The 60948-nt window shown below is 44.8% G+C and overlaps 2 protein-coding genes, 1 long non-coding RNA gene and 2 other non-coding genes across 7 annotated transcripts; 1 reads left to right on the plus strand and 4 right to left on the minus strand.

The window, feature by feature from the left end:
* Window positions 1-35825: 35825 nt before the first annotated feature.
* Window positions 35826-37019, minus strand: RASL11A (RAS like family 11 member A). Its single transcript, XM_062615134.1, has 4 exons — window positions 36825-37019; window positions 36679-36735; window positions 36524-36603; window positions 35826-36362 (listed from the first exon to the last, which is right to left on the minus strand). The coding sequence occupies exons 1-4, from the start codon at window positions 36943-36945 to the stop codon at window positions 35910-35912; spliced, it is 711 nt and encodes a 236-aa protein (XP_062471118.1). The 5' UTR covers window positions 36946-37019; the 3' UTR covers window positions 35826-35909.
* A 5284-nt stretch (window positions 37020-42303) lies between these two features.
* RPL21 (ribosomal protein L21) lies at window positions 42304-47222 on the minus strand. 3 transcript variants are annotated; one of them, XM_062615135.1, is made up of 6 exons: window positions 47088-47222; window positions 45913-45991; window positions 45282-45343; window positions 44047-44159; window positions 43279-43429; window positions 42304-42437 (listed from the first exon to the last, which is right to left on the minus strand). In XM_062615135.1, exons 2-6 carry the CDS (start codon window positions 45977-45979, stop codon window positions 42348-42350), a joined length of 483 nt encoding a protein of 160 aa, XP_062471119.1. In that variant the 5' UTR covers window positions 45980-45991; window positions 47088-47222; the 3' UTR covers window positions 42304-42347. The 3 variants fall into 3 exon arrangements, with proteins under 3 accessions (XP_062471119.1, XP_062471121.1, XP_062471122.1); XM_062615137.1 differs by having other exon boundaries at window positions 47054-47113; XM_062615138.1 differs by lacking the exon at window positions 47088-47222 and adding an exon at window positions 46950-46974.
* On the minus strand, window positions 43855-43987 carry LOC134161985 (small nucleolar RNA SNORA27). Its single transcript, XR_009964156.1, has one exon. It is a non-coding gene; the product is annotated as a small nucleolar RNA SNORA27 (small nucleolar RNA).
* LOC134161984 (small nucleolar RNA SNORD102) lies at window positions 44384-44458 on the minus strand. Its single transcript, XR_009964155.1, has one exon. It is a non-coding gene; the product is annotated as a small nucleolar RNA SNORD102 (small nucleolar RNA).
* Window positions 47223-48758: 1536 nt separating the features above from the next.
* Window positions 48759-60148, plus strand: LOC134161876 (uncharacterized). Its single transcript, XR_009964120.1, has 5 exons — window positions 48759-49609; window positions 49753-49834; window positions 52339-52441; window positions 52905-58474; window positions 59046-60148. It is a non-coding gene; the product is annotated as an uncharacterized LOC134161876 (long non-coding RNA).
* Window positions 60149-60948: the final 800 nt, after the last annotated feature.

Raw genomic sequence — 60948 nt, forward strand, 5'->3', positions numbered from 1 at the left:
GATCTGTCCCAGGAGAGGCTGCAGCTCTTTGAACCCAGGTGTTTGGTGTTTTTCTCTATATAGAAATAGCCCTCTGCTCTTTTTCCCACCTGTACTCAGGGAAGATGATTTCTGCCCACTTTGTTCATACCGAAACTGGGATGATAACAATGGATTCTTCCTCCTCCTGGACCCCCGCCCTCTCCCCCCCGGAAGGCCCTGTGGCACTGAACTGAGCTGGGCAATGCCAGATCAGAAAGGTAAGCTGCTTTGAAATCATTAACCAGTGCCACCCACAGAAAGCACCACCACTCAGGAGCTCCTGTGCCCATGCAAGGAGGTGCAGGACTCAATCTGCTCCATCAGATTAATTTGATTTCTGTTGATGCTTTGTTGTTCATATCGGGTAAACACAATGATCTTGTCCCCTTCCGAAGCTTCTGATTAGGACCGTGAAGCCCGGGTCTGCCACATGGATCAGAAAAGCAATACGTATTTTTTTCCAAGCCCTGTTATTTTGTCTAGGAAAAGCATTTAGCAGCCTGTTGCAGCCAGCACATAACTGTGGTGCTACCTTCAACATGTGTGATCAGGGATCCTGGAGGGATTATTTAGCTAGAGTCAGTATGGTAGAAGATCTTCTTTCTGTTTAGTTGGCATGAAAAAAACCCTAGAAACATCAGTGATGCCCTTTGATCCATTTGATATTATCAGGCATGATCACATCTCTGTGAGATGGTTGATCTGCTTTCTTAAATACCAGTTTTTATATACAGATTTTTTCTGTGTTTCAACATCTATATTCTTGTAAACCACAGAGGTGACTCAAAAGCCCATGATTTTGCTCAGAGCTCTGGGGAGCTCCTGCTTCTCAGGCTCCTGCTCAGCACACAAAACCCAAAGCAATAGCTGAAGCCACCAGTATTGCCAACCGACATTTCCGCTTCTTCGGGTTTGAAGCTGCCAACGTTCTGCTCAGGAATCACAATGAGTTGGTAAAACATGAGGGTTGGTTAGACAGCCAAGCTCCCCAGCAGCACCAGACTCTGGGGTGAGGTAGGAGCTGCTCAGCCAAAGCAGTGGCCTTCTGTCACACCAGAGCAGCAGCAAAACCCTGGCCAAGCCCAACCAACCTTGTGATAGGCAGAGCAGGGTGAAAGCTTAACTATTTCTAAACCTCTTGCAGTAAAAACATAGGGGCTGAGCAGCGTGGTTTTGTCTGGGATTAATGAGACTCTTGGGAATGGGGTCTGGGGGAGATCACAGGGGTTTGGTTTTAAATGTTTTATGGAAAGCCTGAACAAACACTATTAGCCAGCTTGGCACTTATTAATAATTAAGCTGGATTGCACCTAGCAGCTTTCAATTGATTTTTAGAGGGGAAAAACAAGCTGGAAGGGTCATGTCCATGAAATGTGCTTGTAAAGAGGAGTGACAGGGTCTAGCTCAAGCTCGTATCAAGCTGTCACATTGAGGAACTCAAGTGCACAGGGCTGCAGAGGCTGACACTCTGCTGGGACATCCTCAGCCCCATCTCCACCACCGCCATTGGTAGCAGGGACAGAAGACAGGGTGATGGTGGAGATCAGCTCCTTGGGGCTGCTGTCTGTGCCTGGCAGAAGCAGCACCCTCTCCTTTTCGGGCTTGTCCCTTGCACAGGTGCCAGCAGCAGCGGCAGAAGTTTGGGCGCTTTCCCCATGTCCAACATGGGCCGCAGGAGTTTTCTGCGCTCGGATGCCCACGGCTCACCCAGGAACTCTGTCAGAGGATGCACAGGGGCTGCCGGTGCCACCGTGCACCGCCACCACGCTGGTTGCCCTCTGAATATCCCTGCACCATCCATGGGCTGCTTTTGAAGTAAACCCTCTCAAGCCTCCCCGCCTGCCCCCTTACCTGCAGTGGGAAGGTGGGTTTGGGTGGCTATGGGTGAGGGTTGCATGCTTGGTGCCTGGTGCATGGGTGACACCTACCGACCGTGTCTGCAGTTTCATTTTATGCTTTTATGACTCAACGCCGTGCCAAGAAACTGATAGTTGAGTCTGTGATGTTGTAACTGCTCCTTTAACTGTCCCAGAGTGAAAGGCAATAAATCACATTTATAGTTGCATGAAGGCTCCGTGCCCCACGTCACGGCCCTTCTCTACGATTTGACATGAGGCCAAGATACGGTTTTCAGTGTAGCAGTGCAAAGCTGTGGGAAAACTGTAAATATGAATGGAGGTGATTCCCCTGTAGTTTATTCCACTGAGATTTATTCTCCTGTAATTAAGATTAGATTTTGGATCTGTTTCTTTAATTGAAAATTCATAGCCATTCTGGAGCAAAACTAAACGTGAAGTGAAACCAGTGAAGTTTTCTGCACGGAAAAATGCTGCCACTGGTCCTAGGATTTAATTTAAAATGGAAAACTAATAGGAATTTCTCAAATTTTTTTTACTTTTTGAAGAGTAGGAGGCAATATTAATGCAATATTAGAAATGTCTGTCATGTCATAAATGCTCCCAGAAACCGTAATAATTTTATTATGTGTATTACATATAAATACATATATTGTATTTATAATAATTCCTTTTTGCAAAAAGGAAATACCTGGGTTCTTTTTAACAAAGTAGTTCCAAGCTGGCAGCTTCTGGTGTTATGCAATGTTATAATTAAGCTTCAGGTAACAACACTTGGACCCACCCTCAACAAACTGCCCTGGCTGGATGCAACTCATCCTATTGATAGGCACAGCCCAGCCATAAGGCTGTAACTGGAGTAGTATTGCTCCATGTCTTGGTTCTTGCATGAGACTGAAGCTTGCTTTGTTTACTTGCAAACTCATGCAGCCACAAAGGAAAAGAATTGCAAATATGTTACTTCAAGGCTCAAATTCAAAGGTGAAGAGAAAGTAAACTTGTTCTTTCAAATATGATTTGAAAGCCTTTTATTACTTTGGCACCTGGCGTATAGTTTGTGAGCGTTAGGCAGGGTGAGGTTGCTGTAGAGACTGCACGAGCAGCACTTGGCATTCACACAGTGTAACAGCACTCAGCCACTGCAGTATCTTCCATGTCATAAATGTTCATCCAGCTCGTCCTCTTTTCCTGTGTTATCTCTTTACGCATATAGTCAGCTCCTAAAGCACAAGACAGGATGTGTCCTGCTGGGGACCAGTAAGAATAACATGCCCAGCTGTAATATAGGTTAGTACGCGAGCTGGGAGCGGGATTGCTGGCTCATGCTGGGAGATGGCAGCTTCAGGATCATCCCGAAACATGAACATGTCTTTTTCACTGTTTCCCATTCCCTAAGGATGAGCACTCAATTACCATGAATTTCTTAGCACCTCTTCCCAGGACTGTGACTTCCCATCCAATACAGTTGAGCACCCTCTCACTGCTGCTGGTCTAGGCTCCAAGGCCACCAGTTCTTCCTCTCCTGTGCACTGACCAAGCATCTCCAGATACCATCCCAGGTGCCTGCTGTTCACTGAGGGAACTCTGTTTAAGACCAGTTCCTGAAGAGAGCTGCAGGTTGTCTGCTGCTGCGCAAAGCCTGGCCTTACACATGTGCCATGCTGGATCACATTTGCTGCAAGCTGTCTAATAATTTCTTCTAGCACATCCAATGTGATGCTTTTCATATACCCATGGAGACTAAATACTGCTTTTCCCCTATGAAAAAAGGTGGGAGGTTTACCTGTTGTGAGCTATCTTTTCTAGATGTGTGCTTTTTTTTATTCCTGTTTTATGCCCACTTCCTTGGTGTTCATTATTCAGCCCTTTATGGCCATTCAATCAAATGGATCCATAGTTTCTTCAGTCTCTCATACTCCTTCTGAGTAATCTCAGCTCAGTCCTCCTTGATTCTATATCTTCTGCAGATTTATAGGTCTCGACTGCTGCTGCTAAGGCCAGTTAGATTTCTTTTATTACTTCTTTTGTATTTTGTCTAATTCAAATCTCTCCAGATTACCTCCATCTGATCACCAAAGCAGCATGTTAGTTCATCCATTAATCACTGCTCTCCACAGTTAACAGTTGGTGTTAAATTTGGAACACTATAAGCAAGCCCAGTGTATTCTACATGTGATACAGATGAGTAATGTTGTGCTTCATCTTTTGAATTACAAAACAAACTCCTTCTGGAGCTACAAGACTGGAAATCATGCAGAAAATTATTTGTTCACATTGTCAACCATGTGGAAGAAGAGTGTTTTGCAGCTTTAATGTCTGATCTCAAATGCTAGACTGTCTTAAATTTAATGCAGCTTATTTTGTGGTACTTTGTTTTTTATCAGATCCCATAAGCAAAGCTTCTGCATTTTAAGGTCCTGTACTTTGGGTTTGATTTGTTTTTTTTACACCATGATTTAGCTTAGATGGCCTTTGTCAAAGTTCTCACTTTTCTGATCAGGCATTCTGCTCACCTACCCCCGGCTGACATCTTCCAACCCAGAGACAATTTAATGGTGCCTTATAATTATTGCTTCTAAAGTCCTTGGAAATTTACAGCTGTATAAATGTCAGTGGTATTCGGTCAAATACCAGTTATGTGAAAATCCTGGAAATCTGGCCAGCTATGATCCTGCCAGGAATTTGGGTTATAAGTGCAACGTGTCTGGTTTGGATAAGGAAGAGATTAGTGGAAGTTTCTTTGATTGACAGCTCCTAATAATCACACTCTGAGGGCCGTAACAGAGTTTGCTCTGGTTTCGCTTTATCTATCCCTTCAGTGGAAGCAGTTGCTGGGCATTGGCTTCCCGATAAATAGTGTTATTTGGGATGCCACAAGATGGTGCCAGCAGTCAGGGGAAACCGGGGCAGGACGGACTGATGTCGGTAGGCTTGATTTGAGGTATGGAGGGTTAGTTAAACACGGCTCCCGGGACCTTTTCTCCCTGTTTCTTGTGAAGAACTTCAATCCCAGGCTCTTCCAACAGCTCTTAAAACATTTTTCATGGTTCTGTACCACACACTTCCATGGCCTATTTTAGGATTCAGCTCCGGATGCTAAAGGGCAGTTGGCATTCCCTCAAACATTTTGTTTTTATAAAAACCCAAATACTTCTGTTGTTTCCCCTCGTTCCTAACAACTGTTTAAAATCAAGTGACATGGAAAATCTAGGGATCTCTATGTCCTAATCCTTCATGCATCCTTTCTTTTTGATTAATGTTTGGCTGTGACTGCTTTTGTTACTCAGTCATTGCAGAATCAAACCAAATCCCAGTGTTTCTTTTATGAAATCAGTTATCCTGAAGGGTTTCTTTAGGGAAAATGTTGGGACCCTCCTGACAAGGCAGACCAGAGTCTTTCTGCTGAGCAGGTGTTGCTCACATCCTAGTAAACTCTGTCCAGATACTTACCATCATTGAGGCTGGATGTAAAATTAAGTCCTGCTTCAACTTTAACATTAAAACTCATCTGTACTTCTGTGGGGAAACCTGGAGCTCCACATAGAGCAGAGCTGTAGAAATGCTCTTGCCAGGGGGTGGAAATGGGGCCAGGGAAATACCCTATAGCCCCATCACTTCATACAGGCTGGGCAGAAGGATGAGTCACAGCTCAGCTTTTGCTCATACAGACTGAAATAAGGAGCATTGCAGTGGACCAAGGGAAGGGATTATCCCCTCTAATCAGTACTCACTGAACCAGATCTTCATACTGCATCCAGTTCTGGGTTTCCCAACACAGGAAAAGCATCAGCCAGACAGGGCAAGTTCAGCAGAGTCCACCAAAACATATTCCTGGAGATGATGAGGATGAATTACCCCTGAAGTGCCTTCTCTCTCCATTGATTACAGAGGGAGCCTAAATACCTAAAGTTAGGTGATACAAATCTGGTACGAGGTGAATTGCTGAAGGTCACAGGGGGATCTGGAGAACCAGGACTGAATACCTAAGTTTCTTGAGTGTTTAGCACCTATTCAAACAACTAACTTGGACTTGGTTTTAAGCTTGCCCTCGTGAGTGACAAGTTTGCCAGGTCTTTTACATTGGTTTGCACACATGCAGATGTTAAACTTTACCCAAGCTTTCATCATAGGTTACTCACTTGATGCATGCAACAACCCCATTAATCTGCATCACCTTCTTTCAAGTGATCCAGTCATCATTTCAACAGTAACTTTTACACTGACCCTAGAAGAATAAGTTAACATTCTCAGTCGGGTCAGCTTTTGTGGCAAAACAGACTCCATAGAGCAGTAGCATCCTATAGAGCTACGTGTAGCACTGAAAAAGAAATGGGTGTAATCAGCAGTTCCTGCTCTCTGATTTGCATCTGAGTGTCTTGCCAATTGATGCTGTGATGCTGAGGTAGCCATGGAAGTCAGTATTTCCTGCTTCCAGTGTTCAGCCCCGCTAATCTATGCTTGTTTTCAAAGGTAGAAGCTGAAGATGCTTGGTAGTGCAGAAAATCAGGCTTCTTGTGCAAGTCTATAAATACAGATATAGATGCCAGGCTGAAGGAAAGAAGAAAACAGATACAGCTGTTTCTAACATAGCTGCTGTCTCATAGACTCCTGAAAGCACCATTACACACAGCTCTTATTGGCCACGATTTAAATGGTAACAACTGTAGAAGAAAAAAAATCCTAACAACTTCCTCACTGTACCTGCAAGCGTGGGGAGGGAGAATAAAGATTTTAAATATGACTTTCATCTCAAAGGCACCAAATAACGCGCTGGGACTTTAGCTTTCCTTTTCCAAGAAGCCAGTGTTCCTGGAAGTCCAAATGGGTGGAAAGCTGTTTGCATTATGCAGTCACCTCAAGAGGATTCCAATTTTTTAAAATAATGTTAAGAAATTATACTTTTTTATTTTATTCTGCTTAGTTTGCTATGCCTGCAGTAGCTCTGTACCAGCTGTATCAGCTCCTCCCTGAACAGTGACATTTAGGCACAGCTATTTAAGAACTCAGTGTAAGAGGCTCTGCTACAGGTTATATTTGATAACAGAAGAGATGCCTGGGAGTCTGTGACATTTAGTGCAATAAAACAGTGGGATAACAAGGATCAAAATTTAAATCCTGAGGACCCACAACCAGCATGGCTGGTGCTAGGCCCTGGAGGAAAGGCATCTCAGGCTGTCTGTCGTATCCTTCTTGATATACCACATTAGCATCTTTTCCACACTGACCCCACTGAAATGTCACAACACATTTCTTTCAGTCCAAGCATCAGTGCCAATGCCAGTGGCACAAGTTTGCATTAGCTCTGAAAGATTTTGGGTGCACTGGCCTGAAGGCAGAAGACAAATAGAGGTGATCTCTGCTCCAGCTCAGGCAGTCAGATTGCCCTTTCAGAGAATCATAGAGTTATAGAATTAACCAGGCTGGAAAAGACCTTTAAGATCATCAAGTCCAACCATTACCCCAGGACTGCCAAGGCCACCATTAAGCCATGTCACTGAGGACCTCATCTAAACAGGTTTTGAACACTTCCAGGGATGGTGACTCTACCACTGCCCTGGAAATCCTGTTCCAATGCCTGAGCACCCTTTTGGTGCTGATCTTTTTCCTAATATCCAATCTAAACCTCTTCTGGTGCTGCTTGAGCCCTCTTGTCCTATCACTTGTCATTACCAGGGAGAAGAGACCAGCCACCTTCTCGCTCCATCCTCCTTTCAGGTACTTGTACAGAGCAGTAAGGTCCCCCCTGAGCCTTCTCTTCTCCACTGTCAGCCATTCCTAGTCACACCTGTGCTCCAGACCCTTCAACAGCTTCGTTGCCTTTCTCTGGGCCTGCTCCAGCACCTCAGTGTCTCTCTTGTAGTGAGTGACTCAGAACTGAACAGGATTCAAGCTGCAGCCTCACCAGTGCTGAGTACAGAGGGATGATCGCTGCCCTGGCCCTGCTGGACACACTGTGTCTGATACAGGCCAGGTGCCACTGGCCTTCTTGGCTGCCTGGACACAAGCTGGCTCATGTTCAGCAGCTGACAATCAGCACCCTCAGGCCCTTTTCCACTGAGCAGCTTTCCAACCACTCTGCCCCAAACCTGTAGCTTTGCATGGGGTTGTTGTGGCCCAAGTGCAGGACTCAGCACTTTGCCTCGTTGAACCTCAAATGTCTCACATGGATTTATTCGAGGTTTTCAACACTATAATGTGGGGGAAGTTTTGCACTTGTGTTGCAGAGCAGCAGGCTCTCCTCCAAGAGGCCTGGCAGCAACATGTGTCTGAAGCAACCCTGGCTTGTCCCTGCAGGAGAAGGAGCTCCTTTCCTCATGGACAAGAAGAGCAGGGATGCTCATAGCTATGGAGGGAGCTCTGGGAAATACCGTCACCTTCTTTATGGGTTGTAGGACTTATCTCTTAGATCTTGCCTCTAGTATAAACACTTGTGCATGTGCTTGCATGTGTCATTGTTTATCTGAAACAGGGCTTCCCAACAGTCACCTCCAGAGGAGATGAGAGAAGAGACTTGCTCCAGAAGACAGATGCGTGGCTGAACACACACTCCTCACTGGTGGTCAATGTTACTGCATGAGCACGGTGTTAAGAGCCTACATAGAGTAGAGTAAAGCTTTTTCAACTCTTACATTAACTTGCTTTTCTGGTGGAAAAAGAAAAAAAGAAAAGTAATTTTTAAAAGGATGCTTTAGAAGCAGTTAAGATGTGTATAAACAGCCAGATTACCTCTGTAAACCTTGGTCTGCAGTTTTCAATACAGGGCAATAAAACCTCCTGGAAAACAGGAGCTCAGTGTCCTTCAGCAAAGACCAAACCAAACCTCCCTGAGCTATTTTAGAAACCTGAATAGCACTGCATAAATGTCTTTTCGTCCTCCAAAAGGCAGGTCACAGCAGCCTTAATTATCAGAGGCCAGGATGGAAACAACATAAAAATAAAAGCTTCCAAAGTTTGCTCTCATTACCACATTTGGCATATTTAAACATAAACACCATCTGTGTTTATCATGGAACACAACGATAACTGCTGTCCAGTCTCGCGGTGACGCTGGTGTTTATGCAGTGTTACAGTAAGGGGCACCGGCAATGTTTCCTCAGAAACGGAGCTCCCCTGAAACCATTTGCTGAGCCACCAGCTGCTTATGTAGACGGGAGGCAGTTCTGCCAAGAAAAGGATTACTGTGGAAGAAAAACAAAGCCTCCAACCTTGTTCTCAGGGCAGCTTCTTCCAGCAGGCCCAAGGAGGCAAATAGCAGGGAAAATTATTGACAGCAATGAACCAAGCCACGGAACACACTTTGTGCCTTTAACATTTCAGCTCCCACCAGGGGAGGAGGAGCATCTGCAGAGCTGTAGGGTAACCCTGCTGCTCTGCACCCTCGCTGTTAGAGCAGGGACCTGGGGACACTGGGTGACTGCATGCGTGGGCTGGGCTTGTCTCTCTCCTTGCTCCCAGGTAGGACAGCTTGGCCTGTGAATATAACTGGGCGTTATATCCTTGTAGCAGTCCATCTCATCCAAGTCTTGTGCAAGAACTCCAAGAGATCCACGGGCCGTCTGTACACAAACAGGAGCCAGTGGGAATGATTCCTCTGTAGCTGCTGTGCAAGAAGAGCTGGCTCCTCCGGCCACATGTGCCCATGGGTCTGGGCTCTGGGTGATGTTCATTTGGGCTCCCCATGATCCTACAGCACAGGCTACTTCTGTGCAGAAGCAAAAGCAGAATTAAAAGACAAGGATGTGAACAGAAGCAGAATATGCCCTACTTAAAGCCGGGATGCAGTGCTGCCAAAGGGTGATGGCTTTATCGCAAACCCTTCTAGACACCATCGTCTAGCTTAATACAGCCATTTGGAGTTCTCCCACTGGGACCAAATTGTCCTGTACATGTAGGATCCAGGGGCCTATCAACCAGCAACACATCCTCTGTGAAGGCAAAGCCATCAGCCATCTGAAACACAAAGCCACAGGTGATGGCAGGCCTGCCTTCACTGCAGGCTGCGGCATTGGGACCAGTCTTTGTTCTCCTTTGATGACACACTCCTGTTACAGTCGCAGTGTATGGCTTGCTTCACCGTGTGAAGGAGCTGTATGAATGATTTAGCAAAATAGAAATCACTTTTAGATGATGTGCAAGTAATTAAGTGAAGATGTAACAAGCTCTTTGACACTGGAAGATTTAAAAAGAATAATGTAGACATCCAGAATGTCTCACATCACCTAAACCTGGAACAGCATCTGATCTCCATTGCTCTAACATCACTTGCCCAAAACCAGTAAAGGTGAATAAGAATGATACTGGTTTCATTCAGAGCATAATTTGTGTCATTATCTCTCTTCTTGTACACGTAGCATTGAGTGGTCTGATGTGTAACAGAATACACTGAACCATGCAAGGACATTTCAATTAAAACTAAAACAAATAAAAAGTCCACAGTATTTATGTTGATTTGTTCAATTCCAGCCTGATGACTTTCTGAGGAGCAGAAGTTAGCAAAGCTGTCAACAGCAGCTTCACAGTACTAACTCATCAGTAATATGTTCATAGTGTTTAATTTGAATTTTCCTTTTCTTAATTTCCCCTCATTTACCCTAATTACCCTGCCAGTGTGTTTGCCTAAGCAATTTTTCTCTATCAACGGTGTTTACTCTCCTCAGATATCTACAGACTGTTTTCACATCTGCCCACACACTGTGTTATATTTTAGACAAACCCTACTTAGCTTTATGATTTTCCCTTGTCAGCTGATCCCTCTGTCCTCTCCCGACATTGTCCCTTTACTCTGGACTCTGTCATCTCACCAAGAAGGTGGTCTTGGGGCCCAGTGTACCCCCCAAAAGCTGTGAAGGCAGCAAGGATGACCTATATGCCAAGCAAGCTGGCCCACAGCCACAGAAGCAATTTTCAACCTGTGCTTAACTTGAAGCACACGAGTAATCCTACTTGCTTTACAGAGATTACATGTGCCCTTAACATAAAACCTTGCTGAGCTGCTGTGCTGGAGTGGGACCAGAGGGCTCTGTCTATTCTGCATCAAGCCCATTAAAAAATGACTTTTCACCCATTTCTCCATGACAAAACACGTGTGTGAATAGAGTTCAGGGTTTGTTTTCTTGCAAGTAGCTGCCCTCTATCACTTCAGTGTCTCCAGACATGCTCTTGTATCTGTGCTTCTCCTCCCTATGAACATTTGGGACTTTGGTAGCTTTCCTGAACAAGCTCATGTTCTCCAAGCTAAGCCACGTTCCTATTATCTTCTGTCCAGCTTAAAAAGAGAACTTGGACAAGCGCGGGGGATGAAGGTAGCTTTGGCAGTGGGTTTACACTGAGAAAATACGACTTACGATGGGAATGCAAATGAAGAGGCTAACAGGCAGTGTAGGACTGCTTTCCTGGAGAATTTCTGCTGGGTCACTGCATTGTTTTATGCCAACTCCAAGACTTCTTCCAGTGGCTGAGGTAGTTCTCATACGCCTCTCCTGTAGAGCTTCCCTTCTATCTGAGAAGCCATTGGTCCTTGTCTCCTGCATCCCCACAGAGACAGCGACAGGGGCTCTTTTTCTTCTGTACACAGACATTCATTTTTATCAAACTTGTAAAAACTGAGCTGTGGGACACACCAGCTCACATCAATCACAACTTGATAGTATCGTAATGAGGAGGAACACTTGCACACATGCTCTTCTGCCTAAGCCACAGTATCACAGGAGCTTCACTTCTGTAGCAAACGAAGATAAAAGGAGGCTTGCTTGAAGAAACAAGGAGTTATCGAGTTATCCCAGATGAGTTATGAAGAGTTGTGCTGTGCTAATCACATTTCCATTCCTTTTCAGTGAACAGCTGAAAAAATCAGGGAGATCTGCAATACTGAGTGCCTTTAAAGACTGTTCTACTTTAGTTAGATGTCCAAGTATGGACTGAGGAGTGCCATGCTAGTTTTACAGATGGCTTGGGCCATGTTTTCTGATGAAAGGTGGCCTACAAAAAAGAGCTGACTGAGGCTCTCCATGCCTGGTTGTACAGCACTGGTAAGGCAGTTGTTGATTCCTTCAAATAGCATGAGCTTGAAGATGTGGTATGTGTGGTGCAAGGGAAAAGCAGTATCAGTATGTTTGAATTCCAGGAGACCACACGAGCAGCTGCAACACTCACCAGAGGCTTCATCTGTACTATGAAGTCAGTGGAGTGGCCACAAGCACAGCTCAGGGAACAGCAGGATGCCTGAGGGAAGAGTGGAGAGCACCCAGCAGTCCCATGGTGAAAGTGGTGTGTGCTGATGGAGCTGCCATCCTGCCCCAGCTGCAGATGGCACAGGGACTCACTGAACCAGAGGAGCCTCAGCTCTGCTCATGGTGAGGAGACACACACTTGCTGCTGGCAGCACTGGTGCAGGAATTTACTGGGATACTTGAAACACCCATACATAGCACAAGGCCAGCCTCACCTCCAAGGTGATGGTAGACCTGGGCTCTTCCGTCTGTCAGCTTTATTTTATCATGACTTGAGATCTCACAAGTCTTGTCTTACTAAGCCCAAGAGGCCAAAGATGTTTTCTTCTGGGATGCCTCATTGCTTCTTTTGACTGTTCCGTACCAGAATGAATTACCTCTGCTTGTCTTAAGAGCAACCAAGTGTGCGGGGAGTGCAGAAAGATGGGCCACACTGGCTGCAACTGTATGTGTGAAGTGAATGTGCCCACGGCCCCTTCTCTAGCCTTTGAGGGCAAGCGGCACAGCACAGATCGCATTTACTTGGCTAACCTGCCTACACCAACAGCAGTACAGATCCATACAGTCCATTGGGTCTACATGTATATTGGGTCTATTGGGAGCTGAACTGTGCCCAGGCATTTGGCGTAGCTACCAAGGCCCAAAACCGTGCCAGGGATCATGCTGATAAGTATCTCACCAGGACAGCTGCACGTCAGTGGTGAATGAACACATCCTGCCCCTTTCTAATTTAGTTGCATAGGTATAGCCACAGACCAAAAGGAGGCCCAGGAAAAGACAGGCTATGCTGGAAACTGTCTGATGAAGAGCAGGGCAAGGACAGCCTCTGGCAGAGGGGACAGTGTTAGAGCTAAGCCGTAGCTGGAGTAACCAAGCCACTTGTCCCATCCATTCCAGTTGAGCTGACAAGGGAGGTGAGCCCTGCAGAGCGAGCAGGAGGTGTCAGGGCAGAGGGGGAGTGACTGTACATGCCAGGCTGGATGCACCCACATGCACATGGGGTCTGGATGGACCATTTCTGTAAGAAAAATCATCCTCTGGGTCTGAGCCCAGGCTCTCAGATCTGCCGTGAAGCCAGCTGCCCTCTTTCAGCACTGCACATACTTTTCATACTTCTTTCCCTCAAGGAAGTGTTTTGTGATGATTAATGAATTATGAAGGTCACCTTTTGGGTCTTCAGCTCTTGCTGAACTCCAAAGCAAACAAAATCCGGAAGAGTTCCAGCTACAAGTGTCACAGCAAATGCATCCAGTTTATTTGTGATTATGCTCACAATGGATTTATTAAGTACATTTTTTAAAATAAACAGAGATTGAGACTGTTTGTGAAACACTGGAGTTTTCTGTCTTAGAACATCTGTTACCTATTTCTTAAGGACCATTTAGGTAACACCAGAGCATGTCCAGATATGTATCAATTTCCTGGAAACTGGTTAAACATTCTTCAAAAATGTAGAAATCTGTGCCTTTACCACTCAAGGAAACCCTAAAACTAAAACAAATGAGGCTGCTAGTGGAGAGAAATCCAGCAAATCTACCCTGCACATGAACTGTGTTGGTATGTGAGACTGGGAATCTTGCTGGCAGGAGATAGAGAAGTTGACTGTAAGTCTGTATAATTCAGACTAACAATGCATGATATTGCATAAAGCAACTCGGATATTCCAGCAGTGTGCTTTTTCTAATGGTGTGCCTATTGAATAAATATCTGGACTCCTATCTTCTTCCACAATTACGATGCTGTGGAAGGGAATTTCCTTTTGAGATTCTGTCCCATTGGATGCTTAATATGGGAAACCTTTTTCTACATGCCAAGCATGAAGTAATCTGCAGGATAGCTTTTCCAGGAGATGTGACCCTTGTCACATATTTCCATGATGTTTGAATTCTCACCGCCTCTCTGTCAATAAAAGTCCAACTGCACTCTGACATCCAGTGGTCCTATGGCCTTGATGTCCCTCTGAATCGGACAAATCGGCAAATCGGCCATTGGCAAAGCGTGCCTCAGCTTGCTTAGCCACACTGAAATGACTGGAAGGATGCAGCTGAGATGATAAGAAGTCCTTCTGAACCTTTCCTAAGCTGCTGTCATGTGGGATGTAGATATCCCATCCCCTTCATTTATAGTGCCTGTTACTGTTCTTTTCTAGAAGGAAACAAAAGCCCAGTGGTCCCAAGTGCATGCTGGAAAGCAGGCTAGACTTCTCAAGGACCTGCCTGTAACAGAAAGCATGATAAAACTCATTGCCTGTGTCTGCTTAGCTGATTATCTCTCCATTAGATGAACAGAGCCCGAGTCTTGGGTTAAAGCTGCCCTCGACTACAATTTCCCTCTTACAGAATTATCACACCTCACTGGAAACTAATCTTGTTTTAGACCTGGGGGAAAGAAGAGAAGAAAGAAGCACAGGAGCTCTAATGTAATGTGAGGCATCAAATCTGGCTTGCAAGAAACGCTTGAGAAACACACATAAGGACTTTTTATAAGACCAAGATGGAAAAACCTTTTCTGGTCTTAAATGGTAACCATGTGATCCCAGCAATGAACAACTACCCTGACAGAGATTCTTCAGGATGTGTGACCTTAAACTACCTTCAGACCCGCAGATCACCTTCATGTCAGAAGGATGGGTTGGTACCCAACTGCTCACATCTGTGCCCACCACTCAGCTTGTGAGCTGTCCCAGAAGACTTACTTTCTTTAGCCTTTGCATAGGGTTCTTGAAGGTTTTGCAGAGCATGCAAAGGCTTAGCTGAGAGACAGATTGTTTTATATTTAGCTGTGGAAATAAAAAGCACCATCAAAACCCCTGAAGTATCATCTTAATTATTTACAAATGCACAAATTCAAAGCACCTGGAATCTAAACTTTTTTTGTGCTTAATGGGTTTGATCTCAGGTCCATTGCTCCCTTGGCCTTATCCTGCACTGAGCCAATTAACTGAGACGCATCATACTTCTTCCTTGCCATGTAAAGCAGCTATATGCCAAACTTTCTTGTTCCTGCAGATGAAGGATTTGTCACTTGATCAGCCATCTAGCTACAAATGTAAGCTCACACATCTGGCTTTTCACTGGTGATTGACAGCACGTATATTTCTTACTAACTAGCATTGTCTCCATAGTCATCACATCAGCTGTGTCTGCCAAGATGGTGCACACTGCACACCCTCAGTGCTTCTGAGCTGTGTCAGAGCGTAGGCACCTTGACCTCTCAGCATCATTCCACTTCAGAACCTGGGAACAGTTGCAGTGACTTGCACATGCCTCTTGAAAGAGCATCAGTCTGGATCCTGCATTGTCTGGGTTTGCTATTGATGTAAAGGCACTGACCCTACCAAAGTTTCTTTTTTCCAGTTCTTGTGTGGCTAACCAGGAAGCTAAATCTGGGCATGACAACATGCTTGATTGTTAGTATTAGTTATGATGCCTCCAGGCCCTGGAGCTCCTGTGCTATTCAGGAAGGTTATTAAATTCTCCACCAAAACATCTGAGGAGTATTCTTAGTTCTAAAAGAAGAAGGGGATCAGCCTCATGCAGAGAAGATTTAGTGATTCCTCTTCCCTTGCTACTGGCATGGTAGAAGGAAGGATAAACCTTGTAGGAGCTTTGCCTGCCTTGGCTTGCTGAGAGCAAAAAGATGTTGTGATCCAGTATATGGAGAGTCTTCCTGGTCAGAGCCTCAGGAAGAGAAGCAAGGGTCCTTCCTCAGGTTAATCTAGTTTTAGCACACATTAGAGAGACCTTAATGCAATTCTCACATAAACTGCAGGCTAGCAGGTAAGAGGGGTTGCTGTGTCATCCAGGAGTCATTAGAAGGGAGAAAACTTCACTGTCTGAGGGACTTCAGCAGCCTCCCAGATAGGAGACTCATGCTTTCCTGGCAGCAGCAACTGCCTGCTGGTATGAAGACTCTCATCTGTGAAGAGAAAGTGTTAGCCCTCTTTTGGTGTATGTTTGTGGTGGAAGTTGTGGTTACGAACAAAATTGAAGCTGGGTTGCCAGAATCTTGGCATTTCTCAGATGCAGAGCAATGGGTCTTCCACTGCTGCATATACCAGCAGCGGGATGGGCAATGGTGCCCTTCTTGGGCAGGGGTTAGCCCATGATCTCACTCCCTGGGCTGACATCACCAGAACAGCAGCTCTGAGGCACGTGCTTGTGACAAAGTGCACATAGTGTTGGGGATAGCTGGACAGGTGAGAAAGCAGGCTCGGCACAAACACTGACCCTGCCATAAAACACCCTCAAACAAAACCTCAAATGAAGAATGAATATAATCTCTTCATAATAAAATCTCCCAGGAATTAATCAGTTTCATCTGGATTCATGGGTAGGAAGCATATGCTCTGCTCTGATTCAGTTAAATAATGATCTGCACCAGTTGCTGTAAACTGAGTGAGTTCACTTCTTTGATTCAGTTATGCCTACGCACTTTGGAGTCAGCATCCTTCTCCTGCACAGAGCTATCTTCAGATAGTTTCTCACCCCCATGGGGCTGGGGGAGCTTGCCTGCTGGCAGCATGCTGCCCCACAGTCCACCCTTCACACAGGCACTGCTTCACACCCTGCTCACTGTGCACAGAAAAAGCACAAATACCCACAGGCAACAGCCACAGCTTGCAGTGAAGTTCCCCTTAAAACTGTCTTTTTTCTGATGGCTTCAATCTCCTCGCCTGTGTTTGAGGCTGTCCCAGTGTCTCCCTCAACTCCTCACCTTGCCAAGAGATCTGCCATCTCCCACCATGTCCTGGGACACCAAGCACCTTGAAGGACAGGACTGTGTCTCTGCACCACCAACAAAACAAGGGGCCATGGCAAGAGCTCCCTGTGGGTGACTGAGGCTTGTGTAGGCTGAGTTCATTCTTACACCACCACTGCATTAACCCATTGACTAGGGATCAATCACTGTCTGCACTGTCGGGGTTGGCAGGGTGTTGGGTGGCTGGTTTTAGCCCCTGTCACTGAAATGTCTCTTTTCAAGATTTCATTCTGTTCTGTTTTTGTAGTCACTTAGCTGTGGCCTCAGTCTTCCTCTAGTCTGTGGGGCTGATGGATAGTCACCTCCTTCAAGAGTGACATGCACTTTCCTGAGGCATCTTTCAACTTTCATAACTCTCCTCCTTGTTTCCAGAGAGACCCCTTTAGAGGAAGGTCTATTTTAATAGATATTGCACAGCCTGGATGCAGAGGAGACAGAACAGCCACAGACACAGGTCATCTTAATTTGCTAGGTAGGCTTGACCATCCAGGCCGGGTAATGAAGTTATTGTTGTCAAGACCTGTCAATATTGGGTCTTTATGCCTAGGTCCCTGTGACATGTACCACAAGTAAATGTTGCACTTCACAGACATTTCTGCCAAACTCACTGACACTGCAGCAGTTAGAAGGGGCACTGATGATTTTTATGGTGCTTTCTGGTTAGGTCTTAGGACATCTTTCATAAGTCTTCAAGGAGAAGAAGCATAGCAGTAAATAGCTTCAGGTTCTGGCCTTCTTTTGTTCTTGATTTTAACAGCTCTTGTCCTAATTATAATTTGCCATGTGATTTTAAGTAATTATGAACTGACTGTAATGTATGCAGAGTACTGATCTCCTTGTCATGCACAAAATTCATTCACTCTGACAGCAATTTCAGATGCGGAGCTTGAGCCTGTGACTCACAGCTTTGCGTAAACCATTCCACAGCAAAACCTGGGAAATAGTAAACCTTCAATAAACAGTTTTCCTTAACAGAATCTTCACTCTTACTGTTCCTTATAAGGACTCTTTGCCAGCGGAGAAGAAAACACTCCCACACAAACACGGGGAGTTTACACAGAGGCCTTTCATGAGGTAGGTGATTGTTTTATACCTGAGCAGATATTTATGGCGATTACGCTGAATTACAGCACAAAAAGCCTCATGCTGGCAGAGATGCACCAGGGAAGCTAAAGCAAAACCTTGCCACGTTCCTTGTCCAGGAGTCACTGGGCCATTCCCTTAGGTGCTGTGCACGAACTGGTGCAGGTCTGGTCATAGTGGCTGGAGGACACAGCCCAAGAGGGAAGCTATGAAACACACAGCATTCCTTATACACTAGAGACCTATCCAAAACCACATGCTGCTCATGAACCAGGCCAAGTTGGTTAAAGCAATGCTATCAGTAAAGCAGGGTTGATGAAATAATTGAAAACTTCATGGAAATCTAGATGTTCTTCCCCAGATGTGGTCAGCTTTACTAGATTATTCAAAACAATTGCAGATAAGACTGCCAGGGTCTCCTCTCAGGTCATTCAATATGCCAACACTGACACACTTGCTCCCCAGTATCAGGGAAGCAGCAGATACACTATACATGTACAAAGACCATTCACATGGAATTTATGGACATTGAGGAGCCTGGGAAGCCAGCCTGGAAATTCAGGAGATCACTGCCCAAAGCAGGATTGATAGCTTGGCATAGGAATGTCACAGCTGGTGACACTGTCAGGAGGGGAAACCAACCCCAAAACCATCAGCTGCAGTTAAAGTTATGCCATGCACTTTGATTGCAGAATTAGACTGGACAATCCCTCTGGCTTTGTCATCACCTGCCCAATACTCCTTTCAGCAGGGCTGTAGTGATAAATTTACTACAGTCTCATAATGTATCAGGTACAATTGGTTGTTCATGAACCTCATTGTGGCTCACCTGGGCTGGTTTCCAGCAGGGAAAATGTGTGCTAATTAATATCATCATTTCTGGGAGGGCAACCCATGGCTGTGAACATCAAGATCAGCCCCACTGACCAGAATGACCAATACCCAGTGCTGAAGCAACTGCGCTTCTGTCTATCATAGACAATACTTCTGAAACTGGACTTGTTCTTTTTGTGTTTGCTGATACCAGTCTCATCATCTGAGGCTTAATTCACATGAAAACAAAGGCCTACTGGCTCCGGAGAGAGCCAAGCCAGGCCCACAATGATGGGAATTCTTTATTTTATGAGAGTAAGTGCGCAGCTGCCTCACAAATGCTGGAGTTGTTAGCAAACAATGAATCAGTTTTATTTTAGCTCCCCACAATAAAGATCTTGCAGTGGCACAGTAAGGGAGAGGAAACATAAGAGCCACTTGGAAGAGAACAGCAGCACTACAGACTGAATGAAGCCGTTGTCATGCAGCAGTCCAACAAAGACAGGATTCCATGACTGTGGCAGAGGATCCTCAGCTCGGTAGCATGCAGCCCTACAGCTATACCTTTAGGCAATTACACAAGCTAAGGTGACACTGGATCCTGTGTGGTTAATTGAAGGGCACCATTGTGGAGACAAAGCCTAGGTTGCCTCTTTGTTCCACAGATTTGCAAAACCAGGTTGAAGATGCTGCACTCACTGTCAGCAGTGCAAGAGCAAGGACTCAGCACCGGACACTGCCAGGCACAGGCCTGCAGTGGAGATTTGGCAGGGACAATGGGAAAGGGCCTGAGACTAAATACAGTCCTTGAGCAAAGGTGAGGTGATACTCTGGGTCCTGATGCTCACCCCACAGATGTCCCCAAAATAAAGCAGAATCTGTTCTAGCAAAGGTACAGTCCTCATGCCTTGTTTATGGAGAGAGGGTGTCTGGAAAAGAGAGGGAGGTGAGTGTGCAATGCAGGTGTGTCATGGGGAAACACCTGCCAAAGTACTGGTAGCCAAACATTGGATGCATGAGATGATACTGCCATGGACAGCAATTAATGATTTTACAGAGGCAAATAGAATTTGGTGGGACTTGCCCACAGGACAGAAAGTACTGGAGACTAGATTCAGGCATTGCTATACTCATACTGTGCATATGGTGACATCCCTTTCAACCTCAAAGGCAGCTGTGACTAACATGACCATGACTTGACATTGTCTTAGTCCTCCCCTTTTTATGCTATGTTTCTGACAGCTGTAGCTCAGTTTTTCTGGTGCTCTATTTTAAAGATTTGCCAAGGACAGAATGCAATTTAGGGAACACAGCAGTTCAGGCAATTAACACATCAAACAGATTGTCTATCTGTCCATCCATCCATCCATCGAGTCTTAAAGGATGAACCTACACTACTGGAAGAGAATTCAAGCACTGGATCACCCATGCAGTTGTCCGCACACTGAGCTCACTCCCTGGCTCCAGCTTGGATCTCTTCAACTATCTTTTTTCCAAGAGAAATCTCCTACAGAAGGACTTGTCCTGAGCAGTGTGAACACCCAGAGCAATGTGGCATTGAGCCTGGGGTCTGTCTCCAACAGTGTTTAGTTTCCAGAAATACTAGTCTAGTCCCCACTGTATTTAGATGGACGACCAAGCCTTGCAGGCTTTGCATATTCACTACCTGGGTAGCAGGTCTATCCTTAACCCATAAGCATATTCTTAGACTTCCAGATCCAAAAAGGGGTTCATGATCATGTGAAGTAGGATCTAAAGTTGCTTATGATCTTGGAAGTAGCAGAGGTTTGAGAGTCCACAAATTAATCAAGAAGTACAAATTAGAGGTGAAGTTATGTGCATAAAAGTTTGAGAAGCAGTGATTCAGTCCTAAATAGGACTTGCCAGGTTTTCTAGGCTAAAAGCAAATGTATTGCTTTTTAAGGAGATGTGTGCAGCCTTTCCCATCCCTGACCCCTGAGTGTATTTTTATCAAGTCAAAGGCAATTTGAATTCATCCCTTCTCCACTTTTAAGAAAAAAGACTTTCCCATCCCTGACCCCTGAGTGTATTTTTATCAAGTCAAAGGCAATTTGAATCCATCCCTTCTCCACTTTTAAGAAAATATGAGATGAGAATCTGTTGATGGCAACTTTTTTCTAACATCACTGGATGGACCTTAAGCAGTCTTCATGTAACATTTCCTTCTGTTCAGGAGACAGTCTTCAGCAGCTGGTTGATTTGGTCATGCTCAACTGTCCAAAATGTCAAGCTGGAAATGACAAACCCCAACTCTTCTTTGGTGCCTCAGGCAGTACTTTGAGTGTCTTCCCCCCGAAGTGGGAGTTAGAGGATTCTAGAAAGTTCAGCTGCAAGCAGCTGGTAAGACCCAGAGAAGCATCTCTCATGTACACATAAAAGCCTCCTTCTTTGTATCGGCTTAGGTTTTTTTCTCTCCATTGTTTTACTGCCTCCCCTATAAAAAGGAACATAGTGATTCTTTACCCACCTCTGTGGCATCCTTTGGATGACTAAGAAGCACTGTGTGTCCTTTTATGATTTAAAGGTAAAGAGGGAGGGACAAAGTTCTATCACTTGCTACTGTACTTACAGCTGTAATTGTGTGTGAGTACTTGCAAATATCAAGGCCACCTTTGGGAACAACAATGCATAATGTCTCTTCTTGCTATATTCTGTTTGTCCAGTAGAATGTAATGGCTAAATCAACGTAAAGTGTCATGCCTTTTTTCCTGCTCCCCCTGGGGCTATTCTTTCTAGTTACAAATGTTCAGCTTTGGTCTCCAGAAAAATCGATGGAGATTTAGTTCTTCTCAAAAAAAAAACAACCCAAGCTAAACATTTTAAGCATTTTTCTATCATCTTGGTGTGGGATATGTAATCCCTCTCCCCCTCAGGTTGCCAGAAAGAGCACTCTACTCATCAAGCTTTTGTGAAATGAGCAGTAACATAAAACCAGGTTTATACTTAAAGGTTATTTTTCTTGGGTCTCGTTCTTAAATGTAATCAGTGAAATTGTTTTTATTTGTACTCACATAAAAGGAAACTGCCTGAAAAATAAAGGCAGTTTTCACTAAAGAAAAAAAGAAAAAGAAATGACCTATGTATCCGTTCTCTGACATTCTCCTTGTATCAACCCCTGACTTTTCAGTCACTTCTACACATGGCTGTGAACACAACAGAGATGCTCATGATGCAGGCAGCCAGTGACTGCAGTAAGACACAGCATAGCTATTAGACTGTACGTGGGAGTAATCTGAAAAGAATAAAAAATGAGAAAGCACATTAAAAGCAAAGTGAAACCTATGTCTATACAAAAATAAATGTTTACAGAAGAAGTGGGGATATATTTGTAATAAAACCTTCATTCTGGCACTTAGGTCTTCACAGTGGATCCTGCCTCCAGTAAGACCTTCTGTGCTTTGTAAAGGTCAGATACCACAGTCAGTAAACTAATGCCTTACCCCTCAAACCATTTTGAGAAGTGGTGAGATTTCGTGCTCTAAGATGTAATTCTTCTCTTACTATGGAGAAAACTTTCGGGAATGATGCCACACCATCAGAATATAGAATCATAGAACAGTTTGGGCTGGAAGGGACTTTCAAAGGTCCAACCCCCCTGCAATGAGCAGGGACATCTTCAACTAGATCAGGTTGCCCGGAACCACATCCAGTCTGGCTTTGAATGTTGCCAGGGTTGTGGCTTCTGTCACCTCTCTGGGCAACCTGTGCCAGTGTTTCAACACCCTCATTGTAAAAAAATGTTTTCCTCACATCCAGCCTGAATCTCCCTTCATTTAATTTAAAACCATCACCCCTCATCCTATCACAAAAAGCCCTGCTAAAAAGTCTCTCCACATCTTACAGGCCCCTTTAAAGTACTGAAAGGATGCGAAAATGTCTCGCCAGAGTCTTCCCTTCTCCAAGCTGAAAAACCCCAATTCTTTCAGCCTTCTCTCTGCTAAGCATAGCAGGTGTTTTAGGGATTAAAGGCATTGCACCCAGGAAGGTTTGGCATCACAGCTTATGGTCTGGCTGCTCACGAAGCAGACAGGCAAGCTGAACGATCTGGAGCAACAGAACCAATTCACTACCATTTTGTAAAGTACTTAGCTCTGATTTAGCAGCTCAAATACCGAAGTTGCTGTATGCTGAAGGTAAAACATCCACTTAGGAGCATCAAAGTCTCTGACGTTGATGTTACCTTCAAAAGCTTTGAAAAGTACCCCTTGAGGGCCCCTTGACTCATTCCTCTAAATTATTTTTCCTGTGGGTTGTGTGGAGGTTTGGGAGGTTTTGCTTTGCAAACAAGTAGACTGAAGCAGGTTTGACAGTCCAGTTCAACCAGTTGCTCATGTATCTTACGAGGAGGAAGGAAAGAAGCCAGATTCTCCTGCAGCCTCTGGGTGTATCGGCATATGCCTTGTGTCATTACCTGCATTAACAACCAGGCAAGGAGCATGGCACAGCTATGCAAGCGCTGATCGCACCTCAGTGCCTTAAGCACCCTTGGCTTCCCTAGCACTGAGCGCAGTGTTGGTGTGGGGTACGCTTGGGTCTGGTCGGTGGAAAACAACAAGTAGCCCCGATTTTGGAAATAAAAGACAGAAAATGTGATAGGACAAGGGGTAATGGGTTCAAACTTAAACAGGGGAAGTTTAGATTGGATATAAGGAGGAAATTCTTTCCTGTTAGGGTGGTGAGGCACTGGAATGGATTGCCCAGGGAGGTTATGAATGCTCCATCCCTGGTGGTGTTCAAGGCCAGGTTGGACGAGGCCTTGGGTGATATGGTTTAGTGTGAGGTGTCCCTGCCCATGTCAGGGGGGTTGGAACTTGATGATCTTAAGGTCCTTTCCAACCCTAACCATTCTATGATTCTATGATTCTAAAATGCTCTGTTTATCTGCAGCTGCTTTGCAAATGAAGTCATCAAGACTCTGCTTCATGGCTGCAAGCAGAAAACATTTGTGCCAAACATCTTACCCAATGCTTGTGTAGGGACACAGTGCATGGGGTGGAGAGCACGGGGGACCAGCACACACCCCACTACATCTGTGGTCACTGGTGTCATCATCACCACTTGCTCTTGGCAGCAGCTTAGCCAGTGGAGCACAGCAGAGGGAAGCTTGAGAACTGGAGAAGTTTCTCCTAATGCCATCATCAAACATAACATCCTTGCAGGTAGGTTACAGTGGGCAGATGAGTTAGGAAATGAGGTTGGAGAATATGGGGTGTTCACCTCCACAAGGAAGCGATGGTGGAGTAGCCCATGGCAGCACTTCCCGGTTTGTGTCACTGTCTCCCCCAGCATCAGCAGCCACACTGCAGAAATCTCCAAGCACCTTTCTCAAAAGACACAAGCCAGCTGTGACTTGACTGGTGTCTTCAGAGCAATCTGTGGGAAATCAAACTGCCAAATTGCCCTCTCTCCTCATCTGACCAGTGGGAATTCCTGGAGCAACCCAGGAGCATGAGCTACCGTGTCTGACTGACAGAATGAGGCAAGTATAGCCTCCACAGGCATTTAAGACCAGCCCTGCCAAACCACGCAGCAGCTACACGTAAGAGGTGGCTCTGGAGGAGGGTTCAAGCACACAGGAGTCAAAAACCTGGTGTTGGAGATTGTCTGACACAAGGGAAAAACAGATGTCAGGCAGCACTTTGAGACTGTACTGGAGCTGTGCAGGGGCAGAGTGCAAGGCTCTGAATAAATCTGGTGCTTTCCAAGCCTCGGTGTCCCAACGGAGCAGATGTGGACGATATCCCCTGGATGTGTGCAAACAATTCTCCCTTCCAGAAGGCTCCTGGAGGCCTTGCCCTTGAGACCTCTTCCCTTAGAAAGAGAGCAGGAGGTGTGACAGCAGAGCATGGCAGCACCTGTTTCCCACCTGGCTGGATCATCCGTCACCCATTTAGGACACTGCAGCAGAGACCAACCCAATTACTTGCTGACCCATCAGCTCCTCTGTTCATGTCCTTCTCTGGACAAAATAACCCCCCAAACACACCAACATTTGCAGCAAGCACCGCACGACCCCGGCAGCTCACAGCTGGGAATGATGGACGGACAAGGCTCCTATCCCTGCCTGGGCTGGAGGGGTGCTGCCCACCCTCCTGGCACAAACAGGAGGCAGCAGCCCCAGCTAAGGCTTGTGTCCACAAGGTTTCTGCTTCCTGCAGGTTTCCTTTCTCAGCTTGGCTCTCCCAGCAGACCATGACCCTCTGCCCAGTGTCGACTGATAGCAACAAGGGCCTGGTTCAAATTAGAGCTGTTGCCAGTAACAACTCGCTCAAGCCCCCGAGCACAGCCCCGGGAAGATTAAACAAAGCTGCCCTAGTACCCTGGTGAGCAACGTTTTCTCTGAATCCATGGTTCAACAATCCAGCAGGAAGAAAAGGGCAGCAGGACAGCAAGGAGATGGTGTGCGGTCACCAGAGCTTCCTTTCAAAACGCTCAGCCAGCCCCTGTCCTCTCAAGAGCCACAGCTCCCAGGTTCCCATGAGCCAATGACTTCTGGCACTGCTTTCCCCAGGTCACTCCCATGGTTTGCATGGCCATTCCCTGGACATACAGAAAAGGTGGAGAAGGGAAAAAATTCCCTGCAAGCTGTCCTCCCTCCTCCCTCCTTCTGTCTCCGCATCAGCAGGTTGCCTTAAAAATCATGCAATTTAAAAAATAAGCTTTGGAGCTCAGGATGCCCTCTCATTTTCTGAGCCTTTGGGTTGCATTAGATCATAGCCCATCACTTTTCTTTCCATGTGTGAAAGCTAGGAATTTGCCTGGAATGACAGGAGAGATTCATCTCCAGGAGCCGAGGGGTTTAAGTAAAAGTCACTCCATGGGACTTGCACTGTGAATGCAGAAGTATATAACATTAGAAATAACTTAGAAAAATTAATAATGAAAGACGTCTGGCTTGCTTTTTATTTCTAGTGAGGAAAGCTGCATTTTCTGGGGTACAGCAGCAATGGCTACGCAAATGTGTCTTTATTCAGGCATGAGAAACACTCAGTGCTCGTCAGTAACAAATCTCTCAGTCTCTGCTTGTGGAGAGATCATACAGAATTCATGATAAAGAGCAGAAAGGAAATATATAAGAAATATAAGATATATAAGAAATATAAGAAATACAAGATATATGTGTAAGAAATATAAGATATATAAGAAATATAAGAAATGCAAGATATATGTGTAAGAAATATAAGATATATAAGAAATATAAGAAATGCAAGATATATGTGTAAGAAATATAAGATGTATAAGAAATACAAGAAATATAAGATATATAAGAAACATAAGTCTTCCGAATTTCCATTTCATTTGGGAAATCTTTCATAAAGGAATTTGCGGTTCCAAAGTGTCCCTAGGACAAATATTGGTTATTGACAAGCTGCAGAGCTCCTGAAGTTTCCACATTTTAAATTTATTTAAATGCTATATACTGTTGCAGCATTTGTGTTGTAGGGTCCATGATTTCCTTGCTTGAGCACATGCTGCTATACATACAATGCTTACCCTGCAAAAGAAACATTATCCTTTCTCTCACTTTTGCCAGTGTGCAAAATACAATTCACAAACTAGATCTCACCTTGCTCTCAATTTTGCAGCAAATCATAGAACCATAGAATAGTTAGGGTTGGAAAGGACCTTAAGATCATCAAGTTCCAACCCCCCTGCCATGGGCAGGGACACCTCACACTAAACCATGTCACCCAAGGCCTCGTTTAACCTGGTCTTGAACACTGCCAGGGATGGAGCATTCACAACCTCCCTGGGCAACCCATTCCAGTGCCTCACCACCCTTACAGGAAAGAATTTCCTCCTTATATCCAATCTAAACTTCCCCTATTTAAGTTTTAACCCGTTACCCCTTGTCCTGTCACTACAGTCCTCAGTGTTTATAGGGAACGAAACCAAAGCAGCGAACACCCATGGGTTAATATTTTTATAAACCACTTTTGAAGAGCTGTGGACCTGCAGATTGCACAAGCTCCCTGAGGAATAGGTTGGTTTCATTAGGAAATGTGGAGTTTTGGGGTTGGGTATGCTTTTACCTGGCCTTAGATAATGGGGGCAGAGATACTGATTTGTGACTTGGGATGGCTGTGAGTGTCCTTAACTGTGGCTCCTGCGGGGTAAACCTGACCTGCAGGAGGGCTGGGGAAGGGTGAACGGGGTTAGAACACGATAAAGTGAAGATCTTCAGCCCAGGCTTGTCTGAAGCTTCTGGGGAAGAGGAAGGTGCTCAGCACTGGTGGGGGCAGCTCCTCCCCTCATGGGGATAGCAGCTCTTGGAGCCTGCCTTGGGCAGCTGAGCTGCACCCCGTGCCCCAGGGCTTTCCTCTCCAGCAAGCGCAGAGCCCCACATCCCACATCTCATAGTGACTGATGGTGGCTCAGTGTTTCCGTGGTACACTGCTGAACTGGAGATGCAGAAAGTGTCCTGGCCACAGGAGCACAGACCGCAGCTCTGTTGCTTTTCAACATGGGGAGAGAAAAGAGGAGTCACTGTACATGGTCTAGTGTGAGGTGTCCCTGCCCATGGTGGGGGGGGTGGAACTAGATGATCTTAAGGTCCTTTCCAACCCAATCCATTCCATGATTCTATTGACAGTGGAAATTATGACAATTATACCAAGTTTATACTGGCATAACCCCACTGCCCTCTTCTTTGTTCTTTTCTATATATACACCTAGACTGCTCTTACAAATCCTGAAGGCTGAGGTTTTATGAGATCGCTGTGCTCCTCTTCCAGAACTAACTGTCCAGACCCTTAGAAATTATTTCCAAATTTCTGGCCTAAATCCCTGTGCTGCAGCTTAAATCCATTATTCGCTGTCTTCTGTACAGCTGGCACGGAGAAGACAAGTCCCGCAGAGAGGGAGCTGACCTGTGCAAATGCCTGAGGGAAGGAGGGCTCCCCAGCACTAAGCCTGTGGTTCTCAGAAATTATATGAGATCTGAGTTAGTGTCATGGGTGCAAAGTGCAGACAGATGGGGAGTGCAGTCTGGAGGTGGGATACCAGGGAGGAATGTTTGTGACCTGCTAACCTAAGACCAACTGAAGGCCTGGGATTCCAGAGAAGAGTAACTCTGGCCCAGGGGATCTGAAAACGACAGCTCAGGAGCAAACCATCCCCTTGTGCAGAAAGATCAGGAGTTTGTCTAAGCAAATATCTTCTCAACTGGCATGCTAAATAAGAGATAACCACAATTGGAAACTTGGGCAAGCAAGCAAATGGAGCATGCAAGCATTGTTGATTCACTCTGGGGTGAAATCAGAAAGGACAAAACCCAGCTGGAGCTTAGTTTTGTCTGGGGACAAAGAGAAACATGAAGGATGCTACACTATGTTAGCAGCAAAAGGAAACATGGAGAAATTGTGGGTCCATCAATGAATGTGGGGGACAACCCACTGACAGATGATAAGCAAAAGACCAAAGCATTTAATGCCTTTTTTTGCATAGGTTTTCTTTGGCAAAGCTTACTCCCACATGTCCAGCATGATTTGGGAAGCAGGTGAAAAACCGATGGGAGGAGCGACAAATGAAGGTCTACCTAGAGAAGCTGTCAGCATTCAGATCCAGGCGAGCAGATGAGAGCGTTGATGTGACTGTAGCTGCAGTCCATCATCAGAAACTCACAGTCAAAGAACAGTAATCAGTGTTATGATTGGCCATCTGGCAGCCAGTCATGAACAGAGGACCACAGGGAATGACATGGAGCTGATATTCTTCAGTATTTTCATCAGTCACCAGGCTGATGGCACAGAGGGCACTTTCAGCACATCTGTGGACGGTAATAGATTAGAAGCAATGACATCCATCTCCATTTGGCAGAGCTGGCAGAGCTTCAGTCCAGAGGGGCCTTGAGAAACTTGGGACCTGTGTCAATAGAAACCCCACAGAGTTCAACAGGAGCAGTGCAAACCCTGTGCTTTGGTGCAGGATGGCATCCTACTGCCTACAAAAGAGCCATGCAGGAAAGGACCTGGGCTTCAGTGAGAATTCAGTGCAAATCGGGCAAAACACGTACTGGGGATGTGTTAGGAGCAGTGTGACTGGCAGTGAGAGGGTAGTTACCATTCCCTTTCTACCCACTCTTGGTAAGATTGCCCCAGAAGTGTTTTCCCATGTTGGGACCCCCATTTCAAGAGATCATTGAGAAACTGGAGGAAGTCCATTGGAATGCTGTCAAGATGGTCCGTGGCCTAGAGAGCATGATCTGCAAGGAGATGCTGAGGGACATGGGTTTGGGTAGTCTGGCAAGGGAGTGTCTTGGGAGAGGTTTGTTAAAAAAACACAAATTTTGTGGGCTCAAACTCAGTTCTCAAGTAATTTTGGATATTTTGAACTGCAGGAAATAAAAAAAAGATAAAAAATTGTCATTAGGATGTCTGAATATTCCAGAAGGCCCAGAAGATACCCAGGACTAAATGCTATTTATTGTAGACCTGGCTAATCTAGGGACAATTAGCAGGCAGTCAGAGACCTCATTTTGCACATGAAAATAACTCAGTTCTGCTTCAGATCTTGCTTATATTTTATCAGCTTCTTATGTGAACGTCTCATTAACAAAGACAAACGGACTATAATATCTTCTAAGCAAGCTTCCTCAGAAATCCCTAAAACAACCAAAAGCCAGGAAAAACAGTTCATTGCACCTGATGTATCAGTTCTTGGAATTTCAGCTATATTAGGCACTACCTCTTTGTTCACTCAAATTAGACTAATTGCATGCATATTTATCATGCACTGTGCTTTACTAGCTAGGCAGAATCAAAGTAGGCTGTTTCACTACTGAGAGGGCAATTTTGCATAACAAATATGGACAGTTTTACATCAGACTAATAACACTATTCCATTATTCAAAACCAGAGCTAAAATTAGCAGTCACCTCAACAATCAGATGCATATTTGATCATCAAGGTACGAGCCTGAATTAGCACAGAACTCTTGCTCCTATCTATAGCCCTTCATTCTAGGTAGGTTCTCTTCTATGCCAAGATGATTGGCATGAGATAGGCAACTCAGACTACCTCTTACATTTATATCTTCTTATTTAAACACTAAAGGGACTCCAGAAATCACGCTCCATCTGCATCCATTTGCTATGTGCTTGAAAACTACACAAACCTCCAGATATGACATTTTATATACCTTTTTTAATAGCAAATCACTTGCTGTTGAAAGGAAAATGGTATCAAACCCACCTGCTTGTGCTCACTCCAGAAGCACCAGTGATTTCTTGAGGGTCTCCTTAACATGATACGGCTTCTTTCCGCACTGTGGGTGACCAGGGGATGGGGATCCCCTATTACAGAGCAGGTGATATAGCTCATCTGCACTTTGTAAATAACAGACAAAGCCTTGCTGTGCAACAGCCACAAAATGGTCCATTAGGAGGTCTTTTAACAGGCAGCACTTGGACAGATAGAAAATTCCCTCGTGACCAATACTGTGCTTTAAGCACCCTTAATCTGCAGGGACATCCCACTCAAATGGGATACTGGACACCTTGGGGAATGCAATAAACCCAAACAAAGCTCCCTATATGCTGCCTGAGACATGAAGGGGTGAAAGAAATGTAAAAAACCCATAGTTGTGATATAAAATCCTCAAATGTGCCCCCTGCCTGTACTGATGGAGTGGTTACTTTGTGCCAAAAGCCTGGGTCAGCTTTTTCCCGACTCACTTTAGGGGCAGGTAGAGCAGATTTGGCTGCTTGAGGATGGTGATGAATGGCAGAATATTGTAAATCTGGGCCATGGACTTGTCCCCTCATTGCTGGGGTGCACAGACCAGTGTGGGGGGGGGGGGGGGCTGCCTGAGGTGAGAGCTTCATGTGAGGTGGTTCTTCCCTGCAGAGGAGCAAAATGGTTGATGTGCCTCCTGCCCCTCACGTGCTGTAGAGGACGCTTTGCTCAGGGGCTGATGAGATGCCTCAGTTCTGGTGAGGGCACTGGGCAGGATCCAGGGCTAACTCCTGGGGGCAGCTGCCCCCTCCCTGGCGCTGGGCACGGTGGGTGACAGCCAGGCCTTTTCTTACCCAATAGCTCAGTGCAACCCATTTATTTTCACCCAAATCAGCCTAATAGCATCTATATTTATTGGCTGCTGTTGCATTGCAGGTAGGTAACACCTCTTTAGCTGCTTCAGATCCTAAGGGGCTGCCAACACCATGCTGCTGTCACTGTGGTTTCTCCATGATATCTGCACTCCTCGGGGTTCTGCCAGTTCTGTCTCCAAGGGTTAAAGAGGCCTTTGGACTTCTTAATATCAAAAGAAACTGCAGCAGTGGGAGGTTGGCTTGCTGAGGATGGTTGTGTTCTTAAAGGGTCCTGGGAGGGTCAGGCTGTGAGCCCCAGACAACAGGCGCATCGCTTTGCCTGCCCTGGGGTTTGTTTGCAGGATGGAAGGAAGTACCAGCTGCAGGACCTGAGTATGTGATTCACCTCGCTGCCCCAGAAAGGGGAGGTTCAGTCCCCTCTTCCCAGAGCTGCTCCCAGAAACAATATTTGCGGATATTGGCTTATGGTCCCGAGGTGGGGAATTACTATGAAATGTTTACAAGGCCCGTTTGAAACCTGAGGAGAGGATGTTTTTAGTGATGGGGACAGAGCCAAATACCTTAGAAGAAAAATATCCCAGCTTTAAGAATTAATTACCGCTTCCCAGTAACGCAGATTGACAAATACACTTGCGCAATTTCCTGGACAGATACGTTTTAATAGCGGTGTTGTGCACAGATCAACAGCAAAATACAGTCTGCTGAACCGTGACCTGCGAGCCCGGGCACATGGGCAGACGCCTTTGCCCGAGCACTGATCCAGCAAAGCCCGAAGGACGAGGCATGGGGCAAACGCAGCCCCCTATACACAGCAGTTCACATCACGAGGGCCTCTGAGCAAGGATTTCTCCTGTGGGTGGTTATTTTCAGGCAAGAAAGGAAAACACAGATAGCAACAACCAAGTGCATTTTTGAAAACGGCAGCTGTAACATCTATGGAGCTGTATAATCCTTATGCAAACTTTACTACACAGCTTTTCAGTTGTAAATCAAGTATCACAGGCCAGTGAAATGGATGCTCATTTTCTATACCCTGATTTTTCTTTTGGCAGTGTGGGAAGGTAGCATATAACTGGTTATATTCCACAGTATACATAATCAGGCATAATAAGTCACGATAGGTATTTATGCTTCTTTCAGTCAGGAGAATCAGCAATGAATGTAGTAGGAAAACTTCATAAACCAACTATCTCAGAAGCATTTCCAATAAAAAGGCATTGCTTTCTCCTTCTTTTCAGACAGGTGGGAAGAGGGGGGTGGTGGGAGAGCAAGTCTGAGAATCAGTGGGGTTTTGCTGAACGTCTGAATTGTGAATAGTTACCCAGCATCCAAGCTGAGATACTGTTTTGGTGAGCCACGCTCTAACTCACAATAAGGTTTTCAGGGGCTTCGCTCTGAAGGTTCCTCAGGAAGACAGCTCTTTGGAGGATTGCATGTGATGCAGAGACAGCATCATCCCTGGAGATACTGCTTCTAGGAGGATAACTGGCTTTGGATCCTGACTTCAGGAGCAACTGAAGAGATCCTGCTGTCTTACTGGTATGAATGACCAGTGGTCACACACCAAGTGCAACAGCTGCTGCAGAAGGTCAGCTTTCCCTAAAGGAATTATTCTGAGCCTATCCAGACCTTCCTAAATACACAGCAGGTTCACCAGAAGTTATTCAAGACTGCCAAGACTAAAACTGCTTTATAGAAGGTCCAGGCATGAGATGCAGATTTGTTTCCAGTTGTCTGTCCATCCAAGCCTCCACCACTTTTGCTCCCTGTCTGAAGCTGGAACCACAGCTGGAACTGTCTGAAGCTCTTGCCCATGGTGTGAATGCAGTCCTTCTTGTCCATGGTCTGTCTTATCCAAGGTCCTTCATCCAAACAAACCACACAAATACAGCATGGACCTACATCACTGACCAACACACATGCTGATAGCCAAGTCCAGGCCAAGAGACAGCAAGGAAGCAGCCTAGGTCCAGGCTGCTCAAGCAGGGCAGAAAGCAAGACATCTGAAGCGCCTTTTGAAGAAAACATCCCTATCTCTGTCAAGGGATCTGCTGCTCCTGAAGTGAAGAGCAGAACAAGTTGATGGCAGCTGCTACGTTAAAATTCATGAAGTCTTAAAGCACTACTGGATGATCTCAGCAGAGATAGCTAGACAAAATAGCCCAGCAGGGGGGAGATGCAGATGTAGGAGCAGCCACAATAGTGTGTGATGCCACACATGTCCCTGCTTCTGAGAACCCACTCACCCATCTTGTCAGGGGAAATTGCTGCCATTCTGTTTCACGGCAGAGGTGGTGGGAGGAAGGAGGCAGACACATATTTTCCTCTGATCAAGGAGAAAACCCAGGCTGTGCCCTACTTATCTTCCTGAAGCCACCCTTGCCTCTGGGTGAAGGACTTAGAGAGTGGTGGTGGCAAGGATACAATAGGGAGGGTATGAGTGGCCATGGCCGAAGAGAAACAAGGCTTTGGAGCTCCTCTGCTAGCACTGGAGAGATGCTTTTCCCTTCCTACCTCCGTGTGCTTCTCTGTCTGCTCGCCCAGGACTGAAGAAGGTGCTTGGGCAAAATGAGCTGGGAGCCAGCAGGCTCCTCCTGTTCTTTGCCCATCAGCTCAGGGTTTTGGGGGCAGAAAACTTCTGGGTAAGGTAAGCCTGTGCTACTGGGTCAAATTCTGACAGACAGCTTAGATTTACGTACCTGTACTCAAGTGTTATCCAGAATGACCCAGCTCAGCTGCTGCCTTAGACTGGAAGCAGGTCAGAACAACCCTCCCTCCCTGCCATAGGCATCCTTTAGACAGCAAGATTCCTCATTACATCCCCAAGAGGCCTCATCCTGCTCCCACATGTAGCCAAACCAGCCCAACAGCATGGGAAGTGTGGGGAGGGAATGGAAAGATTTGTACCTCCACCTAAATGTGGGTGCCTACATAACAAGGGGCATCTCTTTACGTTCTCCTCATAGCAGAGATGGGGCAAATGACCGTATCCTCTTGCTCCTGCTCAACCTCTTCCCCTCTACCACAGTAGGGCCCTGAGCTCCTGCTTTGCCAGAGGTTGGTGCCTAATGCTGTCTTTCACCTGGCCTTTAAGGACCATGGGGAGATGCAGACAGGTCCAGTGCACATTACCTGTCCTTTTAGCACTTTTTGTGCCCATGTATGACCTAGATAACTTCAGCAGCTTGCTTGGTGAAATTCTGTACTGAATACATGAGTAAGGAATTGAGATTTATTATTTCCAAAGACAAAGACTACAGTTTAAAAAGCAACCAAAACCCTATCACAGCAGCAATTTCTCATTATCCATGACTTCAGGACAGTGAAATGCTGCATAAATATCCCACTTCTGATTTTTCAGTTCCCATTCAGATTTCCCTGTGAATGACCAGTGTGGTGAGTTCAAGTTCATGCTCATTCCCACCAATCCCCTCTCCCTGCCCAGAATCCTGGGCCTGGCAGAGCATTTCTCACAGCAAAGAACTATTTAAAATGTGTTTTAAGCAGTCATTTGTTTGTCCCAGCCATCACCATGTTTTGGCACTTCAGTGAATAAAAGTTTTGGGCACAGTTTTGGTTCCTGCAGGTCTGGAACTGCCTCCCTTCAGCTTTCCCATTCCCTTTGGTAGGGCAGCAAAGGCTTTCATAAAGGAGGTACACAGGTATCTCATGTGCCCGACTCATGTTGTGCATGTGGCCCTGGATGGGGAACAGTCCTGCTAGCATTCAACACCCCTACCCAATACTAACACAGGCCTCTGGTGCTTCCTCACAGAGCATCATCCGTAATTTGCTCGGTCACTCTTCCCTCAGTTATCACCACCAGGGAGACTTTCATCTGCAGATGAAGAATGGAGCTGTTCCAGAAAGCTTCAAACCCCAGGGATCAGAAACACCCCTCTAACTGCAAGGCACAGCAGCATACCTGCAGCACGGGGACTTACACAGCAGCTACCTGTCTTTCCCAGCAAAAGGAAAGAAGAAAATGATCTTTTTTTAATCTCATATCTTAAGACCAAAGTAAAACCCCACTGGAGTTGTGCTTGAACAGGAACAGCGAGGTTCCTCCAGTACAGATTACTCCACACTTTCTACCCAGCATGAAGCACAGCTTTATTTTCTTACCAACACTGTGCACATACTTCAGAGGCATATTTGAAGTGCAAACCCCACATGCCATGCTCAAACACTCAGCAAACAGTTTATAAAATCATTCTAGTATGGTTTAGAGCTTCTGTAAAATGAGAGTAAAACATCTGACCTGTTTCTAATGGCTACAAAATTGATCTGAGGAACACAGAGGTGCTATTCCTTTTAAAAGTAGCTATTTTCTGTTAAGGGAGCCTACACATCTGTCCTTCCTACCACACATCTCCAGAGAAAGCAACAGCCATCCCACACCCTCCTCTGCTGCGAATTGCTCAGCACTTTGTCCTGTGGTAACCTGTAGGAGGAACTCAACCCTTCTGTTAAATACTGAGGGCTCAAGAGATTAATTCTGTGGCATTGATTACTCCAAAACACATCAGAAATCGGAGCTCATTCCCAACAGCTTATTACCATTCAGGCGGTTATGGGTGCAGGTAAAACAGCAGTTTTGAAGGAGAAAAGTGATCCCATGATAATCAGAACTCTCAGACAGTTTTGTTTTCATGTTTAATAGAGCTTTTTTTTCCTTTCTCCATATGAAGCTTTCCATCAAAGGCTTTCAAACATTCTATAAAGGCAGCAGAGCGTTACATCATTATCACTCCCATTCTGGAAACAGGAAACTGAGGCCCCCAAAAAGTCATTTGAGCAGTGTCAAGCAGCAAACCCCAGCCCAAAACAGAAATGGAATCAAACCCTCCTGGCAAAAATCCCCTTCTCCAACCACCTCTATTTAGTTGCTATGCAGCTTTTTTTCTTACTGTAAAAATAACCCAACCAGTCAAACAAGAGAGAATGGCAACGAAATCGCAAGCTTTGACATACTTACTTCCATACTGCTGGTGTTAGTACAAAAATAAAGATTTTTTATTAACTAGTTTACAAAAATAAGGTCTACTGGATCACACAGGATCTCATCACAGCGGTTTATTTGACTTTGGAAGATAAAGCCTGTTTGAAACGTCTCTTTATATCTTGCATATTGGGAGATTTGGGCCGAGGGATGATGGACACCCGCCTCCTGTCTGTGCTGCCAGCATGCTGCAGTTTGCTGAGCTCCTTGCACAGGTACTGGAACACATCACAGACGCCCTGGGAGTCGTCACTTGTGGAGATCTCCAAGAACAGGCTGCCCAGTTCATTCGCCAGCTGTAGTCCCTCCTTTGCCTGCACTTGCCGGGCGTGGAGGAGGTCAGCTTTGTTCCCCACGATAATAATGGGGGTCCTGGCGTCTGGGTGGACCTTGCGTATGTGCTGGTAGAGCGGCCGGACTACCTGGTAGCTGCTGTAGTCTGTGATGGAGTAGACCAGGAGGAAGCCCTCTGCCCATTTCACGCACCGGGACAGGGCGTCCAGCACCTGCACACAGTCCTCCTGCACCTGCGGTACAACAGACAGCACAAATTTGGTATCAGGCAGTGAAAGGATAAAGCCTGTATCATAGGTGGCACCATTAAACAGGTCTAAAGGGAAGCCTGGCCTTGGAGGAAACTGGAGCTCAAAAGCTGAGCCTTCAGGTGGCAGAGAAAAGCAGCTCGTACCTGGATGCACCCCGGCGTGTCCTGGATCTGCACGGCAACGTGGTCACCCTCCAGACGGACCAGCCGGGAGTAGAGGCTGCCTGGGGAACGCAGAGCGTCAGGCACCACCCGCGGCACCGGGACCCCGCACCCGCCGCCCGCCGCCGCCGCCTCACCTGTGTTGGGCTCGTAGTCCCCGATGAAGCGCTTCGTCAGGAACCGCACGATCATCGCTGAAACACAGAGCGGCCGCGTTAGGCGGGACGGATGGGCGGGCACGGGAAGGGAGAGGGGGCACGGAAGGGCAGCCCCCGGCACTCACCGCTCTTGCCAACTCCGCGGGCACCCAGTACTGCCAGCCGGACCTGGGGGCCGGGCAGCCCCGGCGCGCACTCAGCGATAGGCGCCAGCAGGAAGGGCTGGGACATGCTCGGCAGGCGCATGGGAGGGGCGGCCCGGCGGCTCCGCTCGGCGCGGCTCCACTCCGTCCCTCTCGGCTCGCCCCGTCAGACAGCGCCCAGCGCGGGCGGCCGTCGGCGGCTCTTAAAGGCTCCGGCGGCAGCGCCGGGCGCGGGTCCGCCCCTCGGCGGTACCGCCCCAAGCCGCACCTCCCACCCCCCGCAGCCCTCCCCAGCTGTAGCCCCGCTCGCTGTCCACCCTGCGGCACCGCTGCCCCTTCCTCCCCACACGTCCCCTGTGCCCCAGGGCGGGGACAGCCCGGTCCGGCCGTGCTACCTGCACCCCGGTTTGAGGCGGGCACCGCAGCATCCCGCCGCGCACCGCCCTCCTCCGGGGCAGGCGGGAGGCAGCACCAGTCTCGCGTGCTGGGGAGGGTGCACCTCCACCGCTGCAACAGGCTGCGGCTTCTTGCACCCTCCCTGCAGCGGGGGATGTGAGTCAGGACTTAGGGGAAGTGATTTGTTCTTATACTCCAGATTATTCTATTTCCCACACCTGGACACATCCCTCCATAGCCAGCGTTGAAATCCCAGGCTCTGGATCAAGCAACAGCCAGTCCTGAAACCAGAGCGGTCCACAGGGCCCCAAGGTCTGGATTAGGCCCTTCAGGTTTTTAAAGTAGAATAAAGTTTCAAAGAGAGGTGCTCCACCACGAGCCTCAAACCTGCCAGCAGCAGCGTGGATGCTTCCATCTCTGCAAACTGTCGCCCTGGCTCCTGCAAAACTGCTTCTGCAGCACGCTGCTGCTTTGCAAGTGTGTTAACTGTTATCAAATAATCCATTCAGGGGCTGCTTTATCAGGCAGATATGTAACACAAGACAGCAGGAGGGTAGCAGACTGGCACTTGAAAGGAGCCGGATGGGTCTGTGGCTTCACAGCCTGTAACCACACAGGGATGGAGCCACCGTGGGAGCTGCAGGGCTGATGCCCAGGGCAGCACGGGTCCCAGATACCCACAGGCAGCTGAGCTGAACCTCAGCAGAGCCGTGCACTGGGGCTGTACACGATCACCTACCCCTCCCCTTCAGCACAGCTCCTGAAGATTCATGCAGTGACAAGTCATGGTTTTCCTCACTTCCCTCTTGTCCTCCCTCTTACTTTCTCCCTACAACCATGAGAGTCCAGGTACTGACCTGCTGCGTGCTTCTTCAGACATCCTCACTCCAGTCCCTCCAGTGACATGAAAATGCACAAGGAATGCTGCCAGCCCTGCTCTAACAGTGAATGTGGTCCTGAGAGAACCCTTGATGCGATGGGGACAAGGATGGGGAGGAGCTGCTCCCTGCTTCCTGCAGGTAACATCAAGGCCGTTTTTAATCTGAAAAATTGATTGCCTCTAGAATTTCTACTTCCCATCATGCCAACAAGCCCTTTTATTTTTGTAAACAAGATTTCTCTTTTATCCCTAAAAGCTTTTGGCTTCCAGAGGTTGGTGCTGTTGTCATCTGCTCCCATTGCCATGGAATCTTGCTTTGGCCTTGCTCACTGTGCCAACACAGACTGGTTTTATACATTTCTTTACAAAGGAGCTATTGGAGTACATTTAACTTGCCCTTGGAAGAATGCCACCAAAATGAGTCTGACCCTGGCAGCTGCTTCCCAGGTGCTGAGTTGTGAGTGCAGCAGTATTAAACAATCACCAACCCCAAAACTGAAGGAGCTCCCCGCTTCTGGGCATGCTGCCTCACCTGCTGCTGAGAGGGCAGTGATGGTCAAGCACAGAGATGACAGCATGGAAACAGGTAGGACACCCTGCAAAGGAAGTGATTTCCAGGGATCAATGGGCTGTCTCTCCATCACCACTTAACTCTGGTGCAGCAGGAGCAGCTCAGTAGGTTGAAGCAATAGGGGCTCAGATTAGCTGTCCTCAAGACAATCTACCCTATCTGATACCCACAACAGAAGATTACAAAAGCAGTAGTTTGTATATCCTCTTACAGCTGCTCACCTGCCTTCTCCCTCAAGGAATGCGGCTGAAGGTGTCTGAACATCCCCCACCCTGCTCAGGCATGCACACTTCAACTGCTTCCTCCTGGGGTCCTCAGCCTGCAGCCCCTCTGCACAGGCATGATTCCTCCTCTCCGGTCCTTTCTGCCCTTTCACTAACCCCCCTGGCCAGGCACAGCATTAAGACTAACTGCCTGCACAGCCCTCAGGGAGGTTCAGGTCTTGGTGCCAGTGACAGGCTAAACCAGATGAAGCTGACAGCTCAGACAGCTTCCTTGCTTCTTCTCCAAGAGACAACAGGAGATACTTGGCAGGGTCTTTGGCAGGGAACCAGCTGCAAAGTCCAAGGCAGTAAAACCTGGTTAGGAGCGGAAAGCTCAGCCCCCACCTCGTAACTGAGCTCTGAGGAACAGAGACAAAGCACTACACTGAAACATAACAGCTTGTGCTAATCCATAAGCACTTTATCCTTTCACATGTTGTATAGGGACAAGCTGTGCACCAGCTCTGGGATAATGAAGCCTCTGTACCAGAAGAGAACTGGAAGACAGGCAACATTAAGACTGAACTTCAGCAAAACTGACTTTTGAATTGATCCCTAGCAGCTCAAGGTGTGTCCAGTTACATGGGAAACCTACAGCTTTGCACATTTCACAACAGTTCTCCACAATTCGAAGTATCCTGGAATAAAACAAAATTAAACTGTCACAGTGTGAAAACACCCTCTCTGTAGCTGGCGGGCTCACTGCAAGGTTTTGCTTTCCAGGCACAGCCTCAGAACAGGGGTGTGGACAACCAGTTACAGCTAATGGGTTTAAGTGTGTATAACCCCTTCCAGAGCAAGCCAAAGGAGAGGAACCTGCAACTCCAAACACCCTAGGAAAACATGCTTCCTCCACCCAAGGGAGCAGAGGCTGAACTGCCAAAATCACTCACTCCCCTCCCAAATCTTCTGCAAGCTCTGCACACAATTAAAACTGTTCTACCAAGAAAGACAATTTTCAATTTAGACACTAGTTTCATGACTCAAAGTGTCCTGACAGGCAGTTCTTCCACAACTTTTCTCAACTCACAGATCTCTACCTTTTGTCACAACTGTGCTGAACACGGGAAGCAAACTTCAATAGCAGGTACTAAGACTGGTAAATACCTGGGTTGCGCTGCTGCAAACTTGAGACAACCAGGAAAACTACCACTGCACCGAGGGCAACTAACAGGCAGTGTCTATAAAACCAAGACAGGTTAAGCTGTAGCTAACTTGTCCTGCTTTCAAACACTCACCCCCGCTCAAAAGGCTACCCTCTTCCTGTTCAAACCAGCTTCATTTTCAGTCATTTCTGGGAATCCTGACCAAGGAATGCACTCCCTTGTTCTCCTCCCAGCCCACACACAACTTCTGAACAGTATCTACTGTCGGCATAGTGACTTTAAAAACACTGACAGTAAATGGATTGAGAACTGTTGTCATGCACAGCTTCTCCAGAAGCACAGCTCTTAAATGAGATCCCAGCATGCTGCCTAGGCTTACTATTCCAAATTCAGAAGTTTATTACTCCCTACCACTTACAGTTACTGGTAACCATCCCATCACGATGCTACGGCTAATTCACTGCAATCCTGACAGTTAAGTACAAACCAAACACGGAACCAAATAACTTACACAAGCATGTGAAGAAAATGTAAAAACACCATCACTGAAGACTGTACTCAATGAAGCCTCCCACTTAAGTCTTCCTTTCCTAATGGAAAATGATGCTTATCTTGTGAGCCAAATAGGGATTTTAAATTGCTGCGGAAACTGGCAAGCTGAAGAAGATGATAAAGGTCTAAGGCTCAGCATACAGATGTAGCTGCTCCAACAAAACCCCACCTGGTCACAAAAGCTAAGTGCATAAACTGTGACAATGGAAGTTAAGATTCATCGACCTTCCTTCAGGAGATGGTGGTACACTCTATGTCCAATACATATGGTGTCAAAAGACACTATCAGCATCACCCATCAGTCTGCTAATGGAGAAGCTTTGTTCCATCTTCTTCAAGGCATTTCCAGAGTGATTCCAACAATACAGCCTGTTCTACCTTCTGAGATGGAAGCCTCGAGAAATTTCAAATGTAGCATCTGCTCACTGGGACTTTGAGCATTCAGTACCTAAAGCCTGTCACCCTTAAATACCAGGCCAAGCCACACAATGAATTCAACGTCCAAAAGCTGCATTCCGTGAGAATAGGAACACTCACAATCAAATGGTAGGTAAGAGCAAGCAGCCATTAATCCCTTTATCTATAAACAACCTGTACAGTTTGACACTTAGGCACCTCAGAATTAAGGGCAAAAGCAAACCTCATTCTTTCCCAAACTTATTAGCTGTCCTGCAACTACCTATTCAACAATTTTTAACAGTCAATCCCTACAAATGGCTTGAAGTCACTAGCTTCTCTAATGGTACTCTACATGTAGACATTACTGGCAGCTAAGCAATACCTTTTTAAGTGTGGTGTAAGGCAAAGTATTACTTATCCATATCTGCAACACAGTTAAGCTTGAGTTTATGCACTTTCAGAGCTAACCAAGCAGATTACCCTCAGCACTTTCTTTAGCACTCCTCACAGTTTCAAACAACGCTCACAAAAATAGCACTGGTTAGTTAGTAGTCAGTTGAAGACTTCTTCCACTTAAATACTGGGTTTTGTGAAGGAAGTATCAACAGGTCAGTGGGATGAGAGGAACAAGTTAGAACATCCAGGGAAAAGTCTAGATTCAACAGACACGAAATAAACATACAAAATACAATGCTCAGCTATGACAGCCAATTAAAATGATAAAAATCAAATCACAAAAGCTGGCAGTTTTGGAATTAAAGCCTTATTTTTAAACCACTATTATTTCATAAGAATGCTTATTGGCCTGGGGTGTTCTAAAAACCCCTTTTTTCACAGGTTTGAATGGCAGAACACCAAAATCTGCCTGCAGCCATTTCTTAAGAGGCTGCTTTCAAAAACTGTTTCCACAATTCTTTGATATTAATCTGAGGCCCCTCAACCAAAAGCTTCTATCAATGGAATCTGAAGCTTGTTATCCCTTTTCCCACAAAAAAAAAAACACCTTCAAGTGACACTGTACAATTCTTTGCACATGTCCTTCGTTTACTGGTGAAATATTCCATTCCCTCATATTGCCTCATGATCATCACTAAGCTTTAGCTAGTTTCAGTGTTCCCAGGATTTATGGTGTCTATGAATGACTAAACTGATACACAAAAGTTGCAGATGATGTAAATGACCAAGCACAATGTAAGGCAAGTTGAATAAACAAACTTCAGTAAAACAAAAGGCTTCTAAAGCACCTGTTAAAAAAAAAAAAACCCAGCCCTGGAGGAATCAAGCCACAATCACATACACTTGTCCAAAACCAGATCTTTAATTTCTTTTAAATGTGCCTTATGCCATGAATTCATAGGGAATTGGCTCCAGCAGCTCTGGGTCCTTGCCATTAGTTCTCACGAAGTGTGCTTCTCTTGGTGGAGCAGGCTGTAAAGAAAGAAAAAAAACAAACTCATGGCACTAAAACTCAAAAGCAACCTTACAGAAAATTAATTTTGACAACCACCGAGCACCTTCTTTTATTGACATTACAGCAATTTTACCGTTAATAGTTTCTTTGCACTTTGATTCAAAGAACAGCATCAAAAATTTATCTGCTAGGAACTGTGCTTGACTTTGCTGAATGCAAAATCCCTACACTTCACCCTCTGCAATTTACTAATCTAAATTAACAAGAAATGATGTATCCTGCAGTTCCAGAAGCAACAACTGTTATCTCACTCTCTGAAGTCAAGCTATTAATTGTTTTCTTCAGGGTTACAACAAAAATTGTTGTAGCTAAAGTCAACTAAACCAAAGTTGACACTGATCCTAGAAATCAGCCAAAGCTTCTGCTGCAGGTCAGCAGCAGAACAGGAAGCACCTGTCCCTTTGTTTGCAGCCAAGGCTGACATCTCCACCCAGGAACACCACAGGTCTGTTCAGGCACCAAATATATCAGACAGCTCAGAGGCAGACACACTGCATGCTGCCACTCTACTCTGAAAGAAAAACCATCAAAAATAACTTGGGTTCACAGTCCTTTTGCAGGAAGTGAGGGAGGGAGTAACAGACACTTCCACACAATCTGCCACAGACATGGGGTTTTCAGAATAGGTGTTTTTTGGGGGGAGGGTTTGTCTTTGAAAGACACAGAAAGAGCTCAGAAACAGTGTAGCATGAATATTTTGGAAGAACACAACATTTTACTCAGCTGGTTTGGTTTTAGCTGTTTGGGGGCTTTCTGTGAACTGAATGAACCATGTGTCAACTACAATAAAAATATTACCTGGCGTTTCAGTTGAACCCAAATGCCTTTTTCTTTTGCTTCCTTTTTCTTCCTTTCATTCTCTTTCACACGCTGCAGAAAGCTGTCTCTGCTCTTGGAATGTTTAATATGCTCAATGCGCACATTGATTCTCTTGGCAAGAATCTTTCCCCTAAGAAAGGAAATCAGTTTTAATTTACTGGACTTGAAAAAAAGGCCACTTCAAAGCTAGTTTTATGGCCCTTAGAGGAGTAACTCCATAAGCAAAATCACAGATTAATTTTTCTTTAAAGAACAATCACTTAAAATATACTGCTGCAGATGCAAACCATACATAACTTTGGTAACTGAAAGCTTATTAATATATAATAATGTGTTGACAATTTTAGATTAAGGTTATGGGGAACAATTGTGTTGTGTGAATTTTAACCTTGTGTTACTCCTGGAAAAAACAACCAGTTGTCCTTTTCTGTCCAAGCTGTTCAAAAATCCCGTGAGCAGACCTACAAGCTAAGACTTAAAAGGGCTTCAGTACCAATGTGAGATTTGGCTGAAAAGCCCCGTTAGGTAATGTCACTTTATGTGCTGCTCAATAAAAATTGTTTCCTCTGACAGGATCCAAGTCAAATGAGCATCATTTGCTTGGGTTATAAAAAGGATATACACTTTACCCACCTTGAATGACCAATCAAGACAATAGCTGTCTAACTGGCAAAGTGAAAGGAGGGTGCAATTACAGATTAACTTTCCTAAACACTAAGTTTCAGGAAGTGGAATTTCAGTACTTACTTGACCTGCTTGTTAACAATAATGCCCACAGCATGCTGAGTAACATTATATACCCTTCCAGTCTTGCCGTGATAACACTTGTGGGGCATACCTTTTTGAACAGTACCCATACCCTGTTAAGAGGTAAAACAAGAATAAAGAGTAAACTTTAACTTGGGGAAGGGGAAAAAAAAAACAAAAAGCACCATCAATGACTTTTCTTTCAGAAGTTATTTAAAGTACAGATTTCAAATTACTTGAAATTCATTTAAAATACTCACATTTTATCTGTACATTAGAATTTATAGCCATGCATTTGTATCTGAAGACTACCAAACTCTGCTGTGAAAATTCTGGTTGCTTTCAGTGTCGGTGAAATGACTGATCACTTTGCTTTCAGCAAGCAATCACATGAGACAATCATCATCAAGCTCCAGTGTATCGAGAAGTATTAATTTTGAACAGTGCAGTTCCCAAAAACTCAAACAAAAAGCAAGCAAATTACACACCATCTTCTGTGTGATGGTTAAAACTCTCCTTTTCAAATGAAACAAAAGGATTCAACAAAGTAGGAATCCGTGGTGAAAGACTTTAAGATTCACTACAGCTTAATTTTGAAAGTACAGTGGATTTTAAAGGACAAGCTATAGAAAATATCAAGCGATGGAAAATGCTCCTTAACTCTTTTCCTGTATTAATATATATGATGTATCCTTACATTTATTTCTTAGTTTTTAGTTTTAATACGGCTTTGCAATGACAATCCCTGTACATTCTTATTTTAAGTATAGTCCTACAGTGACACAGGGTCACAAGATGTAATTATCACCTACACCACCATAACAACTCTTCTGAGTAGCAGCTACAAGTCAGGCAAAACAGAAAATCTACTAAAATGATGGAGGGGTTCCTTTCAAAGTAGCAGTAGTAGGCACCCTACAGCAATCCCAGTATTAGATATGGTACCTTTCACTCATGGTTTTCGGCTGCACATGGGAGTAACAAAGCACAGCCAAATGTTTATATATATATATATATACACACATATATATATAAAAATAAAACCCTACATAAACCAGTGTGACACTGACTTCTAACTCAGTAGCACTGCTATCCCAGTACTACTTCAAAAGTGAGTAGCAAGTACTTGTATATGACCCAAGTAACAACAAAAAAAAAAAAACACCTCAAGAAACTGGTGACTGAAAAGAATTACACTACTTTAGCTTTTAACTACCGATAATTATAGAAAGTACCTTGATATCAACTATATCACCCTTCTTGTAGATGCGCATATAGGTAGCCAGAGGGACAACTCCTGTTAAAAGACACGGATTTGGATACTTATGAAGCCCCCAGTTTCACACACACACAAAAAAATGGGTGGGAGACAATATTTCACATATAAATTCAATTTCAAAAACCTAACACTGAGAAATCAAACCATTTTTTAAAAGCAGTAATTACTTCTTCACATACTTTTAATTAAAAAAAAACCCCACCAACTAACTCAGGAAAAAAATACACCTTTACTCTCACCCCCAATGCAGAAGCTGGAAAGGCATTAAACTATTTATCACTTTGCTGTGAACGCAGCTGTTCCCACTGCACATTGCTAAGAAGCAAAAACTGTACATTTTGTAACTCTTGAAATATTTTCTTCACCTTCAAATTAATTCTCAAGCACTGACAGAATCAGTGTTGTTACTGTCAAGCAATCAGAATCCAATGCATAAGCTGCAAAAGCTGACAGTTTATTTGTGTATCATGCAGCTGTTTTTAGCCCAAATTGTCAGAAATCCTTTGCCACAAGCCACTGTTTTACAAATGCTACCTAGGGACTGTTAACATCCAACAGGCAGTGTTCTTACTGTAAGATATACCCACCATGTTTGCGAAATGGCCTTGAGAACATGTAACGTGTCCCCCTCCTCTTTCCCTTTGTGTTCGTCATTTTGGCTTATTACTGTAAAAAATGAATGCAAATTATTCAAAACCAGGAGTTGACTAAAAATCCGACTGACAGCATTTTCAGACACTTCAGAAAAATCAAGACTTCAAGCTTATTCATAATAACATCACTTCCAAATTGCTAGGTCTATTCAAGCAGTGCCATTAGCTTAGAAATCTACAGAAAGCAGTATTTTTAAATAAGGACCACAGGGTAACTCAGGTTACAATGGATGTTAGCAAGCTACCTAGCTCAACCTTCTACTTAAAACAAGGTCTACTATGACCAGGCCAAGCTGTGCAGGGCTTTGTCCAGTCAGGTCTTGGAACAATTCAAGGATGGAAAAACTACTGCACAGCTTCCCCTCTGGGCAGCCTGTTTGGAGGCCTTTGTCATGATTTAAAACTTTCCCCTTATACCCAGTGTGAGCTTCTCATTTTACCTCAAGCCATTTGTCTCATGCTTCTGCCTCACGCCCCTGTCAACCACCATGCCTGTGATACATGTGGCTCCTGCCACACGTCCCTACTGCACCCCCAAAAGCATCTCTGTTCCTGGTGGACTGAATCTAGCTGCCTCAGCCTCTCCTCACATAACATCCACAAGACATGACTCCTGCCCGTGGCAAGGGGGTTGGAACTAGCTGATTTTAAGGTCTTCTTCAACCCAAACCAGCCTACGATTCTGCGATTTACGAGACGCGCACATGCGTAAGCAGGCCAGACGCCAACCACCAGGCCCGTCAGCGAAAGCCAAGCCCCGCTGCTCCCCATTTCGGGGCCTACCTCGGGAGGCTGCCACAGCCGCCCAGGATATGATCGGGCCCGCCGCCATGTGTGCCACCGGCCCGGCGGAGCCACAAACTGCATCGCCGCTGGCCCCAGCGGCTCCTCCATCCCTCAGCAGTCTCCCGGCCCGGCGCCCCTACCCGCGTCCTACAGGCCGCGGCGCCCTCCCTCCCTCAGGCTCCTACCACAGCAAGGGCTCGCCGCCCCAGCCAGAGCCAGCGGCCACTCGGCCCCACCACCAGCGCAGAGTGACAGAGTCCGGCCGCCCTCCCGGAGCCGGCAGAAGCACCTGCGGCCCACAACCGGTGCTCAGCGAATCTCACCGCGCGTCCTGCAAAATGGCGTCCCGGGACGGAAAGAAAGAGGCGGCGCCGCGGCCGCACTTAACAGCGGGGCCTTGGCGGGGCTGCCCGAGCCGCGCCTGAGAGAAACTCCGGGAGGCGCCCGCCTGCCCGCCCGCCCGCCTGCCCGCTTGCCCGCTTGCCTGCCCGCTGGCCCGCTTGCCTGCCCGCTTGCCCGCTTGCCTGCCCGCTTGCCTGCCCGCTTGCCTGCGGTGATCCCGCTGCAGGCAGCTGTGGGGAGCAGATCCTGCTGGATAAAGACGGGTCTGTCAGGCTGAGCTTTGACCCGTTCGCTGGAGCAGGGACAGATACCGGTTTTGTCATGGCCGTGAGACGGGGCTAAGGGAGGCTGGCAGCGGGGTGGCAGGGAAGCGTTGTCTGTCAGGGATCCCAAGGAGCGAGTGCTGTGTTGGGGTGGCTGGCCTGTTGTCCATAAGGAATTACGTTTGGTCATTTTAACTATACTGAGCCCACAACATTAAAGAAGCCCACATTAAAGAGTCCAGAGGAGGCCATGAAAATGATCAGAGGGCTGGAGCACCTCTCTTATGCTGACCGGCTGAGAGATTTTGGCTTGTTCAGCCTGGAGAAAAGAAGGCTCTGGGGAGACCTTAGAACAGCTTCCAGCGCCTAATGGGGCTGAAAGAAAGCTGGAGAGGGACTTTTTACAAGGGCAGGTAGTGATAGGACAAGGAGGAATAGCTTCAAACTGAAATAATGTAGACTTAGATTAGGTGTAAGGAAAAAGTTCTCTGCTGTGAGGGTGATGAGACACTGGCACAGGCTGTCCAGAGGAGTTGTGGATGCCCCATCCCTGGCAGTGTTCAACCCAAAGCTGTCTGTAGGTCTGTGAGAGCCTTTTGCTGCTGTGTGTCTGTTACAGCTGCCTGACTGGAGACCACGTAGTCCTGGACAGGAAAGCATGGTAGAAGCAAGCCAACAGCAGAAGCCAAAAGGCTGCTCAGGTTTAGGGTTTATTATTATGGGGTTTCTTCTTATTATAATGCCATAATCTCCAATTGGTGTGGCAGATGTTCCACAAAGATAAATTAGGCATGGATTCTCAACAAAGAGCCTTTGTACAGCCACAGGTTGCATCAACTGTGTGGTGCCTGAAGATGGAGCAGGCTGGTGAGCAGCTTCCAGAGCTGCTGGCGTGACTCACTGTGTTTGTGCATTGTCAATATTCGAGCAGACAGGATCATCATGGGAAGCTGATTGCAGGGAATGAGTCAAAAGAGGACCTCCTTCCCCTGAGCTAAACACACAAGGACAGTTCAAAACTTGTCTCGGCAAGAAATTACCCTGCTACAGGAATTTCTGTTTTGAGTGAAAGCAGCAGTTATTTAATTTAGGGGAGGGATGATTACTTAAAGCTGCATATAAAAACATATTTGATCTTCTGACTAACTTCACAGTTATTCTAATGTTGTCTTGCAAAACTTAAGGCCTTTCTATCATTTTAAAGCTAGTTTAATATTTATTGGAAGAATGGATATGGAGGACTAAATACACTATCAGGTTCTGCCTGCAAAGCTAGCTGGCAGGGCATGTTATGACAGACAGAGGCCCTGTCTCCACATGAGACCTCTTGGAGTAGTGTTAAATTTAGAAAAAACATGTATGTATTCCAGCATGTATTTTCCATGAAAATTCTAAATTTGCAGCACCTGATATCTACACATTGAAAATCTGTATCATTTAATACGCATTCAGCCTAAGAACCATGAAACTTCTCCAAGCATGAAGATAGTTATGACCGTGAACTGCTCTTAAGCAGGGAACAGAACACTGGCAACAGACAGAGAGATGTCAGGGAGGATATCAAGCAAAGTAAAGACAGGAAGCCAAATACTAAAAGGCATTATTGAATAAAGGGAGATAGGCATTTTCAGTGAGCTGAACACCTTACTCTTGCCAAGGGCTGACATAGAGGGCATATCTCCACATGGAGCAGGAAGGAGAGGGCAAGAAATGTCACGTTAAAACTCCTGTCCATATATAGAGCATATAGGTGCAATTTGTGAGGGAGCAGTAACTGTGAACTTAACTCTCCTTTACTTGGGGCCAAGGAAGACAATCAGGATTTGCTACATTTTTTTTTCCTGAATAATTGCATGATGGGCATATTCAAAATTCCAGTAATGTTTTTATTCATAAAATTGACCTTGATTAGCATTTTCTGGGATCCTTGTTCAGCTCCACATTTCGAAGAAACAATCATCATGTTTGTTGGCACTGGGCACGCTGTCTGGGTCTGATCCAGAAGTCCACCTGTTTGTCCTATCTACCAACATTTCATACACACTTTCCCCAAACCGTGGCCTCCTGCGCACTTAAAGGCTGCAGAGCCTTTGTATGTTGCTCACAAAAGCATTTCTTAATAATGGCTGTCTCCAACAGATAAAGCTGCACGAGCTGTGGGGTGAGTTCTTGCCTGGAAACTGGAGCTAGCAGCCAAGCAGACATGGGGGAGACCTGCAGCTCTACATTCCAGACTTAAGGTGCTCTCCTTACTGCCCTGCCTCATCCCCTCAGAAACCCTGGCTAAACTGCTCTTCCTTTGTTCATCAAACTGCAGTTGTAAGATCCAGATTCCAGTTTCTCTTAGGCTGTAGAGAAAATACCATATCTGGTTCTGTTTCAGAAACACATCCTCAAGACTGGGGTGAATGTGAGTGGCAACGCCCATCTTAACATGAAGATCTAAAACCCCATGAAGGTCCCAGGTAGGTGCTCCACCCATTAATGTGCTCTGTAAATCTACTACACCATGGTAGACTGTGTTTTCCTCCCACTCTCTCTGGCTTGGAGGTAGAGCAAGACAGGGAAAGCAGCTTCAGTGAGAGCCAATTCAAAGTTGCTGGGGAAAGGAGTTTGAAAGGGAGGGCTCATTAGAAGTCAGAGGAGTGGGGACTAGATAAACACTTTGTTTTTCAGAGTGGAAAGTACCATGCCAAAAAAATAAATAAACCCCAAACATTTCCTGTCCCCAGTCAGGATTCTGGTATCTTCTCTGGGAGAGCCCCATTTTTTTTCTGACACTTCTCTGCAGCATCTGGCCAACAGCTCTCTCCAAAGAATAAATGTGCTATGATGATTCTGCACATGGGGTTGTCAGGAATCCTTCACTGAAATTTTAATGCACAGTGGGATCTGGCTCGCTCCTACGCTCAGAGGACCAAGTGATACACAGAGAGATCTGGAGTGTGACATTCCATTTGTGTTAGGTTATTCAGCAGTGGTGTGGAAGGAATTTAAATTAATGAGAGTTTGTAAAGGGTCCTGAGGTGAAAAATTAAAAATATTCCCCTTCAGTAGGGTGTAGATCTCCTGTGTCTCACATGATGCATTCATTGCACAATAAAATATAGCTAATTAGGACTGGAGCAAAATTTTAACAGAAATAACTGAGAATAGGTGTTAAATAAAGAGAATTGAAATCTGCAGTTCCTCGTGATAACACTGCAAAACAAGGAGTCTAAATTGAAAATCAAGATTGTGAAGTTAATTGGCTGCCCCGTCGCACTTTTGATCAGAAAGTTACTGACCAAAGTCATCTGTGTCACCTCTTGAGTTGACCCTTTTGTTCTGCTCTTTCCTCTTTCCAAAGGAATTGAGTTATGTGGCATCTCAAAGTCATGCTTCTGCTCCCTTTCATGAACTCTTTAGCTCCCTGATGATTCTATCTCTAACAACATTTTATTTCTGGTTGCCCAGCTCCTCATCCACAAAACCCACTCTGTAAATATAAGCCTGAGCCTAGTTTCATGGGAATTAAAATCAATAAAAGTTGAGTCTAAGCAGCAATTCACCTTCCAAAACTGGCTGTACAGACAGACTCCTTCAATGTGTCTGCTGTGGAATTGCAGAGGTGCCTCTACAAGTGGCTGTACTGAGCTGTGTTGCCAGTGAGGCATTCCATGGAGAGAGGAATGGGAAATTCCTTTCTCAAAGACACAACACGTCTTTGAGAGAAATACAAAGGCAAAAACTGCATAGACCAAGAATTGTGATGGGGCCCACCATGTCACACATGGGGGAAAGTTTTTGTTACACCGAGGTTACATATATATTAATTCAAAATGTTACTAGATGCAGGTAGATTGATACCAAAGCCAAACAAATGGCCTTTTTTTTACATCATTATCTTGACTGCCACAGAAAATCTGATATATGAACAAGTTCTGTCATTCAGCTGCTTATTTGAGTAACATGGCATTCTACTTGTGTTTGTACATCAGTGAATACAGCATTACTGACCATGCAGAAGTCATCAGGATCTTCCAAGTACTCTGTTGTGTAACTGACCAGCTTCTCATGGGTACCAAATAATACGATCAATTTATCAAACTTCATTTTAAAAGCAGTTAACATCCCTTTCCTACCTTACTAATGGAGTGGCTGCTCAGGAAGCTGGTTTCCTCAATGCATCATTTTCTCAGATTCCTCGTGGTACCACTGTTTTGAGGTCACCTGTCCCTGTGTAACCTCCCCCGAGTCCAACCCATCAAGCTAGGTACAAGCAACTCCTCAAATTGTCACCATCAGCTTGCTGTTTATTTAGCTGTTTTCACTGCATGCGATTAGCCACGTTGGTTGACATAGCTGATAATTACAGATACCTTTCGCTCCTTTTTCATGGCAGAACTGAGCTGCTGCGAGAAGTAAATCTGCATAAGATGGGGATTTTTGTGGGGCTTTTCTTTTGATAACGTATTGAATACAAATATAGAATTAGCAGTAAACTATACTTTTAAAAATCTGTTTTTTCACAATCCCCATTAAGCTCTTTGCTGGCCCTCTTGGGAGCTGTTCACTACAGCTGAAGAAACACCTGGCTTAATGATTAAGAACATACTGCTATTTTCTCTTTATTTGTTCATGTCTGGTCTTACATGTACTTTTAGCTGGAAGAACAACAATGCTTGCCATTTTTCTGTGATTGTTTACACAGAAGAATACCCCTTTACACCTTCATTGTACTAAACTAAATAATCCAGGCTCTTGGAGCCTCCAGACACATGGCACTCTCTGTGCATTTGCTCTCATTCCCACACATCTCTCTTGAGTATCAGTGACCAGATTTGTACACAACAGTCCCAGTTAGCTTACTTAATGTGCACCCATTATTTCTGAGATGCTTCCTGTTATTACTGAAATTATCACAATCCACAAAACATAAAGCTCCTGGGGTTGATATTTTGTTTGTTTGTTTTTTTGCTGGCTATAGATGTTTCAGTGCTTGTCCTTAACCTGCTAGCTGGGAACTAAGAGACAACATTTAATCTTAAACAGTCAGCAGTGGCAGGCCTCAGTGATTTTGTTGGCACAAGGTCAGTTCTCACACATTGATGATTTTGCTCAGGTAAAACTTGAAGTGTCTTCGAGGAACTTTTGCCCATAAGGAATAAACAGGACAGAAAATTGGCCTTTAATCACTTTAAAATAGACTGGCCAAACCAAAACAAATACACTGTAAGAAAAGCTGCAGGCTGGCAGATTTAGTTGACCTTTTCCTCATCTGATTTCTAGCATGTGACTATTTTATTCACTACAAAGTATAATTTTAACAGAAGCTTAACCTGTGCCAATTAGTCTTTCAAGACAGGCTTAACTTTGGAGGGCAAAGTAATTCAGTTTTAAGTAGATCCCAATATAAACTTTGCTGCTGAAATGTGATACCTGATCTAAAGTATCACATATAAGAACAGTTTATTGTAATGGCACTCTGAGTTTGAACTGATGAAATCTCACTGAAACTATATTACAAAATGGCTTTTTGGTGCTAATTCTCAGGTGAGTTTGCAGATGACACCTAATTGTTGGGAGTGGTCAAATCCTTGGAGGGCAGGGCTGCTACTGAAAGGGACTGGGACAGGCTGGAGAAATGGGCTGCGGGAACCCTGAAGTTTGGTACAAGCAAGCACAAAGTCCTACACTTGGGTTGGAATAACTCCACACAACAGGACAGGCTGAGGGCTGGCTGTACAGGAAAGGGCTTTGCTGAAAAGGACCTGAGGGTGCTGGTGGATGAGAGCAATACGCCCTTGCTGCAAAGTCAGCTACATCCAGGACTGCATTAGCAAGAGGTTAGCCAGCAGGGCAAGGGATTATTCTTCTCCATTTGGCACTTGTGAGACTATACCCGGAGTATAAATCCTGATCTGGGCTCCTCAGGACATAGAAGACATTAATATACTGAAGCACGCCCAGTTGAGAGCCACCAATGTGGTCACAAGACTGAAGCACAGGGACATACAAGAAGCTGGAAGAGCTGGGTTTGCTCGACTGGCAGAGAAGGAAATCTCTCTTCCACTGTTTCATGGGAGGGTGAGGACAAGATGGAGGCACACACCTCTTGGGTGCACAGTAGAAGGACAAGAAGCAATGGAGAGAAGTTAGAACATGGTAAATTTCTGACTCAAAATAATAAAAATGTTTCTAATGTAGAAGTGGTCAAAACTTCAATTGGGCTGCTCAGAGAGAATGTGGAATTCAGATCCTTGGAGCTATTTAAAGCTCAACATGGCAACCTGATCTAGCTGAACCTACTTTGAGCAGGATTAAAGACCCCCATAGGCACCAGAGATGGTCTTGAATCTATGATTCCAACTTCTTAGCATCAGGTGCTGTAGTTTAAAAAGACAGCATGCCTGATGGATGCAGCAACATAAAGTAAAAATGTGGGTGGAATCATTCTCTACTCTATAAAGCACTCCATGGCACTGTATTACTGTATAGGCATCTGAGGTAGCCATTTGCATTTCTTATTAATTATTCTAATCAGAGCCATTAACATAATTGTTTTTAATTGCTTATGAAATGGCAAAGAACCTTGCTGAAAGGAAAGGGCTATATAAAATATTGCTAGTTTTATTTCAAGGAATGTTTTCTACTTAGTGTTAGCTGAATTCCAGTAAGCACAAATTTAAATTTATCTCCAATCTATGCCAAATTGAATTTGTTTTTCTGTGTGAATACATAAGGACAAAGTAGAATGTTTATGATTTTAATAGTGCTACAAAATGATCTTTTTAATAATGCATGAAGTAACCAGAGTTATTGCAAACTCAAGTACTGAGCAGATTGTAACAACCTTTCAGTAAACATTATTGTCTTACTCAAGTTCTGCAGATCTTCTGGATGCTAAAAGGAAATCCTGTCCTGCCTCCATGGCCTCTTTGTGAAAGAAAAGGAAAGAAGAATCAAATACAGAAACCACAAGAGGAAAAAGCACACTGTTCCCTGCACCAAAGCACTTTACATGTGATTATAAGTCAAATTATATATTCTTTCCCCAGTGCTTTAGCAGAGTTTGAGTTTGTGGTCAGAAAATGTCAGCCTTCACTGAGTAATGTGCTTTTTGCAGGCCAGCCAGCTTTCCAAAATGAGAAGTCTGTAGCTCCTGTAGTCTTACACATACAAGTATCTTAAATGATGAACCTGAGGTACCGATGCTTTAAAACAGTTGTATTAAAAAAAACAAAACAAAAAAAAGAAGTGTGCTTTTATTTTCACCCTGTTTTGAACATTTTCAGTCCTGCCATCGTTTTTCAGTTTTCTACCTTATTGAGCCATAAACTTGTTATAATAAGCAAAAGGTGAATTTTTGAAGTAATCCTCATCACCTGAACCCTGGAATTGTGGTTGCAAAGGAACTATAAAATGTCACAAGGCTTGCAATGAGAGAGAGTTGGCTACGTTCTGACAACCATTGTCAGTGAGACAACAACAGCTGCTCTGAACAATCACTACAGCCACAAAAGAACAAATTAATGGTCAGTCAAGGAGAAGCAAAATGGAGAACAAAGGATAAACTTGACCAAGCTATGACCAACCAAGGGTAAACTAAACCAACTTTCCCATATGTTTAATAGAAATAATAGCACTTATTTATGGAGCAGGGTTATTTTCAGTTATCAGTTCATTAATATTTGTGAAATGCTGGGGAATCCTTCATGGAATATGCAAAATAATGCAAAATGTGAGCTAATTAGCGTATGTGCTGCTCCAAGGCAACCACAGCTTGTCTGAGGGAGGGAGGCTGTGTAGGTGAGGGGGCAAAACAGAGAAGAACAAACACAGGCAAATGGCAATAAGATGTGTCGCAGAGGAAGAAGAGGAAATGAAATCGTAGGGGACATGTAAGGAGGAAATGAGGCCACATGGGACAAAGAGGTGATGCCTGGGTTCCTGCAGTATAGAGACACAGGCACAAATCTGTATGTAACTGAGCTTTATTACTAGTGCTGCTTATGCAGTACCCTGTTGTTTGTTGTCTGTTTTGGGGTTTGTTGGGTCTTTCTGTTTTTTTTGTTGGTTTTTGTTTTGTTTTGTTTTTTTAAGAAAAAAACTAAGTATAACCAGAGAAAAAGAAGTATAACCAGATGGGAGTATTTAACTGACCATCTGCAAGTACAGAGGGTAACTGTGCATTTTTCAGGGTATAAATCTTCCAAGAGAAGAAATCAAAAGCTTTATACTTCTGTATTGCTGACAAAGTGAGCATTGTTTGAGAACAGATTGCAACGTGCACTTGAACAATAGCTTTAGATCAGTGGAAGCACAGAATACGGCTGTGACATATGTTTCAATTAAAACAAAAATAATTAGCCACCCATTAGTGTCATGAAAAGCAGAGGCTATTAACAGTAAATGCTCTTTAGCAATCGTATTATCTCCACAAAGCTGTTTCCAGTGTTTTTTATACCCCTTATTGATAATTTTTTCCACTGTGTAGGTATCTGCCTGTTGTTTTACATATTCCTCCTCAGCTTCCTTTATATCTTGGTACTGTAGGAAACTGATTAGTGGGGGAGACTGTAATGATACAAAGGCTCTTCACCTGGAGGCTGCCTGTTGTCATATTGTGCGTCAGTGTTGTTATTACATGACAGCCAATTTTACTTCTGGAGAACTGCTGCATAGATCACAAAAAGTACGGTCTTGCTGACTGCAGTGGGAAGCTTTGATGGTATTCTGGTAAAGAACACAGAGACTGAGTGCCTTGCACTTCTCACCTCTAGTAATGGATTTTCCAAGTCAGTGTTAGAGCACTGTCACTGAGTCCTGAGTTTTTCATACTAAGGAGAAACCAGAATTACTGAGATGATGGTTTTGCTTGTGCCTGTGTCAAGGATCAAAGCCATTAATTTTTAAAGAAAACTTTCTACTATTGAAAGTATTTATTTCAATATTAAAAAAAAACCTTATTTCTAAATGTACCTGTGGCCCTCTTTCTCCAAAAGATTCTGTTCAGAACAATGTCAAAAAGCATGCAGTTACTATTCTCATACCTAGCTCATGTCCTTTAATATTGAGATAACTGAGACCCAAACTGTACTCATTTCTTTTGTAGTATAAAATGATATCTTTCAAAAGAGTTATTACCTTTTTATAAATGGACTCTTTTCCTAAGAACTGTAACTTTATTTTAAGTTAGAATTCCACCTGCTTTTAGGAGTCTAGAGACTCACACAGGGATAACTGTTTAGAATTCTACTGTTATTTTCAATGCAATTCATGTTTAACACAATCCCTAATTCAGCACAATTCTTATTCTTTACAGTCTCACTGGACATCTCAGCTGATGTATATAGTAAGTGCTGTTGGTAGATATTTGTATTCAGTTTAGTAGCATTAAATTTTCTGTTTTTTATCTTTTCAGATGCTTGTAATCCTTTGTGTAATAACAGGTTTGGTTTTTGCTAGCTATATATGTATGGCAAGATGCCTGGTATCAGCTGAGCTGTGCAAATGAAAATATCAGAATATCCCTGTGTGTGAACTCTGCAAGAAACAAATACTACCCTCTGCTTAAAAAAAAAAAAGGCACAAACCAACAAAACCCAACACCCTTGCTGAAGAAAGCTTTGGTCTTCTGAAATGAGTGTAAGGGAAAAGTCATTATGTGTAAATTCTACCCTGTCAGAGAACTCTCACCCAATTTATTCTGTTTACAAATTTGGTCTAATAATGATTATTTCTCACACCTCTTGAGTGTCAGATTTACTGATGAAATGTGCTAGGGAATGAAATAATATTCAACTATTGTACAGCTGAATTCAACTATTGTACAGTTACAGTATCATAAGTTTAAGTTTTATAGTTTGATGATAATTTATTAATGCCTTGCTTATGATTACAATTAAGACTGAATTTTTTCTTTTGAACCCATGAATAAAGTGTACAACTCATTTAACTACTTGCTGAGATCCTCCCATATCCAGTTAGTCTACCATCACCCCCCGTCACAGCACCCAGACAGCATGTACGACTCTTCTGAAAATGTATCCTCAGCATAATTTACAGAGATTAACCTACTAATACCGATGTTTAACTATCTGTGAATCAGTACAGATAGTTTAATATAACATGAATTTCCAACTATATTTTCTGTTTGTCTCTTCTGTTCCCCATAAATGTGTTAAGATTCCAGTTTTGTATAGTCTGATGCCGCTTCAGGTTTCCTTGGAATTATGAAATACAAGTTCAGGAAAATTTCTTTTATGTCTTACTATATATTACTGCATAGCACAAATCCTGCAACACCTGCTGCCCACAAAGTAAAGTGCATATCCATAGCTAGGCTGGTTAATCTATTGTGAGAATGGTGGATGACCTTCACTGGGTTATGTATCAATAAAAATAGATGGGGAATTCAGACAGTTTTCTTGCAAGAACCAATACCCCCCCTCTCCTTCCCCACCCCCCCACTCCTCCATCCCCTGATATTTTATGTCTAGATCCAAATTTAAGAATTTCCAGAACAAGTAAAAAGATAAATACACAGAAAGCAACTTGTTCTGACCTCAGACCTGACTCTGCTATGAGCAGAAGGTGGGACTAGAGACATCCAGAGGTCCTGTCCAACTCGAATTACCCTGTGGTCCTATGATCTTGCAGTCATGCTCTATACTAATCCAACCAGATGTGGTATGCCTGCATTCAGATCCAGCAGCAATAGTCCAACCAGTGGGTGGTTTGACTGGTTAGTGGAGGGGTAAACAGATTCACGGGACCCATTCTGTTATCAAGCAATGTTAATAAAAACCTGACATGCTCCAGACTCAGCAAAACCATCTGTAGTCACAGATAGATGATACAGGCACAAACACACCTGTACCATGCCTACTCTTCAATTTCTAAAGCCAGCCTACCCACACACCCTAGAGTAAACTGGGTGCCCGCCAAACCACAAGATTATGAAACAAGGAGAGGCACAGGGTGAGCAGCAGCAGTTTACACTTACTGTATTTTCCTTTTTGCTCCTCTGTGTCTATTAATACCTCTGTACATTTGGAGCATAAGTTCTTCAGAAGATAGAATAGGGTTTTCTCCTGAAGTCTTACGTAGTGACTAAGGAGGTTGTCCTGGGTTCAGCAGTAGCAGTCATTTTTCTCCTTCTTGGTAGCTGGCGCAGTGCAGTGTTTTGACTTTTGGCTTGGGAACAGAGCTGATAACAATGATGTTTTGGTCTGGCCAAGGACTTTGTGAGCCTCATGCTCTGCCAGGGAAGAGGGGAAGCCAGGAGGAAGCAGAGACAGGACACCTGACCCAAACTGACCAAAGAGGTATTCCATACCACAGCACATCATGCCCAGGATGTAACTGAGAGTTACTGAGAGGGCTGGTGGACTGCAGGGTTGGAGGAGGCATCGGTCGGTGCTGGGGGCGGGGGGGAGGGGGGGCAAGCTATCAGTCGGCAGGTGGTGAGGTGTTGTATTCTCTTCCCTTGTTATTCCCTTTATCATTATTATCATTGGTGGTAGCAGTAGTGATTTGTGTTATACCTTAGTTACTAAACTGTTCTTGTCCCAACCCATGGGAGTTGAATTCTTTTGATTCTCCTCTCCGTCCCTCTGGGAGCAGGGGGAGGGAAAGAAGAGGGGGGAGTGAGTGAACGACTTGCCTGACTGGGTTTAAACCATGACAGAGGTGAAGTGCTTTGGACTCTTGATTTGTGTTTCTAGGTGTTATGGTAATTCAAATACTGTGTAATAACAACTACACAACTCTTAAGAGACTTTCAGGGCAGGGAGTTAATTCTGTCTGTTCAACTAACATACTTCTAAGAGAAAAGCATCTATTCTTTAACCAAAGTCCTCAGGAAATACAGGCTGATCCATTTCTCATGGAGGCATATTCCAACCATTAATGTCTTCCACTGTGAAAAGTTGTGTAGAATTTCTAATTTGAATTTGTCTGATTTCAGTTTATAGGCATTTTTCTCGTTATGCCTCTTACTGTGAAAGATTAGAAATCACTGTAGCCGCCTTCCAGTTCTCTTTTTGAAAAGCCAAAGAGATTGTGCACTTTAAGTCTTCCTATGCAAAGAATCTTCTCTAGCCTCAAATAACTTCTTGACATTCTTTCGACAACAAGGGCACTAGAGGCTAGTGCAGTATTACCACAAGAATCTCCCCAATGGCACATGTAGAAGGAAAATAATTTCTCTTTCTACTTGCCACATCAGTGGTTACGTAGTCAAGGATTCCATTATTTGCTCATATTGTAGGACTAGACTGGAATTAATTTTTGCTGTCACCCCCATCTCTGCAGACATGATCTGCTCATTCTATTTTTAAGTAACTCCACTGATGCCTATATTAAAATACACTGTATCTGAAAGGGATTAATTTACTAAACAATGCAGATCTTTTGATAACCCCAGCTTGCAATTAATTTCCCATTTAACCACTCTTTCTCTTCACAATACATGAGTTTTGCTTTGTCATTGCTGAAAATACTAATACATCTATTTCTTTTTCTCTGTATTAAGATGCTTGTGCTCTCCTGCCAGCTTTCCTGAGCAACTATACCCTTTGGAGCTGCTGTTCAGTGGATACCACCTACCAGTTTCCTGAATAAACTGGTCTGTTCCCTTAAAACCAAGTTCTGTATTCTGCTGCTCTCCTTCTGCCCCCACAGGATCATGAACTCCATTCCTCACTCACTTCAGGCCAGGCTCTGATAGCCAAGCCATCAATTACATCCCCCAGTTCTTCCTTGTTGGTGAAGAACAGATCCAGCTGTGAATCACCCCTGGTTGGCTCAGCCAGTATCAAGAAGTTATCCATGGTGTTTTTCAAAATCTTCTTGACTGGTTGCATCCCAATGCGCTGTGTTGTAGCAGATGTCAGGCAGGCTGAAACTCACTCAAAACCTGGGGTCTGTGATCAAGAGACTTCCTTGCTCCTAGTTAAAGTTCTCACCAGGTTGGCTGGCCAGTAGGCAGAGATGCTCTTTTTGCGTTTTGTTAGGTGGATCTTGTCTCTCCCCAGTGACACAAGATCTCACAGACATGGTTTCTCAGACAGGGTTAGTTACCATGCTGATCTATATGCATTGCAGTCACTGTTTTCAAAGCTCTGTCTCCTCAAGCATACACAAACACATGCACAATCCCGGCCTACCCACCCAGTTTTTTTTTAGCTCGTCAAATACCTGGCATACTTAATTGTGAATCATTCCAATCACCATAAGGGTCTTAATGATGACAATTAAGTGATAATTTCCAATTCTCTTACTCGTTTGCTGATATTTTACCTGGGTTTTACAGTCAATAGTATTGAAAATGATTCTGCATTTCCCCTTGTTCTATATGGTGATAGTTCAGTTTGCTGCTAACACAGCACCTCTGTTTACATGGCACTGCAGGAAAAAATCAGCCTCACTCTAGGTTACTAATTTAGCATCTTCCAGCTGCTCTGCTTAGTCTCCAGCCATGATTAACCCACACCTGGCAGACAGAGGCCAGCATAGCCCTACATCCCCCACTATCTGTGAAATGTGTCTGATACCCCACAATACCTGGTTTTTCTCTTGGAACTACAGACAG

Source organism: Pezoporus occidentalis, unplaced genomic scaffold, assembly GCF_034315485.1.
Source record: "Pezoporus occidentalis ecotype Australia unplaced genomic scaffold, CSIRO_AGI_Poc_V1 ctg18, whole genome shotgun sequence".
Lineage (NCBI taxonomy): Eukaryota > Metazoa > Chordata > Aves > Psittaciformes > Psittacidae > Pezoporus > Pezoporus occidentalis.

Bases quoted from the DNA above. Each gene is read 5' to 3' on its own strand.
- RASL11A (XM_062615134.1), bottom strand. From the start codon at position 36,945: ATGCGCCTGCCGAGCATGTCCCAGCCCTTCCTGCTGGCGCCTATCGCT. The intron at 36,604-36,678 runs GTGAGGCGGCGG...TGCGTTCCCCAG, and splicing joins GGACTACGAGCCCAACACAG to GCAGCCTCTACTCCCGGCTG. The intron at 36,363-36,523 runs GTACGAGCTGCT...GTTGTACCGCAG, and splicing joins ACACGCCGGGGTGCATCCAG to GTGCAGGAGGACTGTGTGCA.
- RPL21 (XM_062615135.1), bottom strand. From the start codon at position 45,979: ATGACGAACACAAAGGGAAAGAGGAGGGGGACACGTTACATGTTCTCA. The intron at 45,344-45,912 runs GTGGGTATATCT...GTCTTTTAACAG, and splicing joins AAGGCCATTTCGCAAACATG to GAGTTGTCCCTCTGGCTACC. The intron at 42,438-43,278 runs GTAATATTTTTA...CTTTCTTTACAG, and splicing joins GGGTTCAACTGAAACGCCAG to CCTGCTCCACCAAGAGAAGC.